General features: G+C 45.0%; 1 protein-coding gene and 1 pseudogene across 1 annotated transcript; both read left to right on the top strand.

Moving 5' to 3' along the window:
* The first annotated feature begins 7,050 nt into the window (after positions 1-7,050).
* LOC123487491 (disintegrin and metalloproteinase domain-containing protein 9-like) lies at positions 7,051-56,517 on the top strand. The gene is made up of 23 exons (XM_045218700.1): positions 7,051-7,216; positions 17,296-17,405; positions 17,510-17,586; positions 17,686-17,764; positions 20,145-20,221; positions 21,423-21,615; positions 21,764-21,826; positions 22,182-22,253; positions 23,554-23,723; positions 27,896-27,986; positions 32,754-32,884; positions 35,859-36,030; positions 40,290-40,315; positions 40,355-40,379; positions 40,616-40,811; positions 40,964-41,072; positions 42,571-42,751; positions 43,131-43,220; positions 44,557-44,662; positions 46,333-46,474; positions 53,859-53,977; positions 55,953-55,993; positions 56,113-56,517. Exons 1-23 carry the CDS (start codon positions 7,147-7,149, stop codon positions 56,242-56,244), a joined length of 2,472 nt encoding a protein of 823 aa, XP_045074635.1. The 5' UTR covers positions 7,051-7,146; the 3' UTR covers positions 56,245-56,517.
* Positions 56,518-64,048: 7,531 nt separating this feature from the next.
* On the top strand, positions 64,049-69,238 carry LOC123487492 (annotated as a pseudogene).
* The last annotated feature ends 2,851 nt before the right edge of the window (positions 69,239-72,089 follow it).

Here is a 72,089-nt window from a genome sequence, read left to right on the forward strand (position 1 = left end):
CCTCCTCCTCTTCCTCCACCTCTTCCTCCACCTCCTCCTCCTCTTCCCTCCACCTCTTCCTCCACCTCTTCCTCCACCTCCTCCTCCTCTCCTCCACCTCTTCCTCCACCTCCTCCTCCTCCCTCCTCCTCTTCCTCCACCTCTCCTCCACCTCCTCCTCTTCCCTCCTCCTCTTCCTCCACCGCTCTCCTCCTCCTCCTCCTCCTCCTCCACCCTCCTCCTCTTCCTCTACCTCCCTCCACCCCCCACCTCTTCCTCCACCTCCTCCTCCTCTTCCCTCCTCCTCTTCCTCCACCTCCTCCTCCTCCTCCACCTCTCTCCTCCTCCTCCTCCTCTATTCTACTGTATCAGTTCTCTCTACCCTAGTGTAAAGAACAATCAACCAGTCTAATATCCTCCATTTGATGGAGACAACCTCAGGAGTAAATGTCAGTTGGCTTTTCATAGCCGAGCATTCAGAGGTCGAGACAGCAAGAGAGAGAGAGAGAGATTCTCAAAAACAGCAGGTCTGGGACAAGGTAGCACGTCTGGTGAACAGGTCAGGGTTCCATAGTCGCAGGCAGAACAGTTGAAACTGGAGCAGCAGCACGACCAGGTGGACTGGGGACAGCCAGGAGTCATCAGGCCAGGTAGTCCTGAGGCATGGTCCTAGGGCTCAGGTCCTCCGGGAGGAGAGAGAGAGAGAGAGAGAGAGAGAGAGAGAGAGAGAGAGAGAGAGAGAGAGAGAGAGAGAGAGAGAGAGAGAGAGATGGGAGAATTAGAGGGATCATACTTAAATTCACACAGCACACCAGATAAGACAGGAGAATTTCACCAGATCTAACAGACTGACCCAAGCCTCCTGGCACATAGACAGCATAGATACTGGAGACTACACACTGTAGTAAACTGTAGAATACTAAAATACACACTGTAGTAAACTGTAGAATACTATACTATACAATGTAGTAAACTGTAGAATACTAAAATACACACTGTAGTAAACTGTAGAATACTAAAATACACACTGTAGTAAACTGTAGAATACTAAAATACACACTGTAGTAAACTGTAGAATACTAAAATACACACTGTAGTAAACTGTAGAATACTATACTATACACTGTAGTAAACTGTAGAATACTAAAATACACACTGTAGTAAACTGTAGAATACTAAAATACACACTGTAGTAAACTGTATAATACTATACTACACTGTAGTAAACTGTAGAATACTAAAATACACACTGTAATAAACTGTAGAGTACTATACTATACACTGTAGTAAACTGTAGTATACTGTAGAATACTATACTATGCATTCTAGTAAACTGTAGTATACTATACTACACACTGTAGTAAACTGTAGTATATTGTAGAATACTATACTACACACTTTATAATACTATACTACACACTGTAGTATCCCTCGATCATGTGTAGTACTTACTATAGAATGCTGTATTATACTGTAGAATACTATAGGAAATACTACAGTATTATCTGCTAAAGAAACACTGTAGTAAATACTACAGTAATATACGCAAAAACACTACACTGTAAGTATAGTAAATACTACAGTATTTAATTTGCACATACCCTGCCCATTCTCCTCCCCCTTATCCTAATTGGTGCCGCCCATAAGTGAAAACACCTACATGCCAAGAATAGACTGTATATTGTGTTCCCTTCAGGTTATAGAATAGACCGTATATTGTGTTCCCTTTAGGTTATAGAATAGACCGTATATTGTGTTCCCTTCAGGTTATAGAATAGACCGTATATTGTGTTCCCTTCAGGTTATAGAATAGACCGTATATTGTGTTCCCTTCAGGTTATAGAATAGACCGTATATTGTGTTCCCTTCAGGTTATAGAATAGACCGTATATTGTGTTCCCTTCAGGTTATAGAATAGACCGTATATTGTGTTCCCTTCAGGTTATAGAATAGACCGTATATTGTGTTCCCGTCAGGTTATAGAATAGACCGTATATTGTGTTCCCTTCAGGTTATAGAATAGACCGTATATATTGTGTTCCCTTCAGGTTATAGAATAGACCGTATATTGTGTTCCCTTCAGGTTATAGAATAGACCGTATATTGTGTTCCCTTCAGGTTATAGAATAGACCGTATATTGTGTTCCCTTCAGGTTATAGAATAGACCGTATATTGTGTTCCCTTCAGGTTATAGAATAGACCGTATATTGTGTTCCCTTCAGGTTATAGAATAGACCGTATATTGTGTTCCCTTCAGGTTATAGAATAGACCGTATATTGTGTTCCCTTCAGGTTATAGTATAGACCGTATATTGTGTTCCCTTCAGGTTATAGAATAGACCGTATATTGTGTTCCCGTCAGGTTATAGAATAGACCGTATATTGTGTTCCCTTCAGGTTATAGAATAGACCGTATATTGTGTTCCCTTCAGGTTATAGAATAGACCGTATATTGTGTTCCCTTCAGGTTATAGAATAGACCGTATATTGTGTTCCCTTCAGGTTATAGAATAGACCGTATATTGTGTTCCCTTCAGGTTATAGAATAGACCGTATATTGTGTTCCCTTCAGGTTATAGAATAGACCGTATATTGTGTTCCCTTCAGGTTATAGAATAGACCGTATATTGTGTTCCCTTCAGGTTATAGAATAGACCGTATATTGTGTTCCCTTCAGGTTATAGAATAGACCGTATATTGTGTTCCCTTCAGGTTATAGAATAGATCGTATATTGTGTTCCCTTCAGGTTATAGAATAGACCGTATATTGTGTTCCCTTCAGGTTATAGAATAGACCGTATATTGTGTTCCCTTCAGGTTATAGAATAGACCGTATATTGTGTTCCCTTCAGGTTATAGAATAGACCGTATATTGTGTTCCCTTCAGGTTATAGAATAGACCGTATATTGTGTTCCCTTTAGGTTATAGAATAGACCGTATATTGTGTTCCCTTCAGGTTATAGAATAGACCGTATATTGTGTTCCCTTCAGGTTATAGAATAGACCGTATATTGTGTTCCCTTCAGGTTATAGAATAGACCGTATATTGTGTTCCCTTCAGGTTATAGAATAGACCGTATATTGTGTTCCCTTCAGGTTATAGAATAGACCGTATATTGTGTTCCCTTCAGGTTATAGAATAGACCGTATATTGTGTTCCCTTCAGGTTATAGAATAGACCGTATATTGTGTTCCCTTCAGGTTATAGAATAGACCGTATATTGTGTTCCCTTCAGGTTATAGAATAGACCGTATATTGTGTTCCCTTCAGGTTATAGAATAGACCGTATATTGTGTTCCCTTCAGGTTATAGAATAGACCGTATATTGTGTTCCCTTCAGGTTATAGAATAGACCGTATATTGTGTTCCCTTCAGGTTATAGAATAGACCGTATATTGTGTTCCCGTCAGGTTATAGAATAGACCGTATATTGTGTTCCCTTCAGGTTATAGAATAGACCGTATATATTGTGTTCCCTTCAGGTTATAGAATAGACCGTATATTGTGTTCCCTTCAGGTTATAGAATAGACCGTATATTGTGTTCCCTTCAGGTTATAGAATAGACCGTATATTGTGTTCCCTTCAGGTTATAGAATAGACCGTATATTGTGTTCCCTTCAGGTTATAGAATAGACCGTATATTGTGTTCCCTTCAGGTTATAGAATAGACCGTATATTGTGTTCCCTTCAGGTTATAGAATAGACCGTATATTGTGTTCCCTTCAGATTATAGAATAGACCGTATATTGTGTTCCCTTCAGGTTATAGAATAGACCGTATATTGTGTTCCCTTCAGGTTATAGAATAGACCGTATATTGTGTTCCCTTCAGGTTATAGAATAGACCGTATATTGTGTTCCCTTCAGGTTATAGAATAGACCGTATATTGTGTTCCCTTCAGGTTATAGAATAGACCGTATATTGTGTTCCCTTCAGGTTATAGAATAGACCGTATATTGTGTTCCCTTCAGGTTATAGAATAGACCGTATATTGTGTTCCCTTCAGGTTATAGAATAGACCGTATATTGTGTTCCCTTCAGGTTATAGAATAGACCGTATATTGTGTTCCCTTCAGGTTATAGAATAGACCGTATATTGTGTTCCCTTCAGGTTATAGAATAGACCGTATATTGTGTTCCCTTCAGGTTATAGAATAGACCGTATATTGTGTTCCCTTCAGGTTATAGAATAGACCGTATATTGTGTTCCCTTCAGGTTATAGAATAGACCGTATATTGTGTTCCCTTCAGGTTATAGAATAGACCGTATATTGTGTTCCCTTCAGGTTATAGAATAGACCGTATATTGTGTTCCCTTCAGGTTATAGAATAGACCGTATATTGTGTTCCCTTCAGGTTATAGAATAGACCGTATATTGTGTTCCCTTCAGGTTATAGAATAGACCGTATATTGTGTTCCCTTCAGGTTATAGAATAGACCGTATATTGTGTTCCCTTCAGGTTATAGAATAGACCGTATATTGTGTTCCCTTCAGGTTATAGAATAGACCGTATATTGTGTTCCCTTCAGGTTATAGAATAGACCGTATATTGTGTTCCCTTCAGGTTATAGAATAGACCGTATATTGTGTTCCCTTCAGGTTATAGAATAGACCGTATATTGTGTTCCCGTCAGGTTATAGAATAGACCGTATATTGTGTTCCCTTCAGGTTATAGAATAGACCGTATATATTGTGTTCCCTTCAGGTTATAGAATAGACCGTATATTGTGTTCCCTTCAGGTTATAGAATAGACCGTATATTGTGTTCCCTTCAGGTTATAGAATAGACCGTATATTGTGTTCCCTTCAGGTTATAGAATAGACCGTATATTGTGTTCCCTTCAGGTTATAGAATAGACCGTATATTGTGTTCCCTTCAGGTTATAGAATAGACCGTATATTGTGTTCCCTTCAGGTTATAGAATAGACCGTATATTGTGTTCCCGTCAGGTTATAGAATAGACCGTATATTGTGTTCCCTTCAGGTTATAGAATAGACCGTATATTGTGTTCCCTTCAGGTTATAGAATAGACCGTATATTGTGTTCCCTTCAGGTTATAGAAAAGAGCAGAAGCGCTGAACTCTCCTGTCCCACCCCGGTCCTCCTTACAGGTTATGGGAAAAATGTGTTATTTTAGTATTTCTCCAGTAGGTTTCCTCAGGGAGAAAGCCCCCCATTTCTATGTCAAAGATAATAAAACCAAAACACTATAGTAAATACTACAGTATACCAGAGTTATTTTACTACAGTATTTATACTATAGCAAACTGTAAAGACTACAGTATACTACAGTAAATACTACCGCAAAAACATTACAGTGAATACTACAGTAAAGTCTGCAAAAACACACGACAGTGAATACTATAGTATTTATTTATTTATAGTATTTATACCATAGTATTTTTTCATATCAGCTGACACAGATATGGTGGTGTAGCAGGAAGATCGGAGTACCGTGAACCAAGGGGTTTTGAGTTCAAATTTACATTTGAGTCATTTAGCAGACGCTCTTATCAAGAGCGACTTACAGTTAGTGAGTGCATACATTATTTTATTTTATTTTTTATTTTTTCCATACTGGCCCCCCGTGGGAATCGAACCCACAACCCTGGCGTTGCAAACGCCATGCTCTACCAACTGAGCTACATCCCTCCCTGCCGGCCATTCCCTCCCCTACCCTGGACGAATTGTGCGCCGCCCCATGGGTCTCCCGGTCGCGGCCAGCTACGACAGAGCCTGGATTTGAACCAGGATCTCTAGTGGCACAGCTAGCACTGCGATGCAGTGCCTTAGACCACTGTGCCACTCGGGAGGTCAAATCCCAGGTGAGGACATGTTGAATAATAATTATTAGACGCAAAATGAAATCATGTAAGTTGAAAACAATGCATGTTAAAATTACTGTGTGTATGAGTATCCCTAACCCTGCCAACAGACAAAGAGCAATGAATGGATCCATGGTTCACCAATCAGGGCCTTGATTGGCTTGGCAACAGTAACAACACCTTGTATGAAATTAGTTTTTCTTTGGACACATAAATGTTCTTGCAACATTCCCATGAAACTTGTGTACAACATTAATATCATATGTTCTGAGTATGTTTGGTGGGACATTGATGGAATATTCTCCTAACCCACAGAAAACTGGACACATGAATGAGCTTGCAACGTTCCCATGAAACATGTTAAAAACATTCATATCTTAAGTTCCGAGAACATGTTCTGGGTAAGTTCTATTAGAAATTAAGGGAATGGTCCCCGGGAAACGTTCCTTGCACATCACAGGAACATTCCTATGAAAATGTTAATGCCCTAAGGAGGCTCTTAAGGGAACGTTCTCTTTTTTTTTTTTATTTTTTTTTTTATTTCACCTTTATTTAACCAGGTAAACCAGTTGAGAACAAGTTCTCATTTACAACTGCGACCTGGCCAAGATAAAGCATAGCAGTGCGATAAAAACAACAACACAGAGTTACATATGGGGTAAAACAAACAAAAATCAAAAAAATACAACAGAAATACAATTAATATACAGTGTGCAAATTTAGCAAGTTATGGAGGTAAGGCAATAAAATAGGCTATAGTGCAAAATAATTACAATTTAGTATTAACACTGGAATGATGTGCAAGAGATGATGTGCAAATAGAGATACTGGGGTACAGATGAGCAAAATAAATAACAATATAGGGATGAGGTAGTTGGGCGGGCTAATTTCAGATGGGCTGTGTACAGGTGCAGTGATCGGTAAGGTGCTCTGACAACTGATGCCTAAAGTTAGTGAGGGAGATAAGCGTCTCTAAAGTTGTGGGAATGTTTTTTGTTAGCTGGGATGAGAGAGAAGAGGATAGAAGAACTGAATATAAAAAGTGAACATCAGTAGATATAGTTTCTAACGTTTCGTTTTATTTTGTAAGATAGTCTGGCCTGGCAGGTAGGATTTAGTTGTCCTCTCTGGCTCACACTCCAGTACAGTAGGTGGCGGTAATGCACCATAACGTTGGATGCCAAACGCCGATAAACCCCACAGAAGAAGAATTACTTTCGGCACACCCCCTCTGGCTCACCGGTGCACACCCTAGCATTCTCACCTGCCCTGGCCGCCGAGCACAGCACGAAAACACAGCAGCCGTCAATGGACAAATGCTGTAGCAAGGATCATGGTGGGGAAAAGTCTAGTGACTTTAGTGGTTCTAATTTGTTGCATCGTTGGAACCGAGAACAATCAAGGTGGGTGAGAGATTGAGATGTTTTTTTTATTTATTGCCTTTAGGTGACAGCCTTCTACATTAAGTTTGGTACCTGTTGCGATTACAATGCCTCGGGAATAGGTTCCTTCCGCACAAAATAATTAATTTTGTTATTGCCTGCTAGAAATACTGATCCAGGGTCGGTCTTATTGTTTCAACATAATGCCTAAAGGTTTGGGCGGGGGATGGGAAGGGCTGATCCTAAATCAGTTTTTAATGCGTGGACCCGGATATGAAACGTCGGCCAAACAAATACAACATGGAATGTGACACACCGCAAATATATTTGTGTATATATAATAATATAATTGTGATTTTTTTTTATTTAAGTTGTTTAGACACTACTATTTTATATTTAGTTTAGTTTAGCTATTTTATTTAAAGGTTAACAAAAAAGAAAGTGGGAAGTTTACTTCAGTGTCTGGGTGTTCTGGAAGCCAAGAGGAAGTGCTACAGATTGTTACATCAGATAATGTGATTTAACCAAATATTTGTGGTATTCCTGGGAGTTACAGGTTAGGTACTGTTTGGTGTAGCACAGAGAATGTTTGACCAACCTTGGCGATACTTTCTTCTTCCTCCTCAATTCGTGGAAACAGGAGTCTTATAAAATGTCAGTGTCAAGTTGCAGGGGGTCCGTTTTGAATTTTGACAATGCCCCATTATTAAAATAAATAGTTGTTTTGCTCCATGAAGTAATCCAACAATGTGTATGCCGTCATCTTGTCTATTTTAAGTCTTGTCTCATTGATCGAGACAGGTGTCTGTCATCATGACATTTGGATTTATTATGGATCCCCCTTACTCTTCCTGGGGTCCGGCAAAATTAAGGCATTTATACCATCTAAAAACATTACAATACTTTCATAACCGATTTCACAACACACTAGGTGGGGTAATTGGGCTGATTTGTTGCCACTCAAGACTGTTTTACGAGCCTGATTGGGCTGCACGACGAGTCGATCAAAAGATGACGGTGTGCGTCCCAGTCTCAACAGTTCGCCCCATGTCATTGTTTGACGTGTTGGTCTTCGGCAGGGTTTTTGGTCTGTTCTGAACACGTTTGACGTGTTGGTCTTCGGCAGGTTTTTTGGTCTGTTCTGAACACGTTTGACGTGTTGGTCTTCGGCAGGGTTTTTGGTCTGTTCTGAACACGTTTGACGTGTTGGTCTTCGGCAGGTTTTTTGGTCTGTTCTGAACACGTTTGACGTGTTGGTCTTCGGCAGGGTTTTTGGTCTGTTCTGAACACGTTTGACGTGTTGGTCTTCGGCAGGGTTTTTGGTCTGTTCTGAACACAAAGGTTTTATTGAGGCAAGTCGAAGTTCCTGAGCCGCAGTCTACGCCCCTTCGGCTGTCAACAGTACTACTCCTAGTAGGAGCGGGAACATGAAGTGTTTTTGTTGTCGTTCAACAAGAGATGACTACTTTTCATGCACAGTTTTTCACTTCAGAAATACTGCACCAAACATCTTAGCTAGATGTACAATTGTGCGACTAAAGACCTCCAGCAGCAAAAAAACATGCAAAATCAATGACAGATTTCTTGATTTATCTTAGATTCATTCAGACGATTTTGAGCAACCGTTTCTGGCTATGTTTTTGCTACGGTGGCTCAAGAGAGAGAAACAACAGTAATATTGTAGCGTTTTTCTAGTTTTTCAAGCCAAGGTCTTTAGGGAGTATGAGAGCACCAGACGGTCGCTTCACCAAGCCGATATCTGCTAGGAGCAAACTGAACCTGAGGTGATTCCCACTGGGCAGCTGTATAACGGTATTGCCGGTGGTAGCTAATGTGGCAATTTCTTTACCCTCACATAATTGTATTTCAATTAAGATAGCAGCCTACACAAGACATAACTATACTGAACAAAAATATAAACGCAACATGCAACAATTTCAATGATTTTACTATGTTACAGTTCATATAAGGAAAATCAGTCAATTGAAATAAATTAATCAGGCCCTAATCTATGGATTTCACATGACTGGGCAGGGACGCAGCCATGGGGTGGGCCTGGGAGGGCGTAGGCCCACCCCCTGAGGAGCCAGGTGCTCCTCAGGGGGTAAGAAAAGGGATATGGTAAGAAACGAAAAACCACACCGCTTAATCAAAACCGTTTAACCAATAATGGAGCGCTGATGTTACGCCATCACTGTTGATCTACCCGCTGATGTTACGCCATCACTGTTGATCTACCCGCTGATGGTACGCCATCACTGTTGATCTACCCGCTGATGTTACACCATCACTGTTGATCTACCCGCTGATGTTACGCCATCACTGTTGATCTACCCGCTGATGTAACACCATCACTGTTGATCTACCCGCTGATGTAACACCATCACTGTTTATCTACCCGCTGATGTAACACCATCACTGTTGATCTACCCGCTGATGTAACACCATCACTGTTGATCTACCCGCTGATGTAACACCATCACTGTTGATCTACCCGCTGATGTAACACCATCACTGTTGATCTACCCGCTGATGTAACACCATCACTGTTGATCTACCCGCTGATGTAACACCATCACTGTTGATCTACCCGCTGATGTAACACCATCACTGTTGATCTACCCGCTGATGTAACACCATCACTGTTGATCTACCCGCTGATGTAACACCATCACTGTTGATCTACCCGCTGATGTAACACCATCACTGTTGATCTACCCACTGATGTTACACCATCACTGTTGATCTACCCACTGATGTAACACCATCACTGTTGATCTACCCACTGATGTAACACCATCACTGTTGATCTACCCACTGATGTAACGCCATCACTGTTGATCTACCCACTGATGTAACGCCATCACTGTTGATCTACCCGCTGATGTAACACCATCACTGTTGATCTACCCGCTGATGTAACACCATCACTGTTGATCTACCCGCTGATGTTACGCCATCACTGTTGATCTACCCGCTGATGTAACACCATCACTGTTGATCTACCCGCTGATGTAACACCATCACTGTTGATCTACCCACTGATGTAACACCATCACTGTTGATCTACCCGCTGATGTAACACCATCACTGTTGATCTACCCGCTGATGTAACACCATCACTGTTGATCTACCCGCTGATGTAACACCATCACTGTTGATCTACCCGCTGATGTAACACCATCACTGTTGATCTACCCGCTGATGTAACACCATCACTGTTGATCTACCCGCTGATGAAACACCATCACTGTTGATCTACCCGCTGATGTAACACCATCACTGTTGATCTACCCGCTGATGTAACACCATCACTGTTGATCTACCCACTGATGTTACACCATCACTGTTGATCTACCCACTGATGTAACACCATCACTGTTGATCTACCCACTGATGTAACGCCATCACTGTTGATCTACCCACTGATGTAACGCCATCACTGTTGATCTACCCACTGATGTAACGCCATCACTGTTGATCTACCCGCTGATGTAACACCATCACTGTTGATCTACCCGCTGATGTAACACCATCACTGTTGATCTACCCGCTGATGTTACGCCATCACTGTTGATCTACCCGCTGATGTAACACCATCACTGTTGATCTACCCGCTGATGTAACACCATCACTGTTGATCTACCCGCTGATGTAACACCATCACTGTTGATCTACCCACTGATGTAACGCCATCACTGTTGATCTACCCACTGATGTAACGCCATCACTGTTGATCTACCCGCTGATGTAACACCATCACTGTTGATCTACCCGCTGATGTAACACCATCACTGTTGATCTACCCGCTGATGTAACACCATCACTGTTGATCTACCCGCTGATGTTACGCCATCACTGTTGATCTACCCGCTGATGTAACACCATCACTGTTGATCTACCCGCTGATGTAACACCATCACTGTTGATCTACCCGCTGATGTAACACCATCACTGTTGATCTACCCACTGTTATGCCATCACTTATTTCGCCACGCCCACTTCACTCACTCCAGATATGCAGTACTAATCCATACCTAAAGAGAACAGATGATAATGGCCTCGTTCGAGAGCATCAAAACCGTGATGCATCATGGGTCAGTTGTGACTGACTGACTGATCTACAAATCATACTGAGTCACAGTGCCTTGCAAAAGGATTCAGACCCCTTGGATTCATACGGAGTAGTCACAGAGCCTTGCAAAAGGATTCAGACCCCTTGGATGTCTCTACAAATCATACTGAGTAGTCACAGTGCCTTGCAAAAGGATTCAGACCCCTTGGATTCATACGGAGTAGTCACAGTGCCTTGCAAAAGGATTCAGACCCCTTGGATTCATACGGAGTAGTCACAGTGCCTTGCAAAAGGATTCAGACCCCTTGGATTCATACGGAGTAGTCACAGAGCCTTGCAAAAGGATTCAGACCCCTTGGATTCATACAGAGTAGTCACAGTGCCTTGCAAAAGGATTCAGACCCCTTGGATTCATACGGAGTAGTCACAGTGCCTTGCAAAAGGATTCAGACCCCTTGGATTCATACGGAGTAGTCACAGTGCCTTGCAAAAGGATTCAGACCCCTTGGATTCATACGGAGTAGTCACAGAGCCTTGCAAAAGGATTCAGACCCCTTGGATTCATACTGAGTCACAGTGCCTTGCAAAAGGATTCAGACCCCTTGGATTCATACTGAGTCACAGTGCCTTGCAAAAGGATTCAGACCCCTTGGATTCATACGGAGTAGTCACAGAGCCTTGCAAAAGGATTCAGACCCCTTGGATTCATACGGAGTAGTCACAGTGCCTTGCAAAAGGATTCAGACCCCTTGGATTCATACGGAGTAGTCACAGTGCCTTGCAAAAGGATTCAGACCCCTTGGATTCATACGGAGTAGTCACAGAGCCTTGCAAAAGGATTCAGACCCCTTGGATGTCTCTACAAATCATACTGAGTAGTCACAGTGCCTTGCAAAAGGATTCAGACCCCTTGGATTCATACGGAGTAGTCACAGTGCCTTGCAAAAGGATTCAGACCCCTTGGATTCATACGGAGTAGTCACAGTGCCTTGCAAAAGGATTCAGACCCCTTGGATTCATACGGAGTAGTCACAGAGCCTTGCAAAAGGATTCAGACCCCTTGGATTCATACGGAGTAGTCACAGTGCCTTGCAAAAGGATTCAGACCCCTTGGATTCATACGGAGTAGTCACAGTGCCTTGCAAAAGGATTCAGACCCCTTGGATTCATACGGAGTAGTCACAGTGCCTTGCAAAAGGATTCAGACCCCTTGGATTCATACTGAGTCACAGTGCCTTGCAAAAGGATTCAGACCCCTTGGATTCATACTGAGTCACAGTGCCTTGCAAAAGGATTCAGACCCCTTGGATTCATACGGAGTAGTCACAGTGCCTTGCAAAAGTATTCAGACCCCTTGGATTTCTTTACATTTTATTGTGTTAAAAAGTCTTTACATTTTATTGTGTTAAAAAGTGGGATTAAAGTGGATTTAATAGTCTTTTTTTTTTGTCAACAATATACTCAAAATACTCTGTCAAAATGGAAGATTAAAAAAAATAAAAAAATTAAAAAATTTGATCACTAAAATATAGTCGTTGCATAAGTATTCAGCCGCTTTGTTTAGGAAAGTCTATATTAGTTCAGGAGTCAAATGTGGCTTAACAAATCGCATAATAAGTTACATGGACTCCCTCTGTGTGAAGTAATATGGGTTGACATGATGTTTGAATGACTCCCCCTTCCTCTGTCCCCCATACATACAACATCTGGAAGGTCCACTACCCCTTCCTCTGTCCCCCAGACATACAACATCTGGAAGGTCCACTACCCCTTCCTCTGTCCCCCAGACATACAACATCTGGAAGGTCCACTACCCCTTCCTCTGTCCCCTATACATACAACATCTGGAAGGTCCACTACCCCTTCCTCTGTCCCCCAGACATACAACATCTGGAAGGTCCACTACCCCTTCCTCTGTCCCCCAGACATACAACATCTGGAAGGTCCACTACCCCTTCCTCTGTCCCCCAGACATACAACATCTGGAAGGTCCACTACCCCTTCCTCTGTCCCCCAGACATACAACATCTGGAAGGTCCACTACCCCTTCCTCTGTCCCCCAGACATACAACATCTGGAAGGTCCACTACCCCCTTCCTCTGTCCCCCAGACATACAACATCTGGAAGGTCCACTACCCCTTCCTCTGTCCCCTATACATACAACATCTGGAAGGTCCACTACCCCTTCCTCTGTCCCCCATACATACAACATCTGGAAGGTCCACTACCCCTTCCTCTGTCCCCCAGACATACAACATCTGGAAGGTCCACTACCCCTTCCTCTGTCCCCCAGACATACAACATCTGGAAGGTCCACTACCCCTTCCTCTGTCCCCCAGACATACAACATCTGGAAGGTCCACTACCCCTTCCTCTGTCCCCTATACATACAACATCTGGAAGGTCCCTCAGTCAAGTATTGAATTTCAAGCACAGATTCAACTACAAAGACCAGGGAGCTTTTCGAAAGCCTCATAAAGAAGGGCAGTGATTGGTAGATGGGGAAACAATAACAAATCAGACCTTGAATATCTCTTTTTAAGCATTGGTCAAGTTAATAATTATGCTGTGGATTACATATTAAACCAGACACGTCGAAGATAGTTGTCCTTCTGAACTGAACTGCAGGACAGGAATGAACCTGCTCAGGGATGTTACCATGAGGTCATTGGTTATTTAAAAACAAGTACAGAGTTCAATGGCTGTGATGGGAGAACTGAGGGTGGATCAACATTTGTAGTGACGTCACAATCACGACTTAAACGACAGTGAAAAGAACAATGGAAATATACAGAATCAGAATATTCCAGAACATTCTGTATGCAACAAGGCACTGAAGTAATACTGAAGGGAAAAAAACACTGCAAAGGAACACACTTTTTGGCCTAATGCCCCCCCCCCAAAGAATGTGCAAATACAACACAACACATCACTAAGTAAAGGCGTCCGCATGCTTCCCAGCTGAAACAGTTCGGAACAGTTCGTGGATTTATTATGACAACATTTTGTGACATTTTTGTTCGTTTTTGACTTTTTCGGGCTATTTGGGCACACATTTCTTCTCGAGGAAAGTCGAAGTCTACGCCCCCTCGTCGGCGATTGGTCAACAGTAGGGATTCTTCAATGAAGTGCCTGGTGTCATTCAAAGAGAGACGACTCGTCCTCATGGAAAAATTATTTACTTGAGAAAATACTGCACCAATCATTATAGTCAGATGCAAAATCGCGCGACTACGATCTCCTCAGCAAAAACGCCAAAATGAATGACAGATTTCTTGAGTTATCTTAGATGAATTCAGACTATTTTGAGGAAGTGTATAATTGCCGCTTTTTTCTTGTTTTTCAAGTGAATATCTTTTAAGGGAGTATGGGAGCAGACTCGTTCAGTTTGGCTAGCGTAGCTCGGCTAGGTGCCAGCTGAACTGAAGCATGCTTTAATCGTCTTAATTATTTTCAAGCGTGGTGGTGGCTGCATCATGCTATGGGTATGCTTGACATCGGCAAATACTGAGGAGTTTTTCAGGATACAAATAAATGGGACTGGATGGAGCTAAGCACAGGCAAAAATCCTAGTGGAAAACCTGCTCCAGTCTGCTTTCCACCAGAGACTGGGAGAGGAATTCACCTCTCAGCAGGGCAATAACCTAAAACACAAGGCCAAATCTACACTGGAGTTGGTTACCAAGACGACAGTGAATGTTCCTGAGGGGCCACTCAGGTTACAGTTGTGACTTAAATCTACTTGAAAATCTTTGGCAAGACTTAAAAACAGCTGTTTAGCCATGATTCCCAACATCTTGACAGAGCTTGAAGAATTATGAAAAGAATAATGGGCAAATGTAATAAAAATTAATATTGCACAATACAGGTGTGGTAAAGCTCTTAGACTTACCCAGAAAGACTCACAGCTGTAATCGCTGCCAAAGGTGTTTCTAACATGTACAGTGGGGAAAAAAAGTATTTAGTCAGCCACCAATTGTGCAAGTTCTCCCACTTAAAAAGATGAGAGAGGCCTGTAATTTTCATCATAGGTACACGTCAACTATGACAGACAAAATGAGAAAAAAAATCCAGAAAATCACATTGTAGGATTTTTAATGAATTTATTTGCAAATTATGGTGGAAAATAAGTATTTGGTCAATAACAAAAGTTTCTCAATACTTTGTTATATACCCTTTGTTGGCAATGACACAGGTCAAACGTTTTCTGTAAGTCTTCACAAGGTTTTCACACACTGTTGCTGGTATTTTGGCCCATTCCTCCATGCAGATCTCTAGAGCAGTGATGTTTTGCGTCTGTCGCTGGGCAACACGGACTTTCAACTCCCTCCAAAGATTTTCTATGGGGTTGAGATCTGGAGACTGGCAAGGCCACTCCAGGACCTTGAAATGCTTCTTACGAAGCCACTCCTTCGTTGCCCGGGCGGTGTGTTTGGGATCATTGTCATGCTGAAAGACCCAGCCACGTTTCAGGTTTTCACTCAAAATCTCACGATACATGGCCCCATTCATTCTTTCCTTTACACGGATCAGTCGTCCTGGTCCCTTTGCAGAAAAACAGCCCCAAAGCATGATGTTTCCACCCCCATGCTTCACAGTAGGTATGGTGTTCTTTGGATGCAACTCAGCATTCTTTGTCCTCCAAACACGACGAGTTGAGTTTTTACCAAAAAGTTCTATTTTGGTTTCATCTGACCATATGACATTCTCCCAATCCTCTTCTGGATCATCCAAATGCACTCTAGCAAACTTCAGACGGGCCTGGACATGTACTGGCTTAAGCAGGGGACACGTCTGGCACTGCAAGATTTGAGTCCCTGGCGGCGTAGTGTGTTACTGATGGTAGGCTTTGTTACTTTGGTCCCAGCTCTCTGCAGGTCATTCACTAGGCCCCCCGTGTGGTTCTGGGATTTTTGCTTACCGTTCTTGTGATCATTTTGACCCCCACGGGGTGAGATCTTGCGTGGAGCCCCAGATCGAGGGAGATTATCAGTGGTCTTGTATGTCTTCCATTTCCTAATAATTGCTCCCACAGTTGATTTCTTCAAACCAAGCTGCTTACCTATTGCAGATTCAGTCTTCCCAGCCTGGTGCAGGTCTACAATTTTGTTTCTGGTGTCCTTTGACAGCTCTTTGGTCTTGGCCATAGTGGAGTTTGGAGTGTGACTGTTTGAGGTTGTGGACAGGTGTCTTTTATACTGATAACAAGTTCAAACAGGTGCCATTAATACAGGTAACGAGTGGAGGACAGAGGAGCCTCTTAAAGAAGAAGTTACAGGTCTGTGAGAGCCAGAAATCTTGCTTGTTTGTAGGTGACCAAATACTTATTTTCCACCATAATTTGCAAATAAATTCATTAAAAATCCTACAATGTGATTTTCTGGATTTTTTTTCTTCATAGTTGACATGTACATATGATGAAAATTACAGGCCTCTCTCATCTTTTTTAAGTGGGAGAACTTGCACAATTAGTGGCTGACTAAATACTTTTTTTCTCCACTGTATTGATTTAGGGAGCTGAATACTAATGCAAAGACTATATTTTTGTTATTTAATTTCTATTAATCTTTAAATGTAAAACATTTATAAAATATACTTTGACAGAGTATTTTGTGTAGATTGTTGATAATAAATGACATTTGAATCCCACTTTGTAACACAATGAAATGTGATGAAATCCAAGGATACTTTTGCAAGGCACTGTATTTATGATGCAAGGTGATTTTGTAGATCAGTCAGTCTCGATTCGCCTTTCAAGTCGGCTTCAATGTCGAAGGCGCCTAACGAATCACCTATACTCAGCAGTGCATCAGTGTTTTCCACTCATTTATCGAACTTGGGAACCATGCCAATATGTCATCATTGACACATTTCAGTAGATTTATGTTTTTTTACTTGATTTAATTAGCTGATTGATTGATTGGACTGTTAGACTTTGGCTGTGTATGTAATCTTCGCCATTCAGGACATTGGCTATTAGAATATGAACCAGGTAGTTCATAGCTGTTCTTTTGACCTTTTCAGATATTTTCAACGGACAGACATCTAAACTTTCCAGCTACACGGTTGTGAAGCCTCAGCTTATTCAGAGGAGATGGGCAAGAGATGCAGACAGACTTCCTGAATCGGGAAAGGTAGGATACCTACAGGTCTCCAACTCGTGGTTTTTGACACACGATGGTAAATGACCGGTGTATTTTCATGTGACGTGACTGTGCTGCGTTGGAACTCATTTCAGACTCAAGAACCTGAGAGGCTTTCTTATTCGTTGATCATTGACGACAAGGAACACTTCCTCCATCTAAAAAAGAACACGTATGTCAGCGCATTATTTTTCTATTGCATATTAGTAATTACCTTAATGTCACACAATTCTATGCTTGTGGAGTGATCTGTGTATTTTTCTTTTGTCAGAGAGTTTTTATCCGAAAGCTTTGTTCAGTTTTCCGATGATGACAGTGGGAATCTGACGCCTACATATCCTAAGCCCGATGTAAGTAGCAGTGACTACATTACAGAATGACATTGGGGGGAATGTAAGGGGAGACTCGGGATGGATGGATGGATGGATGGATGGGTGGGAGGGGGACTGACAAGCAACCTTGGTTGCTGGGTGGGGTGGGAGGCATGCTTTCTTCAGGCTGGGGGGCATGGTTTATTGGGTACGCCCATCTAGAACTGGGTCGGACCCCCCCTTTCCCTCCAGAACAGCTTGAATTCTTCGGGGTAGTCTACAAGGTGTCGGAAACGTTCCACAGGGATGTTGGTCCATGCTGATGCGATAGCATCATGCAGTTGCTGCTGATTGGACGGCGGTACATTCATGCTGCCAACAGCCCGTTCCATCTCATCCCAAAGATGCTTTATTGTCATGTTCCAGGTGATGTTTTTTCCACTCTTCAGTTGTCCAGTGTTGGTGCTGGCATGCCCACTGGAGCCGCTTCTTCTTGTTTTTAGCTGATAGGAGTGGAACCCGGTGTGGTCGTCTGCTGCAATAGCCCATCCGTGACAAAGACCGACGAGTTGTGCGTTCCGAGATGCCGTTCGGCACACCACTGTTGTACTGTACCGTTATTTGTCTGTTTGTGGCATACCTGTAAGCTTGCACGATTATTTCGCCCACAGGACTGCCGCTGACTGGATGTTTTTTGTTTGTCGCACCATTCTCGGTAAACCCTAGACGCTGTTGTGCGTAAAAAGCCCAGGAGGGCGGCCGTTTTCTGAGACCTGGCACCGGTGACCATACCACGCACAAAGTCGCTTAGGTCACTCGTTTTGCCCATTCTAACGTTCAATGGAACAGTAACTGAATGCCTTGATGCCTGTCTGCCTGCTTTATATAGCAAGCCACGGCCACGTGACTCACTGTCTGTAGGAGCGAACCATTTTCATGAACGGGGTGGTGTATCTAATAAACTGGCCAGTGTGTATGTGTATATAATTAATTATATATATATATTAGGGCTGTCAAAAATAGCGCGTTAACGACGTTAATTAGTTGTTTGCTGTTAATTACGTCAATTTTTTTAACGCATTTCACGCATGCGCAGTGTGACAAATTATTCAGGTCAGGAAAGTGGTTGGGAGCTAGAGGCGAGATGGAGCAAGGTGAGCAAAGTGGGCCTATTGACGGATTCAAATATAAAAAGAATGATGATGGTACAGTTAACAAGTACAAGGTTATTTGCAAGATTTGTAAGAAGGAGTTTCAATTTCACCGGAGCTGTTCAAGCTTGAAGTACCATGTCAACGCCAAACATGCGTTTGCTGGGCCGTCAGATTCAGCAAGTGGTTTGCGCCAGACCACGCTGAATGTTTGCAGGCAATTAACAAAATCAACCTCAGATAATTTGACCAACACAATAGCAAAATGGATTGCAAAGGATTGTAGACCCATTAGCATTGTAGAAGACTCAGGTTTCCTTGATGTTTTGCAAGTGGCGTCTCAAGACTCATTCTATAAGCCACCGTCAAGAGCCACAGCCAAAGACAAATATTATGGTGTGTAGTATGTTTCAGCTTGATTTAAAACACCATTATTTGGCTGTGTTAATAAACAGACATAATATGAAAATTATGTATCTGTGTCCTGTTATTTATCTTTTGGTATGCATTTCAGAAAAAAAATGGTTAGGATTCAGGTGTAATTGCAAATAGTGATTAATCATGATTAATCCACTGAAAATTCTGATTAATTTGATTAAAAATTTTAATCATTTGACAGCCCTAATATATATATATACAGTACCAGTCAAAAGTTTAGACACACCTACTCAGATAATTTTTTTAAATAAAGAAAAACCCTTGAATGAGTAGATGTGTCCAAACTTTTGACTGGTACTGTACATATACATGCATACATACATACATACATACATACATACATACATACATACATACATACATACATAATATTTCCACATGGCTGCTCTTGTTTGAATTACATGCCTGTGTATAGCTGCCTGTCACATGGTGACGTGTGTTGCAGGTCCATTGTTATTACCATGGTGACGTGTGTTGCAGGTCCATTGTTATTACCATGGTGACGTGTGTTGCAGGTCCATTGTTATTACCATGGTGACGTGTGTTGCAGGTCCATTGTTATTACCATGGTGACGTGTGTTGCAGGTCCATTGTTATTACCATGGTGACGTGTGTTGCAGGTCCATTGTTATTACCATGGTGACGTGTGTTGCAGGTCCATTGTTATTACCATGGTGACGTGTGTTGCAGGTCCATTGTTATTACCATGGTGACGTGTGTTGCAGGTCCATTGTTATTACCATGGTGACGTGTGTTGCAGGTCCATTGTTATTACCATGGTGACGTGTGTTGCAGGTCCATTGTTATTACCATGGTGACGTGTGTTGCAGGTCCATTGTTATTACCATGGTGACGTGGAGGATCATGAAGACTCTCTGGTCGCCCTCAGCACCTGCTCAGGTCTCAGGTCAGTCTCTCATTCACTTATATATAATAATACTAATCCTCAGTTCCTGCTGACCTCAGGTCAGTCTCTCATTCACTTATATATAATAATACTAATCCTCAGTTCCTGCTGACCTCAGGTCAGTCTCTCATTCACTTATATATAATAATACTAAACCTCAGTACCTGCTGACCTCAGGTCAGTCTCTCATTCACTTATATATAATAATACTAATCCTCAGTTCCTGCTGACCTCAGGTCAGTCTCTCATTCACTATATATAATAATACTAATCCTCAGTTCCTGCTGACCTCAGGTCAGTCTCTCATTCACTTATATATAATAATACTAAACCTCAGTTCCTGCTGACCTCAGGTCAGTCTCTCATTCACTTATATATAATAATACTAATCCTCAGTTCCTGCTGACCTCAGGTCAGTCTCTCATTCACTTATATATAATAATACTAATCCTCAGTTCCTGCTGACCTCAGGTCAGTCTCTCATTCACTTATATATAATAATACTAATCCTCAGTTCCTGCTGACCTCAGGTCAGTCTCTCATTCACTTATATATAATAATACTAATCCTCAGTTCCTGCTGACCTCAGGTCAGTCTCTCATTCACTTATATATAATAATACTAAACCTCAGTACCTGCTGACCTCAGGTCAGTCTCTCATTCACTTATATATAATAATACTAAACCTCAGTACCTGCTGACCTCAGGTCAGTCTCTCATTCACTTATATATAATAATAATAATCCTCAGTACCTGCTGACCTCAGGTCAGTCTTATATGATAACAATAATAATAATATGCCATTTATCCAAAGCGACTTACAGTCATGTGTGCATACATTTTTACGTATGGGTGGTCCCGGGGATTGAACCCACTACCCTGGCGTTGCAAGCGCCAATGCTCTACCAACTGAGCTACAGAGGACCACATGCTTTTGTGTTTGTAGACCTGTAAATAGGGTTGTGTTGTATTCCACATTCATTGTTCTCATGAGAGGGCTTTAAATTCCTCTTAACAAGGAAGTTCTCCAGTCCTTTCATAATGGTTTCCTGGTTTGTCGAACCATTTATCCTGAGTTTCCCTGTCTTTCACTTTTATTGGCTGACTTCAGCTTGATGGGAGGAAATGCTGTTAAACCATTGATGTTCTGTGAATAAAGTAATTTGTCAGCATTGATTTAAATTTATCTGCTTCTTTTTAGGGGTGTCATTCTCCTTGGCAACCAGAGTTATGGGCTTGAACCAGTCAAGCAGTCGACAAATAATGAGCACCTCCTCTACCGCCTGGAGCACAGCCAATCAGAGCCCTTTGTCTGCGGAGTGACCAATGAGACGTCGCACACTGAGAGTCACTCACCCTTCGACCCCTCCCTCTCCATGACGGCACTTTTACGGGTTGGGATGTTTCTATTACACAGCATAGCAGAACATAACAGATATTAAAGTGTATTCAGGGTGAATGTTCTGATGACTGTCCAGACTAAACACACGCGAATGGATGTACTAGTCTCACTAAGGACTTTCTCTCATTTCTTCATAACAGAGAAAACGTAATTTACCTCAGACCAGATATGTCGAGTTGGTGTTGGTTGCTGACTTTCTCAGGGTAAAATACTTACTATTTGTCAATTTTATAGATGATGTGTAACTTGTATAGGGTGTTCCAACCTCTCCTCTGGGACCCCAAGCCGACCCCCAGCCGTTCCATGCATTTCTATTCCACAGCTAGCTCACCTGATTCAACTTGTCAACTTAATCACCAAGCCCTTCACCTAGGTCAATCAGGTGAGATGGCTCAGGGCTACGACTAAATTGTGAAAACGTCTGGGGGGGTCCCCGAGGATAGGTTTCAAAACCACTTGCCTAATGTGTAATCGTGAGTTAATGATACTCTAATGGGTTATATTAGAATGTATTCCTACATGATCATCAACTGACTGAGTTCTGCTGTTTCTCACCAGTATACCTACAAGAAGAAGAACGAGACAGCGGTGCGACAGGAGATGGTGGAACTAGCCAATCTGCTGGATGGGGTGACAAACTTATTTCCCTCTCTCGCTACTCAGTCTCAAGCGAACAAACATTGTTACACCGAAACGTACTTTCTTCGTCCTCATTGAGACCTACGGCTACAATGAGCTCTTCACTCAGGAGAAACAAGAGAAAGTACTAGACCAAGGGGTTGTTCAAATGTTACCCTGGGACGTACGGCCCACTGCTGGTTGTCTGTTCTCCCTGGGACGTACGGAATACTGCTGGTTGTCTGTTCTCCCTGGGACGTACGGCCCACTGCTGGTTGTCTGTTCTCCCTGGGACGTACGGCCCACTGCTGGTTGTCTGTTCTCCCTGGGACGTACGGCCCACTGCTGGTTGTCTGTTCTCCCTGGGACGTACGGAATACTGCTGGTTGTCTGTTCTCCCTGGGACGTACGGCCCACTGCTGGTTGTCTGTTCTCCCTGGGACGTACGGCCCACTGCTGGTTGTCTGTTCTCCCTGGGACGTACGGCCCACTGCTGGTTGTCTGTTCTCCCTGGGACGTACGGCCCACTGCTGGTTGTCTGTTCTCCCTGGGACGTACGGCCCACTGCTGGTTGTCTGTTCTCCCTGGGACGTACGGACTACTGCTGGTTGTCTGTTCTCCCTGGGACGTACGGACTACTGCTGGTTGTCTGTTCTCCCTGGGACGTACGGCCCACTGCTGGTTGTCTGTTTTACCTGATCATTAATATCACCCACCTGGTGGCACAGGTCTAACTCAGTCCCTGATTAGAGGGGAACAATTAAATAAGTGGCTTCCAGGTCCAGATTTGAATTTGAAGGTACTAGACAATCAAATGTATTTATTCATAAAGCCCTTTTTCACAACCGCAGATGTCACAAAGTGCTTTATACAGAAACCCAGCCTAAAATCCCAAACAGCAAGCAATGCAGATCCAATTTGTAAGTGGCTCTGGATAAGAGCGTCTGCTAAATGACTTAAATGCAGATGTAGAAGCACGGTGGCTAGGAAAAACTCCCTAGAAAAGGAAGCAACCTAGGAAGAAACCTGGAGAGGAACCAGGCTCTGAGGGGTGGCCAGTCCTCTTCTGGCTGTGCCGGGTGGAGATTATAAGAGTACATGGCCATTAAGGCCAGATCGTTCTTCAAGATGTTCAAACGTTTATAGATGACCAGCAGGGTCAAATAATAATCACAGTGGTTGTAGAGGGTGCAACAGGTCCGCTTCCAGGTCCAGATTTGAATTTGAGGGTACTAGATTATGTGGCTGTGTGGCCATAAATAATTAGCATAAACTGATGTCTTTTTGTATGTTTTTCTCTATCCATCTACAGTACTATAAGAAGCTGAACATCCGCGTGGTGTTGGTCGGCCTGGAGATCTTTAAGGAAGCCAACCCCTTTAGTGTGGAAGGCTCCGCGGGGGAAGTGTTGGGACGTTTCGTCAAGTGGAGGGCGACGGAGCTGCTACCCCGGATCAGGCATGACGACGCGCAGCTCATTGTGTGAGTGGAGAGACGTATGGGTTCTGTGTGGCTCAGTTCGTAAGAGAATGGCGCTAGCTAGGTCGTGGGTTCGATTCCCGTAGCGATCACATGTACACATACTAAAAAAATGCATACAGTCACTATAGTATGTACGTGGCTTTGAAAAGACAGTCTGCTAAGTGGCATATTCTATTGTATTAGATATTTGCATATGTCAGTACATTTATTGACATTTTCTCCTTTTTATTTTGTTCCATTTAAAGATTTGAATACCGCTGGTCTGTGATTTAGCATCTGACCACCGACTAGCGTGTGGTCCTCTGTAGCTCAGCTGGTAGAGCACGGCGCTTGTAACGCCAGGGTAGTGGGTTCGATCCCCGGGACCACCCATACACAAAAATGTATGCACGCATTACTGTAAGTCGCTTTGGATAAAAGCGTCTGCTAAATGGCATATTATTATTATTATTATTCATCTAATACTGAGCAGTTTGTCTCCAGCCGATGCATAGCAATGACTAGTTGATAAATGTTTCAATTGTGTCCCGATTACCCAATCATCTTAAGCCCTACGAGGTCCGGACTACTGCTGGTTCTCTCCTATCTGATAATGAATTGCACCGACCCTGATGTCCCAGGTTGAACTCAGTACAGGAACAATGAGCTAAAGCAGTGGAACTGGCTTCCACGCCCAGAGTTACATTATACAGCAGTGGAACTGGCTTCCACGCCCAGAGTTACATTATACAGCAGTGGAATTGGCTTCCACGCCCAGAGTTACATTATACAGCAGTGGAACTGGCTTCCACGCCCAGAGTTACATTATACAGCAGTGGAACTGGCTTCCACGCCCAGAGTTACATTATACAGCAGTGGAACTGGCTTCCACGCCCAGAGTTACATTATACAGCAGTGGAACTGGCTTCCACGCCCAGAGTTACATTATACAGCAGTGGAACTGGCTTCCACGCCCAGAGTTACATTATACAGCAGTGGAACTGGCTTCCACGCCCAGAGTTACATTATACAGCAGTGGAACTGGCTTCCACGCCCAGAGTTACATTATACAGCAGTGGAACTGGCTTCCACGCCCAGAGTTACATTATACAGCAGTGGAACTGGCTTCCACGCCCAGAGTTACATTATACAGCAGTGGAACTGGCTTCCACGCCCAGAGTTACATTATACAGCAGTGGAATTGGCTTCCACGCCCAGAGTTGACATTATACAGCAGTGGAACTGGCTTCCACGCCCAGAGTTACATTATACAGCAGTGGAACTGGCTTCCACGCCCAGAGTTACATTATACAGCAGTGGAACTGGCTTCCACGCCCAGAGTTACATTATACAGCAGTGGAACTGGCTTCCACGCCCAGAGTTACATTATACAGCAGTGGAACTGGCTTCCACGCCCAGAGTTACATTATACAGCAGTGGAACTGGCTTCCACGCCCAGAGTTACATTATACAGCAGTGGAACTGGCTTCCACGCCCAGAGTTACATTATACAGCAGTGGAACTGGCTTCCACGCCCAGAGTTACATTATACAGCAGTGGAACTGGCTTCACGCCCAGAGTTACATTATACAGCAGTGGAACTGGCTTCCACGCCCAGAGTTACATTATACAGCAGTGGAACTGGCTTCCACGCCCAGAGTTACATTATACAGCAGTGGAACTGGTTTCCACGCCCAGAGTTACATTATACAGCAGTGGAACTGGCTTCCACGCCCAGAGTTACATTATACAGCAGTGGAACTGGCTTCCACGCCCAGAGTTACATTATACAGCAGTGGAACTGGCTTCCCACGCCCAGAGTTACATTATACAGCAGTGGAATTGGCTTCCACGCCCAGAGTTACATTATACAGCAGTGGAACTGGCTTCCACGCCCAGAGTTACATTATACAGCAGTGGAACTGGCTTCCACGCCCAGAGTTACATTATACAGCAGTGGAACTGGCTTCCACGCCCAGAGTTACATTATACAGCAGTGGAACTGGCTTCCACGCCCAGAGTTACATTATACAGCAGTGGAACTGGCTTCCACGCCAGAGTTACATTATACAGCAGTGGAACTGGCTTCCACGCCCAGAGTTACATTATACAGCAGTGGAACTGGCTTCCACGCCCAGAGTTACATTATACAGCAGTGGAACTGGCTTCCACGCCCAGAGTTACATTATACAGCAGTGGAACTGGCTTCCACGCCCAGAGTTACATTATACAGCAGTGGAACTGGCTTCCACGCCAAGAGTTACATTATACAGCAGTGGAACTGGCTTCCACGCCCAGAGTTACATTATACAGCAGTGGAACTGGCTTCCACGCCCAGAGTTACATTATACAGCAGTGGAACTGGCTTCCACGCCCAGAGTTACATTATACAGCAGTGGAACTGGCTTCCACGCCAGAGTTACATTATACAGCAGTGGAACTGGCTTCCACGCCCAGAGTTACATTATACAGCAGTGGAACTGGCTTCCACGCCCAGAGTTACATTATACAGCAGTGGAACTGGCTTCCACGCCCAGAGTTACATTATACAGCAGTGGAACTGGCTTCCACGCCCAGAGTTACATTATACAGCAGTGGAACTGGCTTCCACGCCCAGAGTTACATTATACAGCAGTGGAACTGGCTTCCACGCCCAGAGTTACATTCTACAGCAGTGGAACTGGCTTCCACGCCCAGAGTTACATTATACAGCAGTGGAACTGGCTTCCACGCCCAGAGTTACATTATACAGCAGTGGAATTGGCTTCCACGCCCAGAGTTACATTATACAGCAGTGGAACTGGCTTCCACGCCCAGAGTTACATTATACAGCAGTGGAACTGGCTTCCACGCCCAGAGTTACATTATACAGCAGTGGAACTGGCTTCCACGCCCAGAGTTACATTATACAGCAGTGGAACTGGGCTTCCACGCCCAGAGTTACATTATACAGCAGTGGAACTGGCTTCCACGCCCAGAGTTACATTATACAGCAGTGGAACTGGCTTCCACGCCCAGAGTTACATTATACAGCAGTGGAACTGGCTTCCACGCCCAGAGTTACATTATACAGCAGTGGAACTGGCTTCCACGCCCAGAGTTACATTATACAGCAGTGGAACTGGCTTCCACGCCCAGAGTTACATTATACAGCAGTGGAACTGGCTTCCACGCCCAGAGTTACATTATACAGCAGTGGAACTGGCTTCCACGCCCAGAGTTACATTATACAGCAGTGGAACTGGCTTCCACGCCCAGAGTTACATTATACAGCAGTGGAACTGGCTTCCACGCCCAGAGTTACATTATACAGCAGTGGAACTGGCTTCCACGCCCAGAGTTACATTATACAGCAGTGGAACTGGCTTCCACGCCCAGAGTTACATTATACTCTGTAATGGAAGTGGACTGTAGTGTAGACTGATGGAAAGTTGTCATGTATTTTTCTGCAGTGGTGTGAAAAAGTACCCAGTTGTCATACTTGAGTAAAAGTAAAAGAAACCTTTTAACAGGAAATGACTCAAGTAAAAGTGAAAGTCACTCCAGTAAAATACTACTTGAGTAAAAGTCAAAAATTATTTGGTTTTAAATATACTTAAGTATCAAAAGTAAATGTCATTGCAAAAATGTACTTTAGTGTCAAAAGTAAAAGTATAAATCATTTCAAAGTCCTTTATATTAAGCAAACCAGTTAGCACAATTGTTCATGTTTTTTTTTAAATTTGCGGATAGCCAGGGGCAACACTCCAACCCTCAGACATCATTCAGAAACAAAGCAGTTGTGTTTAGTGAGTCCGCCAGATCAGAGGTAGTAGAGATGACCAGGGATGTTCTCTTGATAAGTGTGAATTGGACCATTTTCTTGTCCTGCTAAGCATTCAAAATGTAACGAGCACTTTTGGGTGTCAGGGAAAACGTATGGAGTAAAAAGTACATTATTTTCTTTAGGAATGTAGTGAAGTAAAGGTAAAAGTTGTCAAAAATATAAAAAGTAAAGTACAGATACCCCAAAAAAACTACTGAATTACTTTACACCACTGATTTTCTGTGATGTAAGTTGATCTACAGCTACGATACTTGTCCTGTAATGTCTGACATGTTTTCTCTTGGTTTTCCCAGCGGTCTGTTAGTTGATCAGCTTTGTTTTATCCTGTAATGTTTTTTTGTTTTTTTATTCTGTCTTTGTTTCCCAGTGGTCGGGCGGGTGCGTATGCGGGAGGGGTCCTGGGCATGGCGTTCGTGGGCACCGTGTGTTCTGCGGCCACCGCTGGAGGAATCAATGTGGTTAGTAGACAGTACAACTTACCCTTGTATCAGACTAACACATAAAGCATGTTTCAAAACTCGAGGCCCGCGGGCTGGATACGCCCATTCAATGCAGCCCGCGGGTAGTCTGAGTTTAACCCCCTAAGGTCGATGTCCCTACGGAAACTCAATTAGCGTAATAATAAAAAAATCCCCATAGAAACGTGCCGGTTTAAGATAGAGATATCTGTGTTTTTTGCATTGGATGCATCTTGATCCACCACATCCACCGATGTCGCACTTCCACATCTGAGGTGAAAGGTGACAGAGCTAGAGTGGTGTTTGTCAGACCATGAGACATCCTGAAAATCTGTCTCCTCAAAAGCATGTTTCAAACTCGATGCCTGCGGGACGGATACGCCCATTCAAGGCAGCCCCCGCAGGTAGTTTGAGTTTAAAGCTCCCATGCAGTCTTTTTAATGGTATTTTTAAATCATCACTGTATGTCTAATAAATAACTGTTTTATTTCATGAAAAGAACTCCACATTTATTTTTCATGATTTATTTCCCAGATCCTCCTTTTGCCATTGAAATACTCGTTCTGATTGTGTGGGCGTGTTGATACAGATGTTATTTCACAGCCCTGACTGGTGGATAGGATCGTCTGGACTCTAGAGCCTACCCCGCTTACCCTTTCAAAGTAGGAGGATACATATGCAAATAAAAGATGACTGGTCATTGGTCAGAATAATCAGATCAGATTGTGATGTCATGCTGTGGGCCAAAAGCTCCATCCCACCTAACCAGGCTGAAATTCCAGGCATAATTTTTTAAAAATAATAATCTTACACTAAAAGAGCATTATCATAATTTTCAGTGTTATTTCGACCTCACTGTGAAAGAAAAGGAAAATGCACTGCCGCTACTACTACTACTACTGCTACTACTACTACCCACTACTACTACTACTAATACTACTACTACTGCTACTACTATTACTACTATTACTACTACTACTACTACTACTACTACTACTACTACTACTACTACTACTACTACTACTATTATTATTATTCGTTTTTTTGCTTTTGGGGGGGGGGGGCGCAATCTAAGTCTACATTGAAATTACTGTAGTCCAAAGAAACCAATGAAAAGGCTTCCTTTGTGGCGTAGTGGTTTTGTTCTAACACCTAGTAGACTAACACCTAGCAGACTAATCCTTGTAACAGCTAGCCAGAGACAGGACCCTAACACCTAGCAGACTAATCCTTGTAACAGCTAGCCAGAGACAGGACCCTAACACCTAGCAGACTAATCCTTGTAACAGCTAGCCAGAGACAGGACCCTAACACCTAGCAGACTAATCCTTGTAACACCGAGCCAGAGACAGGACCCTAACACCTAGCAGACTAATCCTTGTAACAGCTAGCCAGAGACAGGACCCTAACACCTAGCAGACTAATCCTTGTAACACCGAGCCAGAGACAGGACCCTAACACCCTAGCAGACTAATCCTTGTAACAGCTAGCCGAGAGACAGGACCCTAACACCTAGCAGACTAATCCTTGTAACAGCTAGCCAGAGACAGGACCCTAACACCTAGCAGACTAATCCTTGTAACAGCTAGCCAGAGACAGGACCCTAACACCTAGCAGACTAATCCTTGTAACACCGAGCCAGAGACAGGACCCCAAACACCTAGCAGACTAATCCCTTGTAACAGCTAGCCAGAGACAGGACCCTAACACCTAGCAGACTAATCCTTGTAACAGCTAGCCAGAGACAGGACCCTAACACCTAGCAGACTAATCCTTGTAACAGCTAGCCAGAGACAGGACCCTAACACCTAGCAGACTAATCCTTGTAACAGCTAGCCGAGAGACAGGACCCTAACACCTAGCAGACTAATCCTTGTAACAGCTAGCCAGAGACAGGACCCTAACACCTAGCAGACTAATCCTTGTAACAGCTAGCCAGAGACAGGACCCTAACACCTAGCAGACTAATCCTTGTAACAGCTAGCCAGCTAGTACCATCTGACGTTGTGGTTGTTAGCATTTGTGAGGTCATGTCAGCCACCTGATAGGTCTAGATTATTCATGAGTCACTCTGATGTCGGAAGACAATAGTGCAGTTTGTTCTCAGACACACCATGGTTGCTTCCCAAATGACACCCATATTCCCTTTTAATGACACTACTTTTGACCAGAGCCTTGATCTAAAGTAGTGCACTATAAAAGCAATAGGGTACCATTTGGGATGCAGCTCATGAATAACACAGGAGTCAAACGGCTACACAGATGTAACAGGCAAGACCAGTCCACAGTGACGAAGAACAGCGTCTGTGGCATTCCACAGACCAGTCCACAGTGACGAAGAACAGCGTCTGTGGCATTCCACAGACCAGTCCGCAGTGACGAAGAACAGCGTCTGTGGCATTCCACAGACCAGTCCACAGTGACGAAGAACAGCGTCTGTGGCATTCCACAGACCAGTCCACAGTGATCGAAGAGCAGCGTCTGTGGCATTCCACAGACCAGTCCACAGTGACGAAGAACAGCGTCTGTGGCATTCCACAGACCAGTCCACAGTGACGAAGAACAGCGTCTGTGGCATTCCACAGACCAGTCCACAGTGACGAAGAACAGCGTCTGTGGCATTCCACAGACCAGTCCACAGTGACGAAGAGCAGCGTCTGTGGCATTCCACAGACCAGTCCACAGTGACGAAGAACAGCGTCTGTGGCATTCCACAGACCAGTCCACAGTGACGAAGAACAGCGTCTGTGGCATTCCACAGACCAGTCCACAGTGAGAAGCTACAGCGTCTGTGGCATTCCACAGACCAGTCCACAGTGACGAAGCACAGCGTCTGTGGCACTCCACAGACCAGTCCACAGTGACGAAGCACAGTGTCTGTAGCATTCCACAGACCAGTCCACAGTGACGAAGAACAGCGTCTGTGGCATTCCACAGACCAGTCCACAGTGACGAAGCACAGCGTCTGTGGCATTCCACAGACCAGTCCGCAGTGACGAAGAACAGCATCTGTGGCACTCCACAGACCAGTCCGCAGTGACGAAGAACAGCGTCTTTTTTATTTATTTATTTTATTTCACCTTTATTTAACCAGGTAAGCCAGTTGAGAACAGGTTCTCATTTACAACTGCGACCTGGCCAAGATAAAGCAAAGCAGTGCGATTAAAAACAACACAGAGTTACATATGGGGTAAAAAAAACATAAAGTCAGAAATACAACAGAAAATATATATACAGTGTGTGCAAATGTAGCAAGTTATGGAGGTAAGGCAATAAATAGGCTATAGTGCAGAATAATTACAATAGTATTAACACTGGAATGCTAGATGTGCAAGAGATTATGTGCAAATAGAGATACTGGGGTGCAAAAGAGCAAAATAAATAACAATATAGGGATGAGGTAGTTGGGTGGGCTAATTTCAGATGGGCTGTGTACAGGTGCAGTGATCGGTAAGGTGCTCTGACAACTGATGCTTAAAGTTATTGAGGGAGATAAGAGTCTCCAGCTTCAGAGATTTTTGCAATTCGTTCCAGTCATTGGCAGCAGAGAACTGGAAGGAATGGCGGCCAAAGGAGGTGTTGGCTTTGGGAATGACCAGTGAGATATACCTGCTGGAGCGCAGACTACGGGTGGGTGCTGCTATGGTGACCAATGAGCTAAGATAAGGCGGGATTTGCCTAGCAGTGATTTATAGATGGCCTGGAGCCAGTGGGTTTGACTGACGAACATGTAGTGAGGACCAGCCAACAAGAGCGTACAGGTCACAGTGGTGGGTAGTGTATGGGGCTTTGGAGACAAAACGGATGGCACTGTGATAGACTACATCCAATTTGCTGAGTAGAGTGTTGGAGGCTATTTTGTAAATGACATCGCAAAGTCAAGGATCGGTAGGATAGTCAGTTTTACGAGGGCATGTTTGGCAGCATGAGTGAAGGAGGCTTTGTTGCGAAATAGGAAGCCGATTCTAGATTTAACTTTGGATTGGAGATTATTTATGTGAGTCTGGAAGTTGAGTTTACAGTCTAACCAGACACCTAGATATTTGTAGTTGTCCACATACTCTAGGTCTGACCCGTCGAGAGTGGTGATTCTAGTCGGGTGGGCGGGTGCTAGCAGCGTCGATTGAAAAGCATGCATTTAGTTTTACTAGTGTTTAAGAGCAGTTGAAGGCTACTGAAGGATTGTTGTATGGCATTGAAGCTCGTTTGGAGGTTTGTTACACACAGTGTCCAATGAAGGGCCAGATGTATACAAAATGGTGTCGTCTGCGTAGAGGTGGATCTGAGAGTCACCAGCAGCAAGAGCGACATCATTGATATACACGGAGAAAAGTGTCGGCCCAAGAATTGAACCCTGTGGCACCCCCATAGAGACTGCCATAGGTCCAGACAACAGGCCCTCCGATTTGAACACTGAACTCTATCTGAGAAGTAGTTGGTGAACCAGGCGAGGCAGTCATTTGAGAAACCAAGGCTATTTAGTCTGCCAATAAGAATGCGGTGGTTGACCACAGACCAGTCCACAGTGACGAAGCACAGCGTCTGTGGCATTCCACAGATTCTCCTTTGTATTGTAATGTGCAGCGCTCTGTGTAATACCAGGTTCCAAAGGCTCCCTGTTTGTCGTTATGGTATTCAGAGTATTTTAAACTCCTTTTTGTGCTTTTGGTTTAAATCATAATTTCTTCTTATACACTTTGAACGATTCCAAATATGAAACCTATATGAGCAGCGGTGTGTGTGTCTTCCACTGAATGTTTTCTCCAGTATGGTGGCGACAATCTGGGCTACGTCTCCACTGTAGTGGCCCACGAGATGGGCCATAACCTGGGCATGAATCACGATGACGGCCGCTGCACCTGTAATGGAGGGAGCTGTGTCATGGCTGCCACGGCATCGTAAGTAAAGTCCTGTCATCACCACACACTAAACCAACGTTCTCCTTTTATTTGACCCCTTTTTTTTCCCCCTTTGCATTGTCTTTTTAAGAGGCCATCTGCTATTCAACCTGTTTGTTGAACTATATTAGATGTGAAGTTGCCACTGTATTGGTCAACACTGTTTGGACACACCTACTCATTCAAGGGTTTTTCTTTATTTTTTTATTTTTTTACATTGTAGAATAGTAGTGAAGACCTCAACTATGAAATAACACATGGAATCATGTAGTAACCAAAAAAGTGTTAACAATTTAAAAAATATATATATTTCAGATTCTTCAAATAGCCACCCTTTGCACACTCTTGGCATTCTCTCAACCAGCTTCACCTGGAATGCTTTTCCAACAGCCTTGAAGGAGTTCCCACATATGCTGAGCACTTGTTGGCTGCTTTTCCTTCACTCATCCCAAACCATCTCAATTGGGTTGAGGTCGGGTGATTGTGGAGGCCAGGTCATCTGATGCAGCACTCCATCACTCTCCTTCTTCGTCAAATAGCCCTTACACAGCCTGGAGGTGTGTTGGGTCATTGTCCTGTTGAAAAACAAATAATAGTCCCACTAAGCCCAAACCAGATGGGATGGCGTATCGCTGCAGAATGCTGTGGTAGCCATGCTGGTTAAGTGTGCCTTGAATTCTAAATACATCACAGACGGTGTCACCGGCAAAGCACCCCCACACCATCACACCTCCTCCTCCATGCTTTACGGTGGGAAATACACATGCGGAGATCATCCGTTCACCCACACCGCGTCTCACAAAGACACAGCGGTTGGAACAAAAAATCTCAAATTTGGACTCTAGACCAAAGGACACATTTCCACTGGTCTAATGTCCATTTCTCGTGTTTCTTGGCCCAAGCAGGTCTCTTCTTCTTATTGGTGTCCTTTAGTAGTGGTTTCTTTGCATCAATTTGACCATGAAGGCCTGATTACACAGTCCACTCTGAACAGTTGATGTTGACATTTGTCTGGGACTTTAACTCTGTGAAGCATTTATTTGGGCTGCAATCTGAGGCTGGTAACTAATTAACTTATCCTCTGCAGCAGAAGTAACTCTGGGTCTTCCTTTCCTGTGGCGGTCCTCATGAGAGCCAGTTTCATCATAGCGCTTGATGGTTTTAGCGACTGCACTTGAAGAAACTTTAAAAGTTCTTGAAATGTTCCACATTGACTGACCTTCATGTCTTAAAGTAATGATGGACTGTCGCTTTCTCTATGCTTATTTGAGCTGCTCTTGCCATAATATGGACTTGGTCTTTTACCAAATTGGACTATCTTCTGTATTCCCCCTACCTTGTCACAACACAATTGATTGGCTCAAACGCATTAAGAAGGAAAGGAATTCCACAAATGAACTTTTTAAGAAGGCACACCTGTTAATTGAAATGCGTTCCAGGTGACCACCTCATGAAGCTGGTTGAGAGAATGCCAAGAGTGTGCAAAGCTGTCATCAAGGCAAAGGGTGGCTATTTGAATACTCTCAAATATAAAATATATTTTCATTTGTTTATCACTTTTTTGGTTACTACATGATTCCATATGTGTTATTTCATAGTTTTGATGTCTTCACTATTATTCTACAATGTAGAAAATAGTAACAATAAAGAAAAACCCTTGAATGAGTAGGTGTATCCAAACTTTTGACTGGTACTGTATATATACAGAAAAGTATGTGGACACCCCTTCAAATTAGTGGATTTGGCTATGTCAGCAACGGGTGTGGCTGAAAAAAATAATAATTGATCACACAGCCATGCAATCTCCATAGACAAACAATGGCAGTAGAATGGCCTTACTGAAGAGCTCAGTGACTTTCAACGTGGCACCGTCATAGGATGCTACCTTTCCGGCATGTCAGTTTGTCAAAATTCTGCCCTGCTAGAGCTGCCCCGGTCAACTGTAAGTGCTGTTATTGTGAAGTGGAAACATCTAGGAGCAACAACGACTCAGCCGTGAAGTTGTAGGTCACACAAGCTCACAGAACGGGACCGGCGAGTGCTGAAGCGCGTAGAGGTAAAAATCGTCTGTCCTCGGTTGCAACACTCACTACCGAGTTCCAAACTGCCTCTGGAAGCAACGTCAGCACAAGAACTGTTCGTCGGGAGCTTCATGAAATGGGTTTCCATGGCCGAGCAGCCGCACACAAGCCTAAGATCAACATGCGCGACGCCAAGCATCAGCTGGAGTGGTGTAAAGCTCGCCGCCATTGGACTCTGGAGCAGTGAAAACGGTTCACCATCTGGCAGTCTGACGGACAGGAGCGGATGCCAGGAGAACGCTACCTGCCCCAATGCATACTATAAAGTTTGGTGGAGGAGGAATAATGGTCTGGGGCTGTTTTTCATGGTTCAGGCCCCTTAGTTCCAGTGAAGGGAAATCTTAACACTACAGCATACAATGGCATTCTAGACGATTCTGTGCTTCCAACTTTGTGGCAACAGTTTGGGGAAGGCCCTTTCCTGTTTCAGCATGACAATGCCCCCGTGCACAAACCGAGGTCCATACAGAAATGGTTTGTCGAGATCGGTGTGGAAGAACTTGACTGGCCTGCACAGAGCCCTGACCTCAACCCCATCGAACACCTTTGGAATTAATTGGAACGCCGACTGTGAGCCAGGCCTAATCGCCCAAAATCAGTGCCGACCTCACTAATGCTCTTGTGGCTGAATGGAAGCAAGTCCAGCAATGTTCCAACATCTAGTGGAAAGCAGAAGAGTGGAGGCTGTTATGGCAGCAAAGGAGGGGGACCAACTCCATATTAATGCCCATGATTCTGGAATGAGATGTTTGACGAGCGGGTGTCCACATACTGTTGGTCAAATTGATAAGTGGATGTCTGATAGAAATAAAGCCATTGATTTTGTAAATGATTGAATGATTCCATTTCTATAGTATGCATGTACAGCATTGTTAGATGTCTTCTCCTCCCAGTGGATCCACCCTCTTCAGTGGCTGTAGTGCCTCTGACTTTGAGCGTCTGGTCCTGCGTGGCGGAGGGATGTGTCTGCTGAACCAGCCCTCCCAGTCAAACGTCATCTCTGTTGCTAAGTGTGGCAACGGCATGTTGGAGGAAGGAGAGGCGTGCGACTGTGGAACACCCCAGGTACTGTCTGTCTCTGTCTGTCTGCCTGTCTGTCTGCCTGTCTGTCTGCCTGTCTGTCTGCCTGTCTGTCTGACTACCTGTCTGTCTGCCTGTCTGCCTGTCTGTCTCTGTCTGACTACCTGTCTGTCTGACTACCTGTCTGTCTGCCTGTCTGTCTGTCTGTCTGCCTGTCTGTCTGACTACCTGTCTGTCTGCCTGTCTGTCTCTGTCTGACTACCTGTCTGTCTGACTACCTGTCTGTCTGCCTGTCTGTCTCTGTCTGTCTGCCTGTCTGTCTGACTACCTGTCTGTCTGCCTGTCTGTCTCTGTCTGTCTGTCTGACTACCTGTCTGTCTGACTACCTGTCTGTCTGTCTGTCTGTCGACAATAACAATAGGCCATGGTGCCTCACCATACTAGTGGGAATAAGTTACCTATTGAATGGCTTTCTATAATGCTTGATTTGTTGATTCATTGACACATTGATTGATATGTATAATTGATTCATGATTAATTGCTTTATATTATTACGAAGCTGTTGTGTTAATGGGAGCTTTGGCTGAGTGTTGTTTGGTGTTTTGGATTCATTATGGATCCCCATTAGTTCCTGCCAAGGCAGCAGCTACTCTTCCTGGGGTTTATTATGGATCCCCATTAGTTCCTGCCAAGGCAGCAGCTACTCTTCCTGGGGTTTATTATGGATCCCCATTAGTTCCTGCCAAGGCAGCAGCTACTCTTCCTGGGGTTTATTATGGATCCCCATTAGTTCCTGCCAAGGCAGCAGCTACTCTTCCTGGGGTATATTAGGGATCCCCATTAGTTCCTGACAAGGCAGCAGCTACTCTTCCTGGGGTTTATTATGGATCCCCATTAGTTCCTGCCAAGGCAGCAGCTACTCTTCCTGGGGTTTATTATGGATCCCCATTAGTTCCTGCCAAGGCAGCAGCTACTCTTCCTGGGGTTTATTATGGATCCCCATTAGTTTCTTGTCAAGGCAGCAGCTACTCTTCCTGGGGTTTATTATGGATCCCCATTAGTTCCTGTCAAGGCAGCAGCTACTCTTCCTGGGGTTTATTATGGATCCCCATTAGTTCCTGTCAAGGCAGCAGCTACTCTTCCTGGGGTTTATTATGGATCCCCATTAGTTCCTGCCAAGGAGCAGCTACTCTTCCTGGGGTTTATTATGGATCCCCATTAGTTCCTGCCAAGGCAGCAGCTACTCTTCCTGGGGTTTATTATGGATCCCCATTAGTTTCTGCCAAGGCAGCAGCTACTCTTCCTGGGGTTTATTATGGATCCCCATTAGTTCCTGCCAAGGCAGCAGCTACTCTTCCTGGGGGTTTATTATGGATCCCCATTAGTTCCTGCCAAGGCAGCAGCTACTCTTCCTGGGGTTTATTATGGATCCCCATTAGTTCCTGACAAGGCAGTAGCTACTCTTCATAGATGACCAGCAGGGTAAAATAATAATCACAGTGGTTGTAGTCCTGTGTAGTTCAGTTGGTAGAGCATGGCGCTTGCAACGCCAGGGTTGTGGGTTCGATTCCCACGGGGACCAGTATGAAAAAAAAAAAAGAATTGCACTCACTAACTGTAAGTCGGTCTGGATAAGAGCGTCTGCTAAATGACTAAAATGTCAAATGTAGAGGTTGCAACAGGTCAGTACCTCAGGAGTAAATGTCACTTGGCTTTTCATAGCCGGGCATTTAGAGGTTGAAATAGCAGGTGCGGTAGAGAGAGAGAGTTGAAAACAGCAGTTCTGGGACAAGGCAGCACGTCCAGTGAACAGGTCAGGGTTCCATAGTCGCAGGCAGAACAGTTGAAACTGGAGCAGCAGCACGACCAGGTGGACTGGGGACAGCCAGGGAGTCATCAGGCCAGGTAGTCCTGAGGCATGGTCCTAGGGTTCAGGTCCTCCGGGAGGGAGAGAGAGAGAGAGGGAGAATTAGAGGGAGCATACTTAAATTCATACAGGACACCAGATAAGACAGGAGAATAACACCAGATATAACAGACTGACCCCAGCCCCCCGGCACATAGACTATTGCAGCATAGATACTGGAGTCAAGGCAGCATCTAGTCTTCCTGGGGTTTATTATGGATCCCCATTAGTTCCTGCCAAGGCAGCAGCTACTCTTCCTGGGGTTTATTATGGATCCCCATTAGTTCCTGCCAAGGCAGCAGCTACTCTTCCTGGGGTTTATTATGGATCCCCATTAGTTCCTGTCAAGGCAGCAGCTACTCTTCCTGGGGTTTATTATGGATCCCCATTAGTTCCTGCCAAGGCAGCAGCTTCTCTTCCTGGGGTTTGTTATGGATCCCCATTAGTTCCTGCCAAGGCAGCAGCTTCTCTTCCTGGGGTTTATTATGGATCCCCATTAGTTCCTGCCAAGGCAGCAGTTACTCTTCCTGGGGTTTATTATGGATCCCCATTAGTTCCTGCCAAGGCAGCGGACTCTTCCTGGGGTTTATTATGGATCCCCCATTAGTTCCTGCCAAGGCAGCAGCTACTGTACTTGGTCCAACAAAATTAAGGCAGTTATATACAATTACAACCGATTTCACAAGACATTAAGTGTGTTCCCTCAGGCCACTACTCTATCACATATCTATCCTTGTGTACGTGTCTTATGTGTGTCTGTGTCTGTGTGTGTGTCTCTTCACAGTCCCGGCTGTTCCATAAGGTGTAGTTTTATCTGGTTTAAAAAAAAAAATATCTGATTCTACTGCTTGAATGAGTTGATGTGGAATAGAGTTCCATGTAGTCATGGCTCTATGTAGTACTGTGCGCTCCCATAGTCTGTTCTGGACTTGGGGACTGTGAAGAGACCTCTGGTGGCATGTCTTGTCGGGTATGCATGGGTGTCCGAGCTGTGTGCCAGTAGTTTAAACAGACAGCTCAGTGCATTCAGCATGTCAAATACTTCTCACAAATACAAGTAGTGATGAAGTGAATCTCTCCTCCACTTTGAGCCAGGAGAGATTGACATGCATATTAATAATGTTAGCTCTCCGTGTAATTTAAGGGCCAGCCGTGCTGCCCTGTTCTGGGCCAATTGTAATTTCCCAAGTCCCTCTTTGTGGCACCTGACCACAGGACTGAACAGTAGTCCAGGTACCACAAAACTAGGGCCTGTAGGACCTGCCCTGTTGATAGCAATGTCAAGAAAGCAGAGCAGCACTTTTATTATGGACATCTTAGCTACTGTTTCATCAATATGTTTTGACAATTACATTTTACAACCCAGGGTTACTCCATGCAGTTTAGTCTCCTCAGCTTGCTCAAATTCCACATTATTAATTACAGGATTTAGTTGAGGTTTAGTGTTTAGTGAATGATTGGTCCCAAATACAATGCTTTTAGTTTTTTAAATATTTAGGACCAGCTTATTTCTTGCCACCCATTCTTAAACTGACTGCAGCTCTTTAAGTGTTGCAGTGATTTCAGTCGCTGTAGTAGCTGACGTGTATAGTGTTGAGTCATCAGCATACATAGACAAACTGGCTTTACTCAGAGCCAGTGGCAGGTCATTAGGAAAGATTGAAAAAAGTAAGGGGCCTAGACAGCTGCCCTGGGGAATTCCTGATTCTACCTGGATTATGTTGGAGAGGCTTCCATTAAAGAACACCCTCTGTGTTCTGTTAGACAGGTAACCCTTTATCCACAGCAGGGGGTGTAAAGCCATAACACATACGTTTTTCCAGCAGCAGATTATGATTGATAATGTCAGAAGCTGCACTGAAGACTAACAGAACAGCTCCCACAATCTTTTTTATCATCAATTTCTCTCAGCCAGTCATCAGTCAGTGTTGTGCTTGTTGAATATCCTTCCCTATTATCGTGCTGAAAGTCTGTTAACTGTGAAATAGCATTGTATTTGGTCCCCCAAAGAAATGGCCCCTTTACTAAGGGTTGGTAACAGGCTGATTGGTCGGCTGTTTGAGCCGATAAAAGTTGCTTTGCTATTCTTTGGTAGTGGAATTACTTTCGCTTCCTCCAGGCCTGAGGGCACACACTTTCCTGCAGGCTTAGATTGAAGATATGGCAAATAGGAGTGGCAATATCGGTCCGCTATCATCTTCAGTAATTTTCCATCCAAGATGTCAGACCCAGGTAGCTTTTATCATTGTTGATAGACAACAATCTTTTTTTTTTCAGCTCTTCCACACTCACTTTAAGGATTTGTTTTATAATTTGGTCAGTTATGCATGGATGTGTAGGTTCAGAATTAGTTGTTGGCGTGTCATGCCTAAATTTGCTAATCTTGCCAATGTTGCAGGAGTGTACCAATAAGTGCTGTGACGCGCCACCTGTAAGTTGACCTGGGGATCGGCCTGCGCTCAGGGGAAGCTGCTGCAAGGACTGCAAGGTTAGTCGGCTGCTGTCTGTCTTCTAAACTGTATGGATTAGGATGCTCCCAAACCTGACAGCAAATCAATGATTTTCAATTAGAGTCGTTTGTTGGGGGAGGGCCTAGGATTGTGTTGCGCTGTTTGTCAGAAATGTTTGGGAGGTTTCAACTTTTTAATGCAATGATGGATCCGTCAACCGATTTTGAAAAATTATTAATAACGTTTCTCCGGCCTAATTTCTCTCCAATTTCAGATCAGCGTGTCAGGGACACCGTGCAGGGGATCTGTCAACACATGTGACCTCCCAGAATACTGCAACGGCTCCACAGCCTTCTGTCCCTCTGACTTCTATATCATGGACGGGCTTCCCTGTGAGAATGACGCAGCGTACTGTTACGAGGGCCGCTGCCAGACCTACGACTACCAATGCAAATTTCTCTTTGAAGAAGGTAGGCTATTGTACAAAATGAATACCGGTATATCTGACATGACTGCATTGGCCTTTTTAAACGAACAAGAAAGTACTGTCACCTTGTGTCTGGCAGTTAATACTTTTATTTCTTTGTCTGAAATGTATATCTTTTGATTATTTTATTTCCAGGTGCAAGAAAGGCAGCAGATGTCTGCTTTCAGACTGCTAATCTAAAGGGGGATACGTTTGGGAACTGTGGAATGACATCGTCAGGGAACTATGTGAAATGTAGCTCGACGTAAGTGCTCAGAATTTGTTATCAGCATTCATAATTAAAAGTAAGATAAGAAATATTTTATTTATTTTGTCTTAGTGAATTTATATTTGTCATATTGTATAGGAAAACGGGCTGAGTATAGAAAACAGAAACGGGCTGAGTATAGGAACAGAAACAGAAACGGGCTGAGTATAGGAAACGGGCTGAGTATAGAAACAGAAACGGGCTGAGTATAGAAACAGACCAAGTATAGGAAACGGGCTGAGTATAGAAACGGCCTGAGTATAGAAACCGAAACGGGCTGAGTATAGGAAACGGGCTGAGTATAGAAACGGGCTGAGTATAGAAACAGAAACAGACTGACAATTGAACCAGAAACGGCCTGAGTATAGGAATTAAATATAGAACCAGAAACGGGCTGAGAATAGAAACGGGCTGAGTATAGAACCAGAAACGGGCTGAGTATAGAACCAGAAACGGGCTGAGTATAGAACCAGAAACGGGCTGAGAATAGAAACGGGCTGAGTATAGAACCAGAAACGGGCTGAGTATAGAACCAGAAACGGGCTGAGTATAGAACCAGAACCAGACTGAGTATAGAAACGGCCAGAGTATAGAACCAGAAACGGGCTGAGAATAGAAACGGGCTGAGTATAGAACCAGAAACGGGCTGAGTATAGAACCAGAAACGGGCTGAGTATAGAACCAGAAACAGACTGAGTATAGAACCAGAAACGGGCTGAGAATAGAAACGGGCTGAGTATAGGAACAGAAACAGAAACGGGCTGAGTATAGGAAACGGGCTGAGTATAGAAACAGAAACGGGCTGAGTATAGAAACAGACCAAGTATAGGAAACGGGCTGAGTATAGAAACGGCCTGAGTATAGAAACCGAAACGGGCTGAGTATAGGAAACGGGCTGAGTATAGAAACGGGCTGAGTATAGAAACAGAAACAGACTGACAATTGAACCAGAAACGCCTGAGTATAGGAATTGAGTATAGAACCAGAAACGGGCTGAGAATAGAAACGGGGCTGAGTATAGAACCAGAAACGGGCTGAGTATAGAACCAGAAACAGACTGAGTATAGAACCAGAAACGGGCTGAGAATAGAAACGGGCTGAGTATAGAACCAGAAACGGGCTGAGTATAGAACCAGAAACAGACTGAGTATAGAACCAGAAACGGGCTGAGTATAGAACCAGAAACGGGCTGAGTTAGAACCAGAAACAGGCTGAGTATAGAACCAGAAACAGGCTGAGTATAGAACCAGAAACAGGCTGAGTATAGAACCAGAAACAGGCTGAGTATAGAACCAGAAACGGGCTGAGTATAGAAACAGAAACAGACTGAGTATAGAACCAGAAACGGGCTGAGTATAGAACCAGAAACAGACTGAGTATAGAACCAGAAACGGGCTGAGTATAGAACCAGAAACAGGCTGAGTATAGAACCAGAAACGGGCTGAGTATAGAGTTACTGCTGATGCCGTCCCTGTCTCCACTGTCTCCCCTGCAGTAATGCCATGTGTGGGAAGGTGCAGTGCACTAATGTAGACACCAACAAGCCCCCTCCTGGAGGCTCCGTCAGTAACCAGATTATAGATGGCTCGTCATGTGTCAACGCAGACTTTAACCTTGGCACTGATGTTCTGGACCCTGCCTATGTCCACCGGGGCAGCCCCTGTGCCAAGGGAATGGTAAGGCTTATGGGTCATTTTGGTTTTGGGGTCCCTTTTTCCATCTTTCCATTTGACATTTTAGTCATTTAGCAGACACTCTTATCCAGAGCGACTTACAGGAGCAATTAGGGTTAAGTGCCTTGCTCAAGGGCACATCGACAGATTTTTCACCTAGTCGGCTCAGGGATTAGAACCCGCGACCTTTTGGTTACTGGCACAACGCTCTAAACCACTAAGCTACCTGCCAACCTATCTTTCTAAGATGATTTCACTTCTTCCACAGGGTGTGGGTGTGTGTTGAGGCATTAGGAGTACAGTAATGCTTTGTAGACATTGCTATGGGACATTTGATTGAATCCAGAGATAAAACCCAGTACTCATCTCTTTTTTCTTCCAGGCCTGTATTGACTTCCAGTGTGTGAATGCCTCAGCTCTACTGCCTGTGAACCTCCACTGTGATGCCAAGAACACATGTAACAGTCGGGGGGTAAGATAAGATGGGGTTGGACACATCACATGTTGCAGGCTCTCTGATGGCCTCTTCTGGGGAGAGATCTCGGTGTCTAGAAGGGGTTGGACACATCACATGTTGCAGGCTCTCTGATGGCCTCTTCTGGGGAGAGATCTCGGTGTCTAGAAGGGGTTGGACACATCACATGTTGCAGGCTCTCTGATGGCCTCTTCTGGGGAGAGATCTCAGTGTCTAGAAGGGGTTGGACACATCACATGTTGCAGGCTCTCTGATGGCCTCTTCTGGGGAGAGATCTCAGTGTCTAGAAGGGGTTGGACACATCACATGTTGCAGGCTCTCTGATGGCCTCTTCTGGGGAGAGATCTCAGTGTCTAGAAGGGGTTGGACACATCACATGTTGCAGGCTCTCTGATGGCCTCTTCTGGGGAGAGATCTCAGTGTCTAGAAGGGGTTGGACACATCACATGTTGCAGGCTCTCTGATGGCCTCTTCTGGGGAGAGATCTCAGTGTCTAGAAGGGGTTGGACACATCACATGTTGCAGGCTCTCTGATGGCCTCTTCTGGGGAGAGATCTCAGTGTCTAGAAGGGGTTGGACACATCACATGTTGCAGGCTCTCTGATGGCCTCTTCTGGGGAGAGATCTCGTCCTCTAGAAGGGGTTGGACACATCACATGTTGCAGGCTCTCTGATGGCCTCTTCTGGGGAGAGATCTCGTCCTCTAGAAGGGGTTGGACACATCACATGTTGCAGGCTCTCTGATGGCCTCTTCTGGGGAGAGATCTCAGTGTCTAGAAGGGGTTGGACACATCACATGTTGCAGGCTCTCTGATGGCCTCTTCTGGGGAGAGATCTCGTCCTCTAGAAGGGGTTGGACACATCACATGTTGCAGGCTCTCTGATGGCCTCTTCTGGGGAGAGATCTCAGTGTCTAGAAGGGGTTGGACACATCACATGTTGCAGGCTCGCTGATGGCCTCTTCTGGGGAGAGATCTCAGTGTCTAGAAGGGGTTGGACACATCACATGTTGCAGGCTCTCTGATGGCCTCTTCTGGGGAGAGATCTCAGTGTCTAGAAGGGGTTGGACACATCACATGTTGCAGGCTCTCTGATGGCCTCTTCTGGGGAGAGATCTCAGTGTCTAGAAGGGGTTGGACACATCACATGTTGCAGGCTCTCTGATGGCCTCTTCTGGGGAGAGATCTCAGTGTCTAGAAGGGGTTGGACACATCACATGTTGCAGGCTCTCTGATGGCCTCTTCTGGGGAGAGATCTCAGTGTCTATTGTATTGGTTGGTTGATTGGTTAATTAATTAATTGATTGATTGATTGGTTGATATATCTTCCCCAGGTGTGTAATAACAAGGGGAACTGCCACTGTATTGACGGCTGGGGACCTCCTTACTGTGCCAAGTCCGGGAGTGGGGGCAGTGTGGACAGCGGCCCTGCTCAGATAGGTACTGTTCACTGTACACCTTTCCCATCTCTACCTGCCATTATAGATAGGTACTGTTCACTGTTCACCTTTCCCATCTCTACCTGCCATTATAGATAGGTACTGTTCACTGTTCACCTTTCCCATCTCTACCTGCCATTATAGATAGGTACTGTTCACTGTTCACCTTTCCCATCACTACCTGCCATTATAGATAGGTACTGTTCACTGTTCACCTTTCCCATCACTACCTGCCATTATAGATAGGTACTGTTCACTGTTCACCTTTCCCATCTCTACCTGCCATTATAGATAGGTACTGTTCACTGTTCACCTTTCCCATCTCTACCTGCCATTATAGATAGGTACTGTTCACTGTTCACCTTTCCCATCTCTACCTGCCATTATAGATAGGTACTGTTCACTGTTCACCTTTCCCATCACTACCTGCCATTATAGATAGGTACTGTTCACTGTACACCTTTCCCATCTCTACCTGCCATTATAGATAGGTACTGTTCACTGAACACCTTTCCCATCTCTACCTGCCATTATAGATAGGTACTGTTCACTGAACACCTTTCCCATCTCTACCTGCCATTATAGATAGGTACTGTTCACTGTTCACCTTTCCCATCTCTACCTGCCATTATAGATAGGTACTGTTCACTGTTCACCTTTCCCATCTCTACCTGCCATTATAGATAGGTACTGTTCACTGTACACCTTTCCCATCTCTACCTGCCATTATAGATAGGTACTGTTCACTGTTCACCTTTCCCATCTCTACCTGCCATTATAGATAGGTACTGTTCACTGTACACCTTTCCCATCTCTACCTGCCATTATAGATAGGTACTGTTCACTGTTCACCTTTCCCATCTCTACCTGCCATTATAAATAGGTACTGAACACCTTTCCCATCTCTACCTGCCATTACAGATTGTTACTACCGCTGTCTGATATATTATAGCTTAATTGATTGGCTTTCAAGTGTAGTAGAGTGTCTTTTAAAGTGGATCCCTCATGATCAGTCCTGTCTGCTGGTCTATATGGTAAGGTGTTTTACCTCGCCCTGTGCACCGATTGGGTTTGCAGTTTCAGGCATGTCTCAAATGTGCGAACTCGTCACACTGCACAGAGTGAGCTGAATGGACTGCACCTGTGTGTGATGCGTGCTGTCAGGGGAGTTGGGGCAGAAGACGCATTTGTTGTAACATGGACAATAAAGTTGTGTTGTTCTCTTTACTAATAACTGTCCCCAGATCACTCCATGTGGGACGGCCTGCTGATCTTCACTAATAACTATCCCTCTGCTGTTCCCAGATCACTCCCTGGGGGACGGCCTGCTGATCTTCACTAATAACCATCCCTCTGCTGTTCCCAGATCACTCCCTGAGGGACGGCCTGCTGATCTTCACTAATAACTATCCCTCTGCTGTTCCCAGATCACTCCCTGAGGGACGGCCTGCTGATCTTCACTAATAACTATCCCTCTGCTGTTCCCAGATCACTCCCTGGGGGACGGCCTGCTGATCTTCACTAATAACTATCCCTCTGCTGTTCCCAGATCACTCCCTGAGGGACGGCCTGCTGATCTTCACTAATAACTATCCCTCTGCTGTTCCCAGATTATTCCCTGAGGGACGGCCTGCTGATCTTCACTAATAACTATCCCTCTGCTGTTCCCAGATCACTCCCTGAGGGACGGCCTGCTGATCTTCTTTCTGCTGGTGGTTCCCATCCTGGTGCTCCTGGTGTTGGTGCTGCTCTATGTGTTTAGAAGGGATACCCTGGAACGATGCCTCAAAGGACTGCGCTCAACATGCTCGAGGTAAACCCAGTCATGTGTATAAACAATGTATGTCTATAACCACGTTTCCATCCACAGTTTGTGAGTAAAGTCAGCTGTGATGGAAACAGGACGTTGCGGTGACATGGTATAAATGCTAGCAGATCATGTGTTTGTTCGACAATGGTGGGATCCTTTTGGATTGATCATATTATTTATGCGAGAAATGGCGACAGAAACACCTTTTTATGTGCAAATATTGAAATAATAACCATTATATCGAAGTAAACTTGGGGTCACGCGATGATATGGTGTGTGGTCCTCCCACTGCGACTCTGGAAACCATTCAGTTTATCAGGCTACAGATTAAATAAGTTATGATGAACTTCACAGGGTGGTGAAAGTGCACGGTGATGAGCTTGATGCTCCTTTCCAATAAATATCGAGGGTCTTATTCTGGTGACATGATGCTCGACTGCCAAAAAAAATCTAAGGTCTTATTCTGGTGACATGATGATCGATGCTCGACTGCCGTTTGACAAACACAAATACTCTCTCTCTCTTACCCATAATAATCTCATCATGTAGACTAACCCACTGTATCTGAGAGCTGTTGAGCGGTTGGCTGGAGCTCAGACTAACCCACTGTATCTGAGAGCTGTTGAGCGGTTGGCTGGAGCTCAGACTAACCCACTGTATCTGAGAGCTGTTGAGCGGTTGGCTGGAGCTCAGACTAACCTTCTGTATCTGAGAGCTGTTGAGCGGTTGGCTGGAGCTCAGACTAACCCACTGTATCTGAGAGCTGTTGAGCGGTTGGCTGGAGCTCAGACTAACCTTCTGTATCTGAGAGCTGTTGAGCGGTTGGCTGGAGCTCAGACTAACCCACTGTATCTGAGAGCTGTTGAGCGGTTGGCTGGAGCTCAGACTAACCCACTGTATCTGAGAGCTGTTGAGCGGTTGGCTGGAGCTCAGACTAACCCACTGTATCTGAGAGCTGTTGAGCGGTTGGCTGGAGCTCAGACTAACCCACTGTATCTGAGAGCTGTTGAGCGGTTGGCTGGAGCTCAGACTAACCCACTCTATCTGAGAGCTGTTGAGCGGTTGGCTGGAGCTCGCGTGCCAAGACCAGAGTGGGCACATTTGCTATTTTAACGCAAACAGTTGTGAAAAAAAACTATTGGTCGAGTTAAAAATGCAAACGGAAACATATTGAACTTTAGATTGTTATTCGGTACACGAATACTTAAGCAAAGAAGAACATTTCGTGTGCACTTTTTTATCCGCAACAAGTCAGTTTGGTGGAAACACACCACTGGTGGGAAAATGTGCATATTTTCTTTATGCGGATTCTAGAGTATTCGCATGAAAATCTATTGCTAATTGGATGGACACCTAGCTATAGACGCCTAGCCTAGCTATAGACACCTAGCCTCGCTATAGACGCCTAGCCTAGCTATAGACGCCTAGCCTCGCTATAGACGCCTAGCCTAGCTATAGACGCCTAGCCTAGCTATAGATACCTAGCTATAGACGCCTAGCCTAGCTATAGACGCCTAGCCTAGCTATAGACACCTAGCCTAGCTATAGACGCCTAGCCTAGCTATAGACGCCTAGCCTAGCTATAGACGCCTAGCCTAGCTATAGATGCCTAGCCTAGCTATAGACGCCTAGCTATAGATGCCTTGCCTCGCTATAGATGCCTTGCCTCGCTATAGACGCCTAGCCTAGCTATAGATGCCTTGCCTCGCTATAGACGCCTAGCCTCGCTATAGACGCCTAGCCTAGCTATAGACGCCTAGCCTCGCTATAGACGCCTAGCTATAGACGCCTTGCCTCGCTATAGACGCCTAGCCTAGCTATAGACGCCTAGCCTCGCTATAGACGCCTAGCCTAGCTATAGACGCCTAGCTATAGACGCCTAGCCTAGCTATAGACGCCTAGCCTAGCTATAGACGCCTAGCCTAGCTATAGACGCCTAGCCTAGCTATAGACGCCTAGCCTTGCTATAGACGCCTAGCTATAGACTTCTAGCCTAGCTATAGACGCCTAGCCTAGCTATAGACGCCTAGCCTAGCTATAGACGCCTAGCCTAGCTATAGACGCCTTGCCTTGCTATAGACGCCTTGCCTCGCTATAGACGCCTTGCCTCGCTATAGACGCCTAGCCTAGCTATAGACGCCTAGCCTAGCTATAGACGCCTAGCCTAGCTATAGACGCCTTGCCTCGCTATAGACGCCTAGCCTCGCTATAGACGCCTAGCCTAGCTATAGATGCCTAGCCTAGCTATAGACGCCTAGCTATAGATGCCTTGCCTCGCTATAGACGCCTAGCCTAGCTATAGACGCCTAGCCTAGCTATAGATGCCTAGCCTAGCTATAGACGCCTAGCTATAGACGCCTTGCCTCGCTATAGACGCCTAGCCTAGCTATAGACGCCTAGCCTAGCTATAGACGCCTAGCCTAGCTATAGACGCCTAGCCTAGCTATAGACGCCTAGCCTAGCTATAGACGCCTTGCCTCGCTATAGACGCCTTGCCTCGCTATAGACGCCTTGCCTCGCTATAGACGCCTAGCCTCGCTATAGACGCCTAGCTATAGACGCCTAGCCTAGCTATAGACGCCTAGCCTCGCTATAGACGCCTAGCCTAGCTATAGACGCCTAGCCTAGCTATAGACGCCTAGCCTCGCTATAGACGCCTAGCTATAGACGCCTAGCCTAGCTATAGACGCCTAGCCTCGCTATAGATGCCTAGCCTAGCTATAGACGCCTAGCCTAGCTATAGACGCCTAGCCTAGCTATAGACGCCTAGGCCTAGCTATGAGACGCTAGCCTCGCTATAGACGCCTAGCCTCGCTATAGACGCTAGCCTCGCTATAGACGCCTAGCCTGGCTAGACGCCTAGCCTAGCTATAGACGCCTAGCCTAGCTATAGACGCCTAGCCTAGCTATAGACGCCTAGCCTAGCTATAGAAGCCTAGCCTCGCTATAGACGCCTAGCCTCGCTATAGACGCCTAGCCTAGCTATAGACGCCTAGCCTAGCTATAGACGCCTAGCCTCGCTGTAGACGCCTAGCCTCGCTTATAGACGCCTAGCCTCGCTAGACGCCTAGCCTAGCTATAGACGCCTAGCCTAGCTATAGACGCCTAGCCTCGCTATAGACGCCTTGCCTCGCTATAGACGCCTAGCCTCGCTATAGACGCCTAGCCTAGCTATAGACGCCTAGCCTAGCTATAGACGCCTAGCCTAGCTATAGACGCCTAGCCTAGCTATAGACGCCTAGCCTCGCTATAGACGCCTAGCCTCGCTATAGACGCCTAGCCTCGCTATAGACGCCTAGCCTAGCTATAGACGCCTAGCCTCGCTATAGACGCCTTGCCTCGCTATAGACGCCTAGCCTAGCTATAGATGCCTAGCCTCGCTATAGACGCCTAGCCTCGCTATAGACGCTTAGCCTAGCTATAGACGCCTAGCCTCGCTATAGACGCCTAGCCTAGCTATAGACGCCTAGCCTAGCTATAGACGCCTTGCCTAGCTATAGACGCCTAGCCTCGCTATAGACGCCTAGCCTCGCTATAGATGCCTAGCCTAGCTATAGACGCCTAGCCTCGCTATAGACGCCTAGCCTAGCTATAGACGCCTAGCCTAGCTATAGACGCCTTGCCTAGCTATAGACGCCTAGCCTCGCTATAGATACCTAGCTATAGACGCCTAGCCTAGCTATAGACGCCTAGCCTAGCTATAGACGCCTAGCCTAGCTATAGACTCCTAGCCTAGCTATAGACTCCTAGCCTCGCTATAGACGCCTTGCCTCGCTATAGACGACCTAGCCTAGCTATAGACGCCTAGCCTCGCTATAGATACCTAGCTATAGACGCCTAGCCTAGCTATAGACGCCTAGCCTAGCTATAGACGCCTTGCCTAGCTATAGACGACCTAGCCTCGCTATAGATACCTAGCTATAGACGCCTAGCCTAGCTATAGACGCCTAGCCTAGCTATAGATGCCTAGCCTAGCTATAGACGCCTAGCCTCGCTATAGACGCCTAGCCTAGCTATAGACGCCTAGCCTAGCTATAGATACCTAGCTATAGACGCCTAGCCTAGCTATAGATACCTAGCTATAGACGCCTAGCCTAGCTATAGACGCCTAGCCTAGCTATAGACACCTAGCCTAGCTATAGACGCCTAGCCTAGCTATAGACGCCTTGCCTCGCTATAGACGCCTAGCCTAGCTATAGACGCCTAGCCTCGCTATAGACGCCTAGCCTAGCTATAGACGCCTAGCTATAGACGCCTAGCCTAGCTATAGACGCCTAGCCTAGCTATAGACGCCTAGCCTAGCTATAGACTTCTAGCCTAGCTATAGACGCCTAGCCTAGCTATAGACGCCTAGCCTAGCTATAGACGCCTAGCCTAGCTATAGACGCCTTGCCTTGCTATAGACGCCTTGCCTCGCTATAGACGCCTTGCCTCGCTATAGACGCCTAGCCTAGCTATAGACGCCTAGCCTAGCTATAGACGCCTAGCCTAGCTATAGACGCCTTGCCTCGCTATAGACGCCTAGCCTCGCTATAGACGCCTAGCCTAGCTATAGATGCCTAGCCTAGCTATAGACGCCTAGCTATAGATGCCTAGCCTCGCTATAGACGCCTAGCCTAGCTATAGACGCCTAGCCTAGCTATAGATGCCTAGCCTAGCTATAGACGCCTAGCTATAGACGCCTTTGCCTCGCTATAGACGCCTAGCCCAGCTATAGACGCCTAGCCTAGCTATAGACGCCTAGCCTCGCTATAGACGCCAGCCTAGCTATAGACGCCTAGCCTAGCTATAGACGCTTGCCTCGCTATAGACGCCTAGCTCGCGTAGTAGACGCCTAGCCTAGCTATAGATGCCTAGCCTAGCTATAGACGCCTAGCTATAGATGCCTTGCCTCGCTATAGACGCCTAGCCTAGCTATAGACGCCTAGCCTAGCTATAGATGCCTAGCCTAGCTATAGACGCCTAGCTATAGACGCCTTGCCTCGCTATAGACGCCTAGCCTAGCTATAGACGCCTAGCCTAGCTATAGACGCCTAGCCTAGCTATAGACGCCTAGCCTAGCTATAGACGCCTTGCCTCGCTATAGACGCCTTGCCTCGCTATAGACGCCTTGCCTCGCTATAGACGCTAGCCTCGCTATAGACGCTAGCTATAGACGCCTAGCCTGGCTATAGACGCCTAGCCTCGCTATAGACGCCTAGCCTAGCTATAGACGCCTAGCCTAGCTATAGACGCCTAGCCTCGCTATAGACGCCTAGCTATAGACGCCTAGCCTAGCTATAGACGCCTAGCCTCGCTATAGATGCCTAGCCTAGCTATAGACGCCTAGCCTAGCTATAGACGCCTAGCCTAGCTATAGATGCCTAGCCTAGCTATAGACGCCTAGCCTCGCTATAGACGCCTAGCCTCGCTATAGACGCCTAGCCTCGCTATAGACGCCTAGCCTAGCTATAGACGCCTTGCCTCGCTATAGACGCCTAGCCTAGCTATAGACGCCTAGCCTAGCTATAGATGCCTAGCCTAGCTATAGACGCCTAGCTATAGACGCCTTGCCTCGCTATAGACGCCTAGCCTAGCTATAGACGCCTAGCCTAGCTATAGACGCCTAGCCTAGCTATAGACGCCTAGCCTAGCTATAGACGCCTAGCCTAGCTATAGACGCCTTGCCTCGCTATAGACGCCTTGCCTCGCTATAGACGCCTTGCCTCGCTATAGACGCCTAGCCTCGCTATAGACGCCTAGCTATAGACGCCTAGCCTAGCTATAGACGCCTAGCCTCGCTATAGACGCCTAGCCTAGCTATAGACGCCTAGCCTAGCTATAGACGCCTAGCCTCGCTATAGACGCCTAGCTATAGACGCCTAGCCTAGCTATAGACGCCTAGCCTCGCTATAGATGCCTAGCCTAGCTATGAGACGCCTAGCCTAGCTATAGACGCCTAGCCTAGCTATAGACGCCTAGCCTCGCTATAGACGCCTAGCTCGCTATAGACGCCTAGCCTAGCTATAGACGCCTAGCCTAGCTATAGACGCCTAGCTCGCGTATAGACGCTAGCTCGCTATAGACGCCTAGCCTCGGCTATAGACGCCTAGCGCTGGCTATAGACGCTAGCCCTAGCTATAGACGCTAGCCTCGCTATAGACGCCTTGCCTCGCTATAGACGCCTAGCCTCGCTATAGACGCCTAGCCTAGCTATAGACGCCTAGCCTAGCTATAGACGCCTAGCCTAGCTATGGACGCCTAGCCTAGCTATAGACGCCTAGCCTCGCTATAGAGGCCTAGCCTCGCTAGACGCTAGCCTGGCTATAGACGCCTAGCCTAGCTATAGACGCCTAGCCTCGCTATAGACGCCTTGCCTCGCTATAGACGCTAGCCTAGCTATAGACGCCTAGCCTCGCTATAGACGCCTAGCCTGGCTATAGACGCCTAGCCTCGCTATAGACGCCTAGCCTCGCGCAGACGCCTAGCCTAGCTATAGACGCTTGCCTAGCTATAGACGCCTAGCCTCGCTATAGACGCCTAGCCTCGCTATAGACGCCTAGCCTAGCTATAGACGCCTAGCCTCGCTATAGACGCCTAGCCTCGCTATAGACGCCTAGCCTAGCTATAGACGCCTAGCCTAGCTATAGACGCCTTGCCTAGCTATAGACGCCTAGCCTCGCTATAGATACCTAGCTATAGACGCCTAGCCTAGTTATAGACGCCTAGCCTAGCTATAGACGCCTAGCCTAGCTATAGACGCCTTGCCTCGCTATAGACGACCTAGCCTAGCTATAGACTCCTAGCCTCGCTATAGACGCCTTGCCTCGCTATAGACGACCTAGCCTAGCTATAGACGCCTAGCCTCGCTATAGATACCTAGCTATAGACGCCTAGCCTAGCTATAGACGCCTAGCCTAGCTATAGACGCCTTGCCTAGCTATAGACGCCTAGCCTCGCTATAGATACCTAGCTATAGACGCCTAGCCTAGCTATAGACGCCTAGCCTAGCTATAGACGCCTAGCCTAGCTATAGACGCCTTGCCTCGCTATAGACGACCTAGCCTAGCTATAGACTCCTAGCCTCGCTATAGACGCCTTGCCTCGCTATAGACGCCTAGCCTAGCTATAGACGCCTAGCCTAGCTATAGACGCCTAGCCTAGCTATAGACGCTTAGCCTAGCTATAGACGCCAAGCTTATGAGTAAACCAACAAAAAAAAGTGACAAACTGGGTACATCTCATCACAAAACCGTACAAACCTAGTTTGTGGCATTTCTTTGATTCGTTCAACAGGTTGTGTGACATAGAAATTGTATGAGATTAAAAGCATGTATTATGTAAAACTGGGTAACTTTCTCCCGGTCACAGCTGTTGCTTTTCACATGATGATGTCTAATGTCCGCAGGTCAAAGAACACAGCGAATGGCCATGTCCCAAGACGAGCAACTCCACAGGCCCCAGCAACACAGGCCCCACCCCGTCAGGTAAACAGTTTTCCCAGCAACACAGGCCCCACCCCGTCAGGTAAACAGTTCCACTGCATGTACAGTGGGATCTGATATTGACACCCTTGATAAAGATGAGCAAAAATGACTGAAATAAATCATTAAAATACTGAGCTATAAAAAAAATTGAAATGATTATTTAATACATAATTCTCAAAACGTTAAAGGTCAAAATTGACACCCCTGTTTTCAATACCTGACCTTGCAAGGATAACAGAACTGAGCCTTTTTCTAAAATGTTTAATGAGTTGGAGAACACATTGGGAGGGATCTTAGACCATTCCTCCATACAGAACACTTCCAGATCCTTGATATCCTTTGTCTGCGCTTATGGACTATAATAATAATAATAATAATATGCCATTTAGCAGACGCTTTTATCCAAAGCTACTTACAGCCATGTGTGCATACATTTTTACGTATGGGTGGTCCCGGGGATCGAACCCACTACCCTGGCGTTACAAGCGCCATGCTCTACCAATTGAGCTACAGAGGACTACCCTCATCAATTCAAACCACAGGTTTTCAGTCCGGAGACTGAGATGGCCATTGCAAAATGTTGATTATGTAGCCGAATAACAATTTATTTGTGGATTTTGATGTGTGCTTGGGGTTATAGTCTTGCTGGAAGATCCACTTGCGGCCAAGTTTCAGCCTCCTCACAGAGGCAACCAGGTTTTTGGCTAAAATGTCTTGGTACTGGGTAAAGTTCATGATGCCGTTGACCTTAACAAAGGGCTCCAGGACCAGTGGAAGCAAAACAGCCCCAAAACATCAAAGCTCCACCGCCATATTTTACAGTAGGTATAGGGTTATTTTCTGCTCATGCGTTCTCATTTCAAAACGCCAAACCCACCACTGGCGTTCGTGGCCAAAGAGCTCTATTTTGATGTCACGGCGTTGGCACTTGAATTGGAACTGGCGCTTTGGTCAGATGGCATGAAAATAGAGCTCTTTGGCACCACCATGGGACTGGGCTATGTCTCCCGAGTGGCGCAGTGGTCTAAGGCGCTGCATCGCAGTGCTAGCTGTGCCACTAGAGATCCTGGTTCGAATCCAGGCTCTGTCGTAGCCGGCCGCGACCGGGAGACCCATGGGGCGGCGCACAATTGGCCCAGGGTAGGGGAGGGAATGGCCAGCAGGGATGGAGCTCAGTTGGTAGAGCATGGCGTTTGCAACGGAAGGGTTGTGGGTTCGTTTCCCACAGGGGGCTAGTATGATTTTTTTTATTTTTAAATAACAATAAAATAAATAATGTATGCACTCACTGGATAAGAGCGTCTGCTAAATGACTAAAATGTAAAATGTAATGTAAATGTAAATGGGAATATATAGCTCAATATTTTAAATGATTTATTTTATAGTCATTTTTGCTCATCTTTATCAAGGGGGTCAATAATTTCAGACCACACTATGTCTTTGTTAAGTGGAACAGAATACAGAGCTGAGCGGGTTTTTCAATCAACTGCCATCGTGGTAAAAATGTGCAGGGAAGTCATCCTTTGCAGGGGATTAAACCCAAAGCCTCAAACATGTCTGGTTAGACCTTTTCTTTCACTAGCCTGGCCATGTCTGGCGATGACCAATGGGAGTGGGCGATAGCCTGGCCATGTCTGGCGACGACCAATGGGAGTGGGCGATAGCCTGGCCATGTCTGGCGATGACCAATGGGAGTGGGCGATAGCCTGGCCATGTCTGGCGATGACCAATGGGAGTGGGCGATAGCCTGGCCATGTCTGGCGACAACCAATGGGAGTGGGCGATAGCCTGGCCATGTCTGGCGACGACCAATGGGAGTGGGCGATAGCCTGGCCATGTCTGGCGACGACCAATGGGAGTGGGCGATAGCCTGGCCATGTCTGGCGACGACCAATGGGAGTGGGCGATAGCCTGGCCATGTCTGGCGACGACCAATGGGAGTGGGCGATCTAGGACCTTATGTATTCATCATTTATATGTTGTAGTAATTCTGCGCTCTTCATATCTGTTTCCAGCCAATGCCTGCATATCCGCCATCAGCTACCTCAGGTCCCAGGTATTAATGCTTTATCATAGCATATTTTGACTTTCATTTGGGGGGAAAAAAGTGTCATTGCATATGCCTTAGTTGTATTTGTTTTTTATGTTGATTTTGTTTTAATGTGTCACTTTTAGGTATGGAGAAAACTATCGGAACAAACCTCCTGCCACCCAGCCACCTCTCCCCCAGCAAGGACCAGGGGTTCCCAAACCCATCCCTCCCTCCCAAATACCCTGACAGAAACACCCCACATAACACGGCTTTAACCTTATTCCTTATTGTAAATTGCGTACATTGTATGTTCGTTTGTGGATATCTCCATTTTTTAAAATAATTTTATTGCAGGAACATAATTTGGTGACAGGGACTTAAGATATTCCTTTTTACATTGTACTATGGAAATGAAGGTAACATTTTGTAATAAAAATATACATATTGTTGATATTAAGTTTCAATAAGGCTCAAAATGTAATTTTATGAGCCGTTACAATATTTGTTTATATTTAAATGTGTTGCTTTAAATGTTACTCATAATAAATATATTGACTATAAGATTTCTCTCCTTATTTTCCTTTTGTATTATTAGGCCTATCTTTCATTCCGAGGTACTGTAGAATATTATCTGAGTTTGTAAACCCAGAGGCGCAACATCGCGAGACAGACCAGGCCGGGATTTGAGAAGTCAAAAAAAGAAAATTGTCACATGCTTTGTAGACAACAGGTGTAGACTAACAGTGAAATGCTTACTGACAGGTTATTTTCCAATAATGCAGAGTTGGACACACCTACAGTCAAACGTTTGGACACACCTCCTCATTCCAGGGTTTTTTTTTATTTTTTTTTACTATTTTCTACATTGTAGAATAATAGTGAAGACATCAAAACTATGAAATAACACATATTGAATCATGTAGTAACCAAAAAAAGTGCTGTAGTGTCTGAAGGTCTATTGATTTTGCTGATGTTTGCAAATGGTGTAATAGATGAACTTTACTCTGCTTTGCTGAAGCATTTGGAAAAGCATTGCTACATAGGTTTCTTGGAATAGAGGACATTTGGAGATATGTGAAAGCCGGGGATTGGTTTATTAAAATCACGCCATATTATGTTACATAGGATATAAATACCAGGCTCTGAACAAAGGGAGGGGGAGAGACAACATATTGGATCAACAGATTGGCCGTTTCTCTCCAGATATAACTGCAGATATCTGTAAATTAATACTGTGAACTTTGATACAATAAATCTTTATAATCAAAGAACAGTGTAAGCGGACTTCTTATCATCACAGCATAATTAGCAACGTTGACTTGGACACCACAGTGTTAAACAAATCAAAATATATTTTATATTTGAGATTCTTCAAAGTAGCCACCCTTTGCCTTGATGACAGCTTTGCACACTCTTGGCATTCTCTCAACCAGCTTCACCTGGAATGCTTTTCCAACAGTCTTGAAGGAGTTCCCACATATGCTGAGCTCTTGTTGGCTGCTTTACCTTCACTCTGTGGTCCGACTCATCCCAAACCATCTCAATTTGGTTGAGGTCTGGGGATTGTGGAGGCCAGGTCATCTGATGCAGCACTCCATCGCTCTCCTTATTGGTAAAATAGCCCTTACACAGCCTGGAGGTGTGTTGGGTCATTGTCCTGTTGAAAAACAAACAATAGTCCCCCTGAGCCCAAACCAGATGGGATGGCGTATCGCTGCAGAATGCTGTGGTAGCCATGCTGGTTAAGTCTACCATGAATTCTAAATTAATCTTATGGATGATTTTCAAGTACATATGTTGTAGAATTAAACACCTATATGCCTTAAAATGTTTATGGATTGAGAACCAGTTGAAGGGTTAATACAGAGCAGAGACATGTATGTGTTTTTCATAAACTCCCTGCAGCTGGTCTGGTTATGTCAATGACGTGTGACGTAGATACAACTCCTCGTGATGGCTGTGTGGAGATTGGAGTAACAATGGAACTAGTGTTATCATTTCTTTGTGCTTATGACCTTATGACCTGACACATGGCCACATGCACATCATTTTTTTTTTTTTTTTTCACCTTTATTTAACCAGGTAAACCAGTTGAGAACAAGTTCTCATTTACAACTGCGACCTGGCCAAGACAAAGCAAAGCAGTGCGATAAAAACAACAACACAGAGTTACATATGGGGTAAAACAAACAAAGTCAAAAATACAACAGAAATACATATATATACAGTGTGTGCAAATGTAGCAAGTTATGGAGGTAAGGCAATAAATAGGCTATAGTGCAAAAAAATAATTACAATTAGTATTAACACTGGAATGATAGATGTGCAAGAGATGATGTGCAAATAGAGATATTGGGGTACAAATGAGCAAAATAAATAACAATATAGGGATGAGGTAGTTGGGCGGGAGGATGATAAATGTTTAAATGTATGTGGTTGAGAATGGGTTATAGATGACATGTTTAAATCATGTTTAAGTATTAATGGATATGTTTTATAATGTGTTATGAAATGATAATGGTGAAACAGAATGAACATAATTGATACTTTGTACTCCAGATGCATGCCTGGATAGTGAATATAGTCAATACAGAGTGTGATTGTTCTTTAACGTACGTATGTACATAATTTTTTGAGTCATGCCACTAATAAGATACAGAGGCCCCACTTAGAGAAGCGCAAGTAGCCCTCGTGAGTAGCCAACATGTGATACTGAAAGATGCTATTCATTCACATAGAGAGGAACTATCAGCTGTATCAGTGTGGCTATGCATGTGTCTGTATAAAAAGGAGCACTCCGGTTCAGGACAAGCAGTTGTTGCTCCATGGAGCAAGCTCGGCTTTGTTATGCAAATAATAAAAGTCTAAATTCACAAGTTCCAGTCTCTTGAGAAATATTTTTAAGTTGACTACTTTTTGAGTCAAAAAATATTTCTACAACAATCTCAGACGGTGTCACCAGCAAAGCACCCCCACACCATAACACCACCTCCTCCATGCTTTACGGTGGGAACTACACATGCAGAGATAATCCGTTCACCCACATTTATTTGGGCTGCAATTTCTGAGGCTGGTAACTAATGAACTTATCCTCTGCAGCAGAGGTAACTCTGGGTCTTCCATTCCTGTGGCGGTCCTCATGAGAACCAGTTTCATCATAGTGCTTGATGGTTTTTGCAACTGCACTTGAAAAAACTTTCAAAGTTCTTGCAATGTTCCGGATTGACTGACCTTCATGTCTTTAAAGTAATGATGGACTGTCGTTTCTCTTTGCTTATTTGAGCTGTTCTTGCCATAATATGGACTTGGTCTTTTACCAAATAGGGCTATCTTCTGTATACTACTTTGTCACAACACAACTGATTGGCTCAAGCACATTAAGAAGGAAAGAAATTCCACAAATTAACTTTTAACAAGACACACCTGTTAATTGAAATCCATTCCAGGTGACTACCTCATGAAGCTGGTTGAGAGTGTGCAAATCTGTCATCAAGGCAAAGGGTGACTATTTGAAGAATGTCAAAAACAAATCAAAATATATTTTATATAACACTTCTTTGGTTACTACATGATTCCATATATGTTATTTCATAGTTTTGATGTCTTCACTGTTATTCTACAATGTAGAAAATAGTAAAAATAAAGAAACCCTTGAATGAGGAGGTGTGACTGGACTAGAATATAACATGGCTAAATATTATTTTCTTTGATTTCTATATATAGTTGAAGTCGGACGTTTACATACACCTTAGCCAAATACATTTAAACTCAGTTTTTCACAATTCCTGACATTTAATCCTAGTAAAAATTCCCTGTTTTAGGTCAGTTAGTATACACACACATACAGTGAGGGAAAAAAGTATTTGATCCCCTGCTGATTTTGTACGTTTGCCCACTGACAAAGACATGATCAGTCTATAATTTTAATGGTAGGTTTATTTGAACAGTGAGGGACAGAATAACAACAAAAAAATCCAGAAAAACGCATGTCAAAAATGTTATAAATTGATTTGCATTTTAATGAAGGAAATAAGTATTTGACCCCTCTGCAAAACATTACTTAGTACTTGGTGGCAAAACCCTTGTTGGCAATCACAGAGGTCAGACGTTTCTTGTAGTTGGCCACCAGGTTTGCACACATCTCAGGAGGGATTTTGTCCCACTCCTCTTTGCAGATCTTCTCCAAGTCATTAAGGTTTTCGAGGCTGACGTTTGGCAACTCGAACCTTCAGCTCCCTCCACAGATTTTCTATGGGATTAAGGTCTGGAGACTGGCTAGGCCACTCCAGGACCTTAATGTGCTTCTTCTTGAGCCACTCCTTTGTTGCCTTGGCCGTGTGTTTTGGGTCATTGTCATGCTGGAATACCCATCCACAACCCATTTTCAATGCCCTGGCTGAGGGAAGGAGGTTCTCACCCAAGATTTGACGGTACATGGCACCGTCCATCGTCCCTTTGATGCGGTGTAGTTGTCCTGTCCGCTTAGCAGAAAAACACCCCCAAAGCATAATGTTTCCACCTCCATGTTTGGCGGTGGTTGATGGTGTTCTTGGGGTCATAGGCAGCATTCCTCCTCCTCCAAACACGGCGAGTTGAGTTGATGCCAAAGAGCTCGATTTTGGTCTCATCTGACCACAACACTTTCACCCAGTTCTCCTCTGAATCATTCAGATGTTCATTGGCAAACTTCAGACGGGCATGTATATGTGCTTTCTTGAGCAGGGGGACCTTGCGGGCGCTGCAGGATTTCAGTCCTTCACGTCGTAGTGTGTTACCAATTGTTTTCTTGGTGACTATGGTCCCAGCTGCCTTGAGATCATTGACAAGATCCTCCTGTATAGTTATGGGCTGATTCCTCACTGTTCTCATGATCATTGCAACTCCACGAGGTGAGATCTTGCATGGAGCCCCAGGCCGAGGGAGATTGACAGTTATTTTGTGTTTCTTCCATTTGCGATTAATCGCACCAACTGTTGTCACCTTCTCACCAAGCTGCTTGGCGATGGTCTTGTAGCCCATTCCAGCCTTGTGTAGGTCTACAATCTTGTCCCTGACATCCTTGGAGAGCTCTTTGGTCTTGGCCATGGTGGAGAGTTTGGAATCTGATTGATTGATTGCTTCTGTGGACAGGTGTCTTTTATACAGGTAACAAACTGAGATTAGGAGCACTCCCTTCAAGAGTGTGCTCCTAATCTCAGCTCGTTACCTGTATAAAAGACACCTGGGAGCCAGAAATCTTTCTGATTGAGAGGGGGTCAAATACTTATTTCCCTCATTAAAATGCAAATCAATTTATAACATTTTTGACATGCGTTTTTCAAGATTATTTTGTTGTTATTCTGTCTCTCACTGTTCAAATAAACCTACCATTAAAATTATAGACTGATCATGTCTTTGTCAGTGGGCAAACATACAAAATCAGCAGGGGATCAAATACTTTTTTCCCTCACTGTATATACATACATACCTACATATACACAGTTGAAGTCGGAAGTTTACGTATACCTTAGCCAAATACAATTAAACTCAGTTTTTCACAATTCCTGACATTTAATCCTAGTAAAAATTCCCTGTCTTAGGTCAGTTAGGATCACCACTTTTATTTTAAGAATGTGAAATGTCAGAATAATAGTAGAGAGAATGATTTATTTCAGCTTTTATTTCTTTCATCACATAACATCAGACTGTTAAATAGTCACCACTAGCCGGCCTCCACCCAGTACCCTGCCCTGAACTTAGTCACTGTCACTAGCCGGCTACCACCCGATTACTCAACCCTGCACCTTAGAGACTGCTGCCCTATATACATAGACACTCTTTAATAATGTTTACATACTGTTTTACTCATTTCATATGTATGTACTGGATTTTAGTCAATGCCACTCTGACATTGCTTTTCCTAATATTGATATATTTATTTAATTACATGATTTTACTTTTAGATGTCTGTATTGTTGTGAATTGTTAGATACTACTGCACTGTTGGAGCTAGGAACAAGCATTTCGCTACACCCGCAATAACATCTGTTAAATATGTGACCAATAACATCTGTTAAATATGTGACCAATAACATCTGTTAAATACACTGCTCAAAAAAATTAAGGGAACACTTAAACAACACAATGTAACTCCAAGTCAATCACACTTCTGTGAAATCAAACTGTCCACATAGGAAGCAACACTGATTGACAATACATTTCACATGCTGTTGTGTAAATGGAATAGACAACAGGTGGAAATTATAGGCAATTAGCAAGACACCCCCAATAAAGGACTGGTTCTGCAGGTGGTGACCACAGACCACTTCTCAGTTCCTATGCTTCCTGGCTGATGTTTTGGTCACTTTTGAATGCTGGCGGTGCTTTCACTCTAGTGGTAGCATGAGACGGAGTCTACAACCCCCACAAGTGGCTCAGGTAGTGCAGCTCATCCAGGATGGTACATCAATGCGAGCTGTGGCAAGAAGGTTTGCTGTGTCTGTCAGCGTAGTGTCCAGAGCATGGAGGCGCTACCAGGAGACAGGCCAGTACATCAGGAGACGTGGAGGGAGGCCGTAGGAGGGCAACAACCCAGCAGCAGGACCGCTACCTCCGCCTTTGTGCAAGGAGGAGCAGGAGGGAGCACTGCCAGAGCCCTGCAAAATGACCTCCAGCAGGCCACAAATGTGCATGTGTCTGCTCAAACGGTCAGAAACAGACTGCATGAGGGTGGTATGAGGGCCAGACCTCCACAGGTGGGGGTTGTGCTTACAGCCCAACACCGTGCAGGACGTTTGGCATTTGCCAGAGAACACCAAGATTGGCAAATGCACTGGCGCCCTGTGCTCTTCACAGATGAAAGCAGGTTCACACTGAGCACATGTGACAGACGTGACAGAGTCTGAGACGCCGTGGAGAATGTTCTGCTGCCTGCAACATCCTCCAGCATGACCCGGTTTGGCGGTGGTCAGTCATGGTGTGGGGTGGCATTTCTTTGGGCCACACAGCCCTCCATGTGCTCGCCAGAGGTAGCCTGACTGCCATTAGGTACCGAGATGAGATCCTCAGACCCCTTGTGAGACCATATGCTGGTGCGTTTGGCCCTGAGTTCCTCCTAATGCAAGACAATGCTAGACCTCATGTGGCTGGAGTGTGTCAGCAGTTCCTGCAAGAGGAAGGCATTGATGCTATGGACTGGCCCGCCTTTCCCCAGACCTGAGTCCAATTGAGCACATCTGGGACATCATGTCTCGCTCCATCCACCAACGCCACGTTGCACCACAGACTGTCCAGGAGTTGGCGGATGCTTTAGTCCAGGTCTGGGAGGAGATCCTCAGGAGACCATCCGCCACCTCATCAGGAGCATGCCCAGGCGTTGTAGGGAGGTCATACAGGCACGTGGAGGCCACACACACTACTGAGCCTCATTTTGACTTGTTTTGAGGACATTACATCAAAGTTGGATCAGCCTGAAGTGTGGTTTTCCACTTTAATTTTGAGTGTGACTCCAAATCCAGACCTCCATGGGTTGATAAATTTGATTTCCATTGATAATTTTTGTGTGATTTTGTTGTCAGCACATTCAACTATGTAAAGAAAAAAGTATTTAATACGATTATTTCATTCATTCAGATCTAGGATGTGTTATTTTAGTGTTCCCTTATTTTTTTTGAGCAGTGTATGTGACCAATAATATCTGTTAAATATGTGTATGTGACCAATAACATTAGATTTGAAAAACTTTGTCGTTAGGAGTGCCTTTGAGACGGCATGCACATGCGCAGTTTGACGCGAGAGGCCCATTAGACCCGATGACGAGTTTAGTTGCCAACGTCGCCGTGACATCGCCTACAAGTGTGTTGGAGAAGCAGTTTCAGCCTATCTTCATACTGTACTGTCTTTGATATTATTCTGAACATGCCATTGGTTTGGTAGAACCTCCAGCACCATAGGTGGCAGCACTGGGCCATAAACTACTATGTTTACCGAAACACCATCGAAGTACTGGATCCAGAAGTGGACTTGTTGTAGGCAGGAAGAGGACTTTCCTCAACGAATTGTAGTGAAATTATGTTGCAAAGGTGACCAACCGTTCCGTAGATGGAGCTAAATGAAGATACTGTTAATTTGCGAGTGCACGGACATGCTTCGTGTGTTCTCTGCGGCTTGCCTGCAGCAGGAAAGTCGACGCTTGCACGGGCGGTCAACTCTCACACTGTAGAACGAGGGTGGAGGTCCGCTGTCATTTCTTATGATGACTTGATTCCCGATGACGCTTTCAACGTGAAAGAGGTCGAGGATGAAGAGGATATGACGCGCCCGCAGACGGTAATGATGCGTCTGAGTCCTGTTATATCAATGTAGGCACTGACAGCTGTAAATGCTCAAACTACCCACCTGCAATGTTTTGTGCTGAAATTCAATCAAATCTGCATTGCATTACACTGCCTGTAAACTACTGCAATTAGACAACATTTTTACCTGGGGAATCAAAAGGAAGTTAATTAGTGGTTAAGAGCGTTGTTCCAGTAACCGAAAGGTCTCTGGTTCTAATCCCGAGCCGACTAGGTGAAAAATCTGTCGATGTGCCCCTTGAGCAAGGCACTTAACCCTAATAGCTCCTGTAAGTCGCTCTGGATAATAGCGTCTGCTAAATGACTTAAATGTAAATGTAAATGCTATTTGAAATAGCCGACATATTTTTTGTCCGAATGTATTCCTCATGTCACTGTGCCTGCCCATGTCTTTCAGCAAACTAAATGGAAGTTGCACAGACAAGCAGTGCTACAGTGCGTCGAACAGTTCCTACAGAGTCCCACAGAGCTGGGACAGCTAACCCCAAACGCCTACCAGATCGACAGCGATGCCTGGCGTGTCTCCTTCACGCCGCTCAGGTCTACGGGACGTCAGTGGGCTCTTCTCAGGCTTACCCTTCACCTTTAGAAGGACCACCTCCTCCACCACTCGTCATTCTACTGGACGACAACTTCTACTATCCAAGCATGAGATATGAGGTGTACCAACTGGCCAGGAAACGTATGTTAAATCGATAAGAGAAACTTTGGTTAAACTGCCATTTTATGGGCAGTTCCTAGCTACAGATTATCTGGCGTACAATGCGATAAAACCCAAGATTTTTGAGTCCATTACTGGGCGACAAGAAAGCCCCATACAAACCGCGGCATAGATTTGTCAACTAACCTGTTACATTTTACATTTTAGTCATTTTAGCAGACGCTCTTATCCAGAGCGACTTACAGTTAGTGAGTGCATACATTTTTCATACTGTTCTTGGCAATACTTTTCTTCGTTCTTGATTCGGTAAAAAAATAATATCTTAGAAATGTCTGTTTCCAGTTGCAGTTGGTTCTACCGAAAACTCAAAGATGTTTAAATCCTTGTTTTGTTACCGAGTGAGGAGGCTGCCGCACATCTAGCCTTTCCCAGCATCTTTACAGGAACTAGACGTGGCAGCTTGTGAAGTAGATGACAGCACATCTAGCCTTTCCCAGCATCTTTACAGGAACTAGACGTGGCCACTCGTGAAGTAGATGACAGCGTGTCACACGGTGCGACCAAAACAAAAGATCTACACAGTTGCAAGGTGCATATCTCACTCGATACAAAACATGTCCCACCTAGCAATCGTAAGGTGAATGCACTAACTGTAAGTCGCTCTGGATAAGAGCATCTGCTAAATGACTTTAACATGCCAAATGTAAATGTAGAACCACCTGCAACTGGAAACCGACATTTCTAAGATACCTTTTTCACCGGATAAAGCATTGCCAAGAACCTGGTTACTTGACAAATCTATTTTTCCAGTAAATGTTTTTAATTTATTTACTGTGTCAATTGTTCAAACCAGTAGTCAGCGTGCATAGAATTGTATGTATGGTTTGTTAAACTTTGAAATCAATGGTTTTTGTTTGGCATACGTCTTAAAGTGAAAAAGTCAGTCTCAGCGTAATTCGTACAGTGGAATTACGTTATGTGGTCATTTTAATGAGTTGGTCATCATAGATATTGTTTGTCTACCTTGATATATTTTCTCTTTGAAACAGACTCTGTGGGATTCTGTCAGGTGTACGTTCAGTGTCCTGTGGAGGCCTAGCGCCAGGAGAAACCAGCTGAGGCCCCAGCCCTTACCCAGTGACGTTATAGTAGAGATGGCCAAGCGCATGGAGCCCTCCGAACCCTCTGAGAAACCCATGGGAGCAGAACAGTGTCACTCTGGACAGCAAAGACCACTTCACCATAGAATACATGTGAGTGAGTCCAGGAAAGAATCCCCTACGCAAGCAGTCAGACAGGAAATCTGATGTTAACATATAATCAAGTGTTACTATTTATGTAAATGAGTCTTATGTTTCACTGTCTCCTTCAGCCAAAGGTTGGGTGAAGGTGATCTCTATGGGTTGGAGAACCCATTGAGTCCAGTCCAGGACAACACTGAGCAAAAGGTATGTTCTGTTAGTTCGTGGAACCCACTGCCACTTCCACAGGACATCTCTGTGAAACGCTCCTGTATTCTTCAGGAGGCAAAGCAACTGGCATTATGGTGATGAGCAATTTTGACCATGTTAACGTGACCTCTGCTGTATCCTATGTTCTGTGGGAGGTTGACCGTCAGAGCTGTGCTGGTATCCTATGTTCTGTGGGAGGCTGACCGTCAGAGCTGCTGGTGTATCCTATGTTCTGTGGGAGGCTGACCGTCAGAGCTGTGGTGTATCCTATGTTCTGTGGGAGGTTGACCGTCAGAGCTGTGGTGTATCCTATGTTCTGTGGGAGGTTGACCGTCAGAGCTGTGCTGTATCCTATGTTCTGTGGGAGGCTGACCGTCAGAGCTGTGGTGTATCCTATGTTCTGTAGGAGGTTGACCGTCAGAGCTGTGCTGTATCCTATGTTCTGTAGGAGGTTGACCGTCAGAGCTGTGCTGTATCCTATGTTCTGTGGGAGGTTGACCGTCAGAGCTGTGCTGTATCCTATGTTCTGTGGGAGGTTGACCGTCAGAGCTGTGCTGTATCCTATGTTCTGTAGGAGGTTGACCGTCAGAGCTGTGCTGTATCCTATGTTCTGTGGGAGGTTGACCGTCAGAGCTGTGCTGTATCCTATGTTCTGTAGGAGGTTGACCGTCAGAGCTGCGGTGAATCCTATGTTCTGTAGGAGGTTGACCGGTCAGAGCTGTGCTGTATCCTATGTTCTGTGGGAGGTTGACCGTCAGAGCTGTGCTGTATCCTGTGTTCTGTGGGAGGTTGACCGTCAGAGCTGTGCTGTATCCTATGTTCTGTGGGAGGTTGACCGTCAGAGCTGTGCTGTATCCTATGTTCTGTAGGAGGTTGACCGTCAGAGCTGTGGTGTATCCTATGTTCTGTGGGAGGTTGACCGTCAGAGCTGTGCTGTATCCTATGTTCTGTGGGAGGTTGACCGTCAGAGCTGTGCTGTATCCTATGTTCTGTAGGAGGTTGACCGTCAGAGCTGTGCTGTATCCTATGTTCTGTAGGAGGTTGACCGTCAGAGCTGTGCTGTATCCTATGTTCTGTGGGAGGCTGACCGTCAGAGCTGTGGTGTATCCTATGTTCTGGTAGGAGGTTGACCGTCAGAGCTGTGCTGTATCCTATGTTCTGTGGAGGAGGTTGACCGTCAGAGCTGTGGTGTATCCTATGTTCTGTGGGAGGCTGACCGTCAGAGCTGTGCTGTATCCTATGTTCTGTGGGAGGTTGACCGTCAGAGCTGTGGTGTATCCTATGTTCTGTGGGAGGCTGACCGTCAGAGCTGTGCTGTATCCTATGTTCTGTGGGAGGTTGACCGTCAGAGCTGTGGTGTATCCTATGTTCTGTGGGAGGCTGACCGTCAGAGCTGTGGGGTATCCTATGTTCTGTGGGAGGTTGACCGTCAGAGCTGTGCTGTATCCTATGTTCTGTGGGAGGTTGACCGTCAGGAGCTGTGCTGTATCCTATGTTCTGAGGAGGCTGACCGTCAGAGCTGTGCTGTATCCTATGTTCTGTAGGAGGCTGACCGTCAGAGCTGTGGTGTATCCTATGTTCTGTGGGAGGCTGACCGTCAGAGCTGTGGGGTATCCTATGTTCTGTGGGAGGTTGACCGTCAGAGCTGTGCTGTATCCTATGTTCTGTGGGAGGCTGACCGTCAGAGCTGTGCTGTATCCTATGTTCTGTAGGAGGTTGACCGTCAGAGCTGTGTGTCCAGTGTGATCCACCAGGCTGACCAGGCCTGCAGACGCCTGGTCTCACAGGCCATGCGGGGGCCAGAGGTCAGTATTCATCCTTACTATGATCCTTAAGGCACACACACTGATAGCGTTTGCCGGCGAGAGTACTTAGCAACTCTGGAACAGGCCAGCCGTAATTTACAAACCGATTGCAAGCGGAAATGTCGGGCAGTCAAGACGCCCACCCGCAGTTGGTCCCTAAAACACACTGTGGTGAACGAACGGCGACCAAAGGGCAGATGAACAGTAGACGGACATTAGGTCTGGTGTGTACGCCTTAAGTAGACTCAGCGAGATGACGTTGCATGCACCTAGTAAACACAATATCCGCTCCATTTCCGCAACAACTAAGAGCGTTGAAGCGCGATGCTAAACTTCTCCTCTGTTTTGGTCCCGTACCAACCACGTTGGAGCAGCGTGAAAAGCAACACGTGACATGCCAGATACTCTCTGACTGTGTGAGAGCACGAGAGCAAAGTCTTGCAGCGCTCATCTCAAAATCTTGTTACATTTACATTTACGTCATTTAGCAGACGCTCTTATCCAGAGCGACTTACCTTATAGCCAGTGGGATCACCACTTTACAATGTTTTTTTTTTTTTTTGGGTTGGGGTAAAGGGGGGGTAGAAGGGATTACTTTATCCCACTTGTTGCAACGTCATCTTGCTGAGTCTTACCTTTTAACATAATCAAGAGTTCATAGAGGCAAGGCATGTTTTATGTTTCATAGAGAAATGAATGATCATGTTTATATTGTAGGTTTCTAAGTAGTACGTTTCTTGACTCACTGCCTCCCTACTTTTTTATATGATCACCAATATATCTCTACTCTTCTTCCTCGATGTTCAGATCATAAACTTCCCCCAGAGAGGATGAGTCTCTGGCAGCCGAAGTTCAATGAATCCAAAACCAGATTTATCCAGGACCTGTGGAAACAAGTTCTCCACAGCCTTCCCCAACCCAGGGAGAGCATCGAGGTGGAGCAGGTTGTGGAACGAGCCGTGGACGTCTTCCACAAAGAGAAACAGGGAAATCATTGCAAGATTCCTTCCTCCTTATGACAGAATAAATGCAACAGAAAATGAGGGATAGATGATCGCCATTATGTAACTTTCTATTGATTGTATTGTCTCTTGTTCAATTATTTGTTTACAAATGTAGAATATGTTCTTGAATGTATCATTTTCCTTGTAACCTTTTGAGTTGGATATAAATGAAGACACCACACAGTCAGCTCCCTGAAATAGTATTTTAGGATGTAAATAAATAAAAGCAGAGCTTTGGTGAAGATGAATTCATCACAAGTTGTAGTTTTTAATAGAAGTAGCTACATTATGGTCTCACAGCAGTTGTTCCTGGAGTGGACATAGCGCATTCTACTCTGACAAACTGTAATAACCACATTGCAAATCAAATACATCTGCTGAACAATTAATCAAAATGGCTACCCAGACTGTTAACATTGACCCCCTCCCTTTGTTTTTACACTGCTGCTACTCTCTGTTTATTATCTATGCATAGTCACTTTACCCCCTACCTACATGTACAAATTACCTGGACTAACCTGAACCCTGCACATTGACTCGGCACCGGTACCCCCTGTAAACAGTGGGGAGAACAAGTATTTGATACACTGCTGATTTTGCAGAGTTTTCCTACTTACAAAGCATGAGAGGTCTGTAATTTTATCATAGGTACACTTAAACTGTGAGAGACGGAATCTAAAACAAAAATCCAGAAAATCACATTGTTGATTTTTAAGTAATTAATTTGCATTTTATTGCATGACATAAGTATTTGATCACCTACCAACCAGGTAAGAATTCGGCTCTCACAGACCTGTAGTTTTTCTTTAAGAAGCCTCCTGTTCTCCACTCATTACCTGTATTAACTGCACCTGTTTGAACTCGTAACCTGTATAAAAGACACCTGTCCACACACTCAATCAAAACAGACTCCAACCTCTCCACAATGGCCAAGACCAGAGAGCTGTGTAAGGACATCAGGGATAAAACTGTAGACCTGCACAAGGCTGGGATGGGCTACAGGACAATAGGCAAGCAGCTTGGTGAGAAGGCAACAACTGTTGGCGCAATTATTAGAAAATGGAAGAAGTTCAAGATGACGGTCAATCACCCTCAGTCTGGGGCTCCATGCAAGATCTCACCTCGTGGGGGCATCAATGATCATGAGGAAGGTGAGGGATCAGCCCAGAACTACACGGCAGGACCTGGTCAATGACCTGAAGAGAGAGAAAATCTTTGGAGGGAGCTGAAAGTCCTTATTGCCCAGCGACAGCCCGAAACCTGAAGGATCTGGAGGAAGGTCTGTATGGAGGAGGCTGGGCCAAAAATCTCTGCTGCAGTGTGTGCAAACCTGGTCAAGACCTACAGGAAACGTATGATCTCTGTAATTGCAAACAAAGGTTTCTGTACCAAATATTAAGTTCTGCTTTTTCTGATGTATCAAATACTTATGTCATGCAATAAATGCAAATTAATTACTTTAAAAATCAGTAAAATGTGATTTTCTGGATTTTTGTTTTAGATTCCGTCTCTCACATTTGAAGTGTACCTATGATAAAAATTACAGACCTCTACATGCTTTGTAAGTAGGAAAACCTGCAAAATCGGCAGTGTATCAAATACTTGTTCTCCCCACTGTGTGTGTATATATATATATATATATTTGCGGGAAAAACATATGGGGATTGGAAGTGATGCAGACAATACATTGATAGATTGTGACTTCCATCTGCAATATTAAAGCTGATCTACCCCCTTAAAAAAAATAAACATCCATCCACCTGACAGGTGTGGCATATCAATAAGCTGATTAAACAGCAAGATCATTACACAGGTGCACGTTGTGCTGGGGACAATAAAAGGCCAGTTTGTCTCAAGTTTTGAGGGAACTTGCAGTTGGCATGCTGACTGCAGGAATGTCCACCAGAGCTGTTGCCAGAGAATTGAATGTTGATTTCTCTACCATAAGCCACCTCCAACGTTGTTTTAGAGAATTTGGCAGTACGTCCAACCTCCACAACCCAGACCACGTTGTAACCACGCCACCCAGGACCTCCACTATCCGGCTTCTTCACCTGCGGTATCGTCTGAGACCAGCCACCTGCACAGCTGATGAAACTGTGGGTTTGCAAAACCATATAATTTCTGCACAAACTGTTAGAAACCGTCTCAGGAAGTCATCTGTGTGCTGTTGTCCTCACCAGGGTCTTGAACCTGACTGCAGTTTGCGTCTTAACCGACTTCAGAGGGCAAATGCTCACCTTTAATGGCAACTGGCACACTGGAGAAGTGTGCTCTTCACGGATGAATCCCGGTTTCAACTGTACCGGGCAGATGGCAGACGTGGTGGGCGAGGTTTGCTGATGTCAACGCTAGAACAGAGTGCCCCATGGTGGCGGTGGGGTTATGGTATGGGCAGGCATAAGCTAGGACAACAAACACAATTGCATTTTATCGATGGCAATTTGAATGCACAGAGATACCGTGACGAGATCCTGAGGCCCATTGTTGTGGCATTCATCTGCCGTCATCACCTCATGTTTCAGCATGATAAACGGCCCCATGTCGCAAGGATCTGTACACAATTCCTGGAAGCTGAAATTTCCCAAGTTCTTCCATGGCCTGCATATCACCAGACATGTCACCCATTGAGCATGTTTGGGATGCTCTGGATCGACGTGTGTGACATGTGTGTTCCAGTTCCCTGCCAATATCCAGAAACTTCGCACAGCCATTGAAGAAGAGTGGGACAACATTCCTCAGGTCACAATCAACAGCCTGATCAACTCTATGTGAAGGGAGATGTGTCGCGCTGCATGAGGCAAATTGTGGTCACACCAGATACTGACTGGTTTTCTGATCCACGCCCCTACCTTTTTAAAAGGTA

This window comes from Coregonus clupeaformis, unplaced genomic scaffold (genome assembly GCF_020615455.1).
Source record: "Coregonus clupeaformis isolate EN_2021a unplaced genomic scaffold, ASM2061545v1 scaf1732, whole genome shotgun sequence".
NCBI classification, from domain to species: domain Eukaryota; kingdom Metazoa; phylum Chordata; class Actinopteri; order Salmoniformes; family Salmonidae; genus Coregonus; species Coregonus clupeaformis.

What these genes read in the sequence shown, in the direction of transcription:
- LOC123487491 (XM_045218700.1), top strand. Translation starts at nt 7,147, where the DNA reads ATGGTGGGGAAAAGTCTAGTGACTTTAGTGGTTCTAATTTGTTGCATC. An exon ending in GACTTCCTGAATCGGGAAAG is followed by an intron (nt 17,406 to 17,509) that starts GTAGGATACCTA and finishes AACTCATTTCAG; the next exon opens with ACTCAAGAACCTGAGAGGCT. An exon ending in GTCATGGCTGCCACGGCATC is followed by an intron (nt 32,885 to 35,858) that starts GTAAGTAAAGTC and finishes TTCTCCTCCCAG; the next exon opens with TGGATCCACCCTCTTCAGTG.